The 72,089-nt window shown below is 39.1% G+C and overlaps 3 protein-coding genes across 3 annotated transcripts; 1 reads left to right on the top strand and 2 right to left on the bottom strand.

Annotated features, from left to right (window-relative positions):
• Positions 1 to 19,734: 19,734 nt before the first annotated feature.
• Positions 19,735 to 20,100, top strand: LOC138902289 (uncharacterized). The gene has a single exon (XM_070190133.1). The coding sequence runs from the start codon at positions 19,735 to 19,737 to the stop codon at positions 20,098 to 20,100; it is 366 nt and encodes a 121-aa protein (XP_070046234.1).
• A 7,936-nt stretch (positions 20,101 to 28,036) lies between these two features.
• LOC104084668 (copal-8-ol diphosphate hydratase, chloroplastic-like) lies at positions 28,037 to 31,713 on the bottom strand. The gene is made up of 6 exons (XM_070192003.1): positions 31,608 to 31,713; positions 30,739 to 30,837; positions 30,409 to 30,654; positions 30,094 to 30,208; positions 29,371 to 29,565; positions 28,037 to 28,301 (listed from the first exon to the last, which is right to left on the bottom strand). The coding sequence occupies exons 2-6, from the start codon at positions 30,834 to 30,836 to the stop codon at positions 28,098 to 28,100; spliced, it is 858 nt and encodes a 285-aa protein (XP_070048104.1). The 5' UTR covers position 30,837; positions 31,608 to 31,713; the 3' UTR covers positions 28,037 to 28,097.
• Positions 31,714 to 40,720: 9,007 nt separating this feature from the next.
• On the bottom strand, positions 40,721 to 41,524 carry LOC138902288 (uncharacterized). The gene has a single exon (XM_070190132.1). It carries the CDS (start codon positions 41,522 to 41,524, stop codon positions 40,721 to 40,723), a length of 804 nt encoding a protein of 267 aa, XP_070046233.1.
• Positions 41,525 to 72,089: the final 30,565 nt, after the last annotated feature.

The following is a 72,089-nucleotide window of genomic DNA, read 5'->3' as shown; positions in this document are numbered from 1 at the left end:
CCAGATATCAAAAAGTCAACCCCCCGGTCAAACTTCCCAAAAAATCGACTTTCGCCATTTCAACCCTAATTCCACTACAGACCTCCAAAAATATTTTCGGGCACGCTTCTAAGTCCAAAATCACCATAAAAATCTATTGGAATCATCAAAATTAAATTCCGAGGTCGTTTACACATAAGTCAATATCCGGTTAACTTTTCTAACTTAAGTTTTTAATTATGAGGCTAAGTGTCTCATTTCACTCCGAAGTCCTTCCGGACCCGAACTAACTAACTCGGTAAGTCTTAAAATAACTTTAAAGAATAACTTGAGCAGTAAATGGTGGAACATGATTATAACACTCAAAACGACCTGCCGGGTCGTTACGTTACTATTATAGTCTCCTTCTTCAATCCATTTGAGTTGGAACTTCTGTTTTGGTAAGGACTCCTTAGCCAAATTGCATGACAAATACAAGTTACTACATATTATGCTTCACAAGTTGACAAAGTCAACATTGGTTGTTTTTTAGAATTTCTTGTAAATGCGGAATTTTCAAAAAAGAAAATAACCTCTTCTGATCATCAATATTACTAGCACAATCACTGTCACAATATCCAACAAGCTTGGAGTCTTTGGAAGATGAATAAATTACACTACAAGAAATTTAATTTTTAACAATCACTTCTTAACGAACGGACATAAATCCAGTCGTTATAAGTGTACTTATAACAACTAATTATTTTTGCAGTCAGTGAAACTAATTATTAACTCAATATTAATGAGGGGATAGTATTCGTCTCTTAAAATTTAACATAGCTCGTTGTCAAACAATTAATTAATAAAAATTGGCGCTAATATTTCCTCTTTTTTTCCAAACCCACACCTGGATTACCAACCACCTCCAAAAAAGAAGGAAAAAACCCTAAACTTATTTTGGTAAACCTGCTATTTCTCCTGTCGTAATTCTCCTATTGTGAACACTAATTTTGGTCACCTCCATTAAAACAACTGCTGAACGTCGAGTTTCTTCTCATCAAGGTATGGTTTTTCTTCTCATCAAGGTAAGGCTCGAAATTGTACCCTTTTTTTGTTAGTTTTAGTTTAGATGAAACCTCAGTTCCAAACCATGGCTGTTCAAATTAAATTTTTAATTTCGAATAGAAAAAATGAGTGAAAAGCTAGGGTTTTAAGGGCAAAATTCTTCTCTTCTCTCGATTTTCTGTTCGCGTTTCAAATTTCAGAAAAAAAAAATACAAAAAGAGATATACAAAGATTTAAGTTCTCTTCTCTGATTTTTGGCTATTACTCCTCTAATTTTGGGGTTAAGTTTCTTTCATATACATAGATATAAAACTAATATATATATATATATATATATATATATATATTAGTTTCTGCCCTGTTGATCTTCATTCACAAATCTTGCTTGAGTTTGGTTGGAGGACGACGTTCACGGTTCACGGTTCGAGGACGACGTTCACGGTTCCGAGTTCAATTAGTCGTTTTCTTCCTTACTTGAATTTTGGAGTCAAAATATGTATAATTGCTGATTTTTCAATTGCTATTAAGGAAAGTTTTATCTTAACAGGTCTATTTGTGTCACTCCCTTTCTATTTTATCTAATTAATTGTGAATCGAGCTTCAAAATGAGTCATTTAAGGATTAGTCGGGTTTGGGGTATAAATTGTTTGGTTAGATAATTGATTTCATTACGAACATTCATTTAAAATTAAGTAAAACTTTCTTGATGATTCTCTGAATTTGTTTCAGAGTTGCCCTTTAAGAGAATATCTTGATAATGAATTAGTTGAAAAGTCTTTGTTCACTAAAATAATATGTTGTTGTATCGCGCTTTTGATTAGATCCATATTGGGTGCTTCTGGTTTGGTACTGGAATAGCATTTTGTTAGCTAGTTCAAGGAGGTGAATTTTCATAGATTAATTGCTAGCTCTAATTCCTGACAGTTCAATGATAGTTGACATTGCTATGTAGCTATGAAGTAATATTCCTACGTAGCTGTATTTTGTAGAGTGTTAAACGTATTAACACGAAATGAAAGGTGACTGCATGTGCTTCGTGGTAATGTTGCTGTATACGGTGTTTATGAACTACTAAGTTGTATTAATTAATGTTTGTTGGTTCAAAGATTATTACACCTAGTTTTGTAACTTCCTATACCGACGTGGTACTGCAATTCTTTTATTCGTGATTACATGTACATTATTGACAAAACAAAGTTATTTGTTGTCCTTATTTTCAGAAACTCTGAATTTTAGTTACAAACACCGTCAACCTAAAAAGGTAAGTTATGCTATCTACTTAACGCAATCAATTTGCATAAACTATTAATTTGTACATGATTGATAAAAGCTAGTATTACTTTGTATCTGTCATTAGTATGAGTGAAGTGTTCTTTGTGTCAATTGTTAAGTTATTTGTGCTCTTCGTATTAATAATTTCATGATATAATTTATGTCGTTTGTGTTTACTTTGCTGTGCACACTTTGAATGAGGAAGCTCTGCTTTTCGTTGTCTCTATTTGGGATCTGGTGTTAAAAAAATATAGTGAAACAAAAGCCCTTTCTAGTAAATTTGTCAATCAATGTAGCTGTTGAACTTAGCTTTATTAAGGTAAGAGTATCAATATTCTGAAAACAGAAGTTATGAAATGAAACTAAGATGACTTGAGACTTACAGACTTCTTCTTTTTAAACATTCTATTATTAATGATAAAGTGATACCTGCATCATCATTCTAAAGTCATAGGAGACTCATCTTCCCTCTTGAAAGAGGTTTAAAGTACCACTTCTATTCTCGACATAGTCTATAACACGATGATTAATTGTGATTGTGTGCATAATTGCCTACGCTTCTCCCTCTATTCAGCTCTGCTAATTGACTTAATTAGACAAGTTCTTCGGAGAAGAGCTTAAATTACAATGCAAAAATCACATGCACCAATACCATTGCAGTGTGCAACTCAATCCCATTTACAATATCAATATTCGTTGTGGCATGCAAACGGATCCCAAATATCATATCAGTGTTGTTGTGGTGTGCAACCTGATCCCAAATATCATATCAGTATCATTGCAGCGTGCAACCTGAACCCAAATATTATTTCATTACTGTTGCGGTGTGCAACCCTATCCTAAATATCATAGCAATACTACAAACAACTATGGAGTATATCATTACGTACGAAAAAAGAACCAAATTGTATAAATACTCTAAGGCAAACCAATTTGACAATTCGAAGTGAAATAGATAGTAAGTGAAGGCAAATAGACAATTAAGGGCATAGAATAAGTAATAGCTTCTACCTAGTGGCGTGTGTGGCATAGAACAAGCAAAAGGGACAATAAATAAAAATATGGATACATGGAACATGTAGAAAATACAGGCATGTCACAATGAAGACATGTATTTAGCAAGTAAAAACATGTAACAATCAAGGCATGGCACGAATAGTAACACGGAATAAACGAAGGCATGCTATAATTGAAATACACGATTAATAGTCCACCCTGCATGCCTGAGGGGACCTGAGTTGGTCCTACTAGCATGGTCGGAATAAGGATCTACTCATCCTGCTCGATTTGAGGCTCGACAATAGGTGATGTTGTGCGTTCTCTAGGTTGAGCTCTACCTCTGATTCTAGCTCTACCTCGGCCCCGGCCCCTACCCTTGGTAGTGGCTACAACCTGGGGCTCCGGCTCCCGATCTGCGGTAGATGTCGTACATGTCCTCTGGGTATCGGGGAGTTTGTAAGTTGGAAAATGCAGCTGGAGCTGCTGTTCTGGTGTGTCCTCACCTACGGATTGGGAACCGCAGGTGCGATGATCGCAAGTGCGTGGGAGGCTCGCAGATACAGAAATGGCGACAGATGCAAAGAGTGGAACGCACCTACGGGCTCGCAGGTGCGAGGAGACTGCCGCAGGTGCAAAATATGGTCAGTTAAGTGGAATGGGCAGGTGCGCACCGGTGTCCGCAGATGCGGATGAGCAGGTGCGAGAAAGGGTCTGCAGGTGTAGAATCCCTGGGGCAGATCCTATATATCACACTTGGCGAATTTTGGTGCGTTCTTCACCATTTATATTCAGTTTTTGAAGCTTTTGGGAGAGTTTTGAAGAGGGAATCAAGGGGGTTTCATTAAGGTACGTTACTTGAGCCCTAATACATGTATATATGGTGATTTTTCATTGTTTAATCGTTGTAATTAGTGAAAATGAGGGGTTAGGGCTTGGAATTTTTAAGAGTTCATTTAAGGATTTGAGGGACGAAACAGAGTGCGATTTGATGAATTTTGCATGGTTAGACTCGGGAGAGGACAAGGTTTATTATTCTGCCATTTTTGACTAATTTCAAGACGTGGGTCCCACAGGTGATTTTTGGGGCATAATTTTGGATTTTTGGAAAATATTAGTATTTTGATATGGAACTAATTCCTATAATTTTTGTGAGCTGAATCAAATTAATTGTGAATAGATTCGAAGCATTTGGAAATCGAGTCCAGAGACGAGGGCATCCCGGAGTAGGATTTTTACGCTGTTAAGGTAAGTAACAGTTTTAACTCCGGCTTTGAGGGTATAAACCCGGAGATTTGACATCACGTGATTGTTTGGAAGTGATACCCACACTAGGTGACGAACGTGTGGGTGTGCACTGCGAGGGATTGAGACTTGGTCCGTCCCGTAAGGCTGGGAGGCCTAATGGCTATTATCTGTGGTTATGTGTTTATTGTTGTTGAACTTGTTTTCCTTCATGTTAGAGATCATGCATAGGCTTTATTCATGGTCACATTATTTGTACTCAGTCCTAGAAATTATTGTACATGTTTATCTCAGTCTCTATTAATTGCTAATATGAGGTGATACTTGATGTGGGCTGTGTTCCCTTATTTGTTGGTAATGATGAGGCTAGTGAGGTACATGATTGAGTGAGGCCGAGGGCCTGGTTGTGAGGATATTAATACCATAGCGTGTGAGTTGCCCGCGTAGCATGTGAGTTGAGCGTGCGTGTCCAGGTATTGATTCCATAGCGCGTGAGTTGTCCGCGTAGTACGTGAGTTGACCGTACGGATCCAGGTATTGATATGATGGCACGTGAGTTGTCTGTGCTTAGCGCTTGGCCTTTGGGAGTCACTCCAGAGTCTGTACACACCCCCAGTGAGCGCAAAGTATTGAGTATTTTGAGTATTGAGTGCTGAGTACGAGAGATTAGTGATGGAGTGACACTGATGTGAGGTTGTATTTATTTGTGTTGTTGCTGCATTTATCTGTTAAACTTCGGGTGGCATTTACTGAGTTATAGTATTTACCTATTTATTTTTAAAATTGTGAAAAATAAATAATTGGACTGTTTTACTTAGCTCGTCACTATTGCTCAGTTCCTTAGTTATTTCTGTTACTTGCTGAGGTGGTTGTACTCATGCTACACCCTGCACTTTATGTGCAGATTCACGTGAGTTAGAGCGCGAAGGTCGTTGATTTCAGGCCGGCTATTTGTGGAGATTGCAAGGTAGCTGCTAGTGTCCGCATGACCTTGTCACTCATTTTATCATTTATTCTTTTGGATTGTATTGACAGTTAGACAATTTCATTTCTTAGTTCATAGATTTAGACGCTCATGACTTAGTGACACCCCGAGGTTTGGGGCTCGTTTCCGTATTTCTAAAATTTTATTTAGAGTTGATTTAGTTTATCAGAAATTCAAATGTTGAAATGTTTTATTAAATTCTTATAATCGGTTTAGTAGTAATATTTTGGGAAGTAGGCTTGCCTTGTAACACGATGGGCGCCATCACAACCATGGTCAGATTTTGGGTCATGACAGCGAGTCCATTACTGCGGCGCGGGTTTATAGAGACTGTATTGTCACGGTGTGTGGTCGGGATACCATGGCTGATTTCATTGAACTAGAGATTATTGATTTTGATGTAATAATGGGAATGGACTGGCTCTATTCATGTTTTGCCAAACTCGACTGCCAAACCAGAATTATGAGGCTTGAGTTTCCTAACGAACCAACTATTGAGTGGGAGTGGAATAAAGTTATGCTAAAAGGAAGGTTTATTTCTTACCTTAAGGCCACAAAGATGATCAGGAAGGGTATATTTATCATTTGGTCCAAGTTATGGACACGACTGCTGAGGTGCCTACCCTTGAATCTATACCAATTGTGAATGATTTCCCCGATGTCTTTTCGGATGAGCTCTCTGGAATTCCTCCAGAGAGGGAGATTGATTTTGTGATTGATATGATGCCAGGCACGCAGCCTATATCCATTCAACCATATAGAATGGAGCCGGCATAATTAAAAGAGCTAAAGGAACAACTAAGGGATTTGCTAGAGAAAGGTTTTATCCGACCGAGTGTGTCACTTTGGGGCGCACCAATTCTCTTTGTCAGAAAGAACGATGGATCGCTGCGGATGTGTATTGATTACCGGCAACTCAACAAAGTCACAATCAAAAACAAATACCCATTGCCTAGAATAGATGATTTGTTTGACCAATTACAAGGTGCTAAGTTCTTCTCCAAAATTGATTTGCGGTCCGGGTACCATCAATTGAAGGTGAGGTAGTAGGATATTCCGAAAACAGCTTTCAGAACCCGGTATGGGAACTTTGAATTTTTGGTAATGTCTTTCGGGCTAATAAATTCCCCGGCAGCTTTTATGGATCTTATGAATCGAGTCTTCAGGCCGTTCTTTGACTCCTTTGTGATAGTATTCATTGACTACATCCTTGTATATTCACAAAGTCGAGAGGATCACGCCGACCACCTCAGGATAGTTTTGCAGACTCTTCATCACCACCACTTATATGCAAAGTTATCGAAATGTGAATTTTGGCTTGAATCTGTTACATTCCTTGGTCATGTCGTCTCCGGACAAGGAATTAAGGTTGATCCTCAAAAGATTGCGGCGGTGAAGGATTGGCCTAGACCTACTACTCCAACAAAGATTCACAGTTTCTTAGGTTTGACCAGGTATTATAGGAGGTTCATGGAGGGGTTCTTCACTCTTGCCTCTTCATTGACTAAATTGACGCAGAAAGCGGTTAAGTTCCAGTGGTCCGATGTTTGTGAAAGGAGATTCCAGGAATTGAAATCAAGATTGACCTCGGCTCCAGTAGTGACCCTACCAGATGGTACCAAGGGGTTTGTGGTGTATTGCGATACTTCAAGGATCGGTCTTGGGTGTGTATTAATGCAACATGGTAAGGTTATGGCATATGCTTCAAGACAACTTAAGAATCATGAAATGAACTATCCAACTCATGACTTAGAGCTTGCGGCGGTGGTTTTTGCTTTAAAAATTTGGCGTAATTATTTGTATGGAGTCCATGTAGATGTATTCACGGACCACAAAAGTATTCAATACATTTTCAAGTAGAAGGAATTGAACTTAAGGCAGATAAGGTGGCTTGAGCTGCTCAAAGATTATGACATCTACATTTTGTATCATCTGGGGAAGGCTAATGTGGTGGAAGATTCTCTTAGTCAGAAATATATAGGTAGTTTGGCTCACTTGGAGGCATGTCAAAGGCCCTTGTCCCAGGAGGTTCACCAGTTGGCCAGTTTGGGAGTTTGTCTTGCGGACTCTAATGAGGCGGGGGGAGGGGGCGATTGTGCAGAATAGGGAAGAATCGTCGCTTGTGACGGAGGTCAAGGGGAAGTAATACAATGATCCAGTGTTGGTGCATCTGAAGGAAGGGATTCATAAACATAAGACTACGACTTTTTCTCTTAGCATGGATGACGGTACATTACGGTACCAAGGGAGGTTATGTGTTCCAAACGTAGATGGTCTTCGGGAAAGAATCTTGGCAGTAGCTCATACTACTAGATATTCCGTGCACCCAGGTTCTACGAAAATGGATCATGATCTCAAGGAAGTTTACTGGTGGAATGAAATGAAGAGGGGTGTAGAGGACTTTGTGGCAAAATGTTCAAACTACCAACAGGTGAAGGCCGAGCATCAAAGGCCCGGTGGGTTAGCACATAGTATAGAAATTCCAATGTGGAAATAGGAAATGATCAATATAGATTTTGTGGTAGGGTTGCCGTGCACTCCGCGTAAGTTTGAATCAATTTGGGTGATCATGGATCGACTCACGAAATCAACACATTTCTTACCAGTTAAATCCACCGACACTACAGAATAATATGTTCAATTGTATATCAAGAAAATAGTCAGGCTTTATGGCACTCCAGTTTTCATCATTTCCGATCGAGGGGCCCAATTCACAGCTAATATTTGGAAGAAATTTCAGCAAGGTTTGGGTACGCAGGTAAATCTTAGCACGGCTTTCCATCCACAGACTGGCGAGCAAGCAGAGTAGACTATTCAGACGCTTGAGGACATGTTGTGTGCTTGACTTCAAGGGTAGCTGGGATGATCATTTGCCACTCATAGAGTTTGCTTATAACAACAGCTTCCATGCCAATATTCAGATTGCGCCGTTTGAGGCTTTGTATGGTAGAAGATGTAGATCGCCGATTGGGTGGTTCGAGGTTGGAGAAGCTGAACTAATAGGACCAGACCTTGAGCATCAGGCTATAAAAATGTTAAGATCATAAAAGAGCGGTTGAAAACTGCTCAGAGTCATCAAAAATCCTACTCGAATGTTCGTCGCAGAAACTTAGAGTTCAAAGAAGATGATTGGGTATTCCTAAAGGTATCTCCTATGAAGGGGATCATGCGGTTTGGAAATAAAGGGAAATTAAGTCTAAGGTATGTCGGGCCATATAGAATCATTCAAAGGATAGGTCAGGTGGCGTACAAGCTTGAGCTACCACCTGAAATGTCATTAGTACACCCGGTATTCCATGTGTCCATGTTAAAGAAGGTAGTTGTAGATCCGTCCGCTGTTGTGCTGGTTGAAACTATCGAGGTTAGTGAAGAATTGTCATATGAAGAAATTTCGGTTTCTATTCTTGATAGTTATGTCCGAAAGTTGAGAAACAAAGAAATTGCATCCGTGAAGGTGTTATAGCGAAACCAACAAGTCGAAGAAGCTACTTGGGAAGACGAGAATGAAATGAAAGAAAAGTACCCTCATTTGTTTGAATAGCCATGTAATAGTTCTATGAAGTTGTTTCCCATCAATTTTGTATCATTTGTTCGGCTAATGTAAAAGATATTCCTTCTAAGCTATATGTTCCTTATGAGGACTCGGTGAGTGTTATTTGGTGTTGTGTTGCATTATTTGACCGTACGAATACATGTTAGGATGTGTTTCTGGGGCTCTATGGCAGGTGGATATGCCTAATTATAAAGGAAACTCTGGCAAAATTTTCAGGAAGTTATGAAGTTAGGCAAATTTGGGGATGATGGTATGTGGTATAACTGAAGCTGTATTAAGTGAACCTTGATCCTCATTCAAGGACGAATGATCTTAAGTGGGGGAGGATGTAAGGACCCGTAAAAAGTTAAACTAAAAACTCGGGGTTTCGTGGCGCCAAGATAGATTCCTGCGTTATTATTGTAGAAGTGAACAGTACCCCACGGACATAGAGCAATATTTTTAGCAGAAGAACGCATTTCTACGGCCTATTATGCGGCCGCATAATCACTCTGCGGACCACATAATGGCGGCAGAGTGAAGCAGAAAGTTTTGCTGATTTGAGGTCAGCTTTGCGGTCGATTCTGCGACCGCATAATCGATATGCGTATCACATATTGATTGCATAATTCCTCTTGGGTTTTTGCGGAGGGAGTTCTGTGGTGCATTATGCGACCACAGAACAAGTATGCGAACCGCATACTGGTCGTATATTTGGGCCGAAAGTTTAGGCCCCTGAGGGCCATTTCTGCGGTCACTTTGCGGACCGCATAACCATTATGTGACTGCATACCTGTTTCGGGGCACCATTTTTCTTAATTTAAAACCCGATCCTCAATTCGCTAAAACACCCCTTAGGTCTATTTCGAGCTACTTTTATGATATTTCTAGAGTGAGACGGAGAGGGTTCAAGAAGAGGGGGGGCTAAGTTTTTATCAAATTGATCTTCAATCATCACTTAACGCTTTGGAAATATTCAAGTAGAGCACCAAATTCCTCATCCAAAAGGATTGAGGTTGCTAAGGGTTTCGGATAAATATAAAGTCTAAAGAAGCACAATTGAGCTATGTATGGCTAACTCTCTTCTTTCTAGAATCGAACTCCTGGTGTACGAATAATTGGTGTAAGTTCCAACTTGATCATACTAGAATTGTTTGCCTTAGTGTGTTGGGTTGGAAGATTCATGTTCCCTAATTCTTTTAGGTGTTTACCATGTCAACATGCTACTTGAGAACATTATTATGATTTTTCAAGTTCCTTCCCTTATATGTGTAATGCCTTATGTGATGATACTTATCGACATGAATAATAATGTTATTTGAACGGATAAAAAGGGAAAGACTTGAATTGTAAAATATTCCCAAGTGCCAAGAACTACTTAATAAATGTGGTTGTTTGTGCCATGTAACGAAATATGGGAAAGAAATATGAATTGAGTGAACAATTGAAAGAGATTATGTCTCAAGTAAGATGGCTTAGCCGATCGGGTCGAGATCGGATGCCATGCTGTACACATGGTGGCATTTGTGTTGGAATTATTATTTTACATTGTGGATATGGATACGTATCACTTGAGATGGCTTAGCCGGTCGGGCCGAGACCGGACTCCATGTAAAAACACGGTGGCATTGTGAGTTGTGGATTTTGGGACTAAAGATTATTAACCTAAAAAGATGGAAAGATTGAATAAGAAACTATGTGATCCTTACTTGTTGTTTCTGTGTATTTATGTGAAGCACTTATTGATTATTATGACTGCCTTCTCCTTGTTTCACTATTCATTCTACTAAGATTGGTGTTTGCCTTATATACTAGTACTATTCGACAGTACTAACGTCGCTTTTGCTGGGGGCGCTATATATTTGAATGGATGTAGGTGGTTCCATCGCAGATAGTGCTGATCGCAGATAGTGGTGCTCTCCCTCACACTCATCGCAGCGGTCTTGGTGAGCCCCATTTTCCTCCTGGGGTTATGTTGTACTTCTTTGGTAGAAGTTTTTACATTTTGAGGTATAGCCGGGGCCTTGTTACCGGCATTTTCATGTTGGTCTTTTGTATCATTAGAAGCTCCGTAGACGTTTATGTGGGTCGTGTATGGGTATCGGAGTGGTCATTGGACTAAGTTGTATTTTGAAAACTTAACTATGGCATAATGTATATAATGAAAAATAGACTAGCAACGTTTATTTATTTATATAACTGATCTCTCCCCTATTTAACAAATGGTGATGCGTTCCCTTTTTGGATTATGAATGACTCGTGTAGGGGAGGTCTAATAGGATTGCTCGACCGGGTCCACTCGGTTAAGTGTCGGTCGCGCTCCTCGAGGTTGGGGCATGACAATAACGAATGAAAGCAGGAATTTAATAAGTAAAGACAAGTAACAATTAAAGCTCCGAACGAGTAATAACATGGAATAAAAGAAATATGGTATAAATGAAGACACACAGTTAAGAAGCCCGCACCGGATGCTTAACCCATGACAACTCATATGCATTCGTCACCTTGCATATACCTTGTCCCACACATAAATCACATAGAAAACAGACAAATCAAGTCCTACTTCCGTCAAGTTATGGTTAACCACAACACTTACCTCTTTCCAGAATTAAATCAACAATCAACCACGAATTTTCTTTTAGAACAAGCCTCCCAACCATCCGAATATAGCCAAATATCATTCAAACAATCCAAAATAAGTTTTAGAAACATCCTAGAATGAAAATGGTTCATTTGTTTTATCATATTTGAAAAAGTCAACAAACGTCAACTCGGGACCACGCTGATGAAATCTGAGATTCGAACCATATCCTGATTACCCGTTCACCCCTGCGCCCGGATTTATGATTTGTTTTGAAATACGACCTCAATTTGTGGTCTAAATCTCATTTTTACAAAATTCAAAAATTCTACCACCAACCCCAAAATTTCTACTTTGAAATTCATAGATTTTATATTAAGATTCATGAAAAAGTAGTTGAAAGCAATTCAAAACTAGTTAAAGTTGCTTACCAATGAATGTGGGATGAAAATCCTCTTCAACAATTGCCGTTTAGGGTTGCAAATGGTGTAAAATTGGCTAAGTCACGAAATTCTCAACTTTTACCCAGCTGCAGGTTTCGCGATTGCGAACTCTTGTTCGCAAATGCAAACCCCCGATCACAAATGTGATTAGTGCCACCATGCATAGATGTTGCAATGAGATGCTTTCCTTCGTATTTGCGAAAGACCCCTTCATCGCAAATGCTGCCAAAGCTTCACATTTGCAAAGCTGCCTGCCCAGACCAGTCGTCGCAATTGCGACTCAAAGATCGCAAATGAGACATCCCACCAGTCTGCAAATGCAATCTATTCTTCGCATTTTCGAAGTCTTCAGTACCAACACACTTTCGCATTTGTGAGCCTGACATCGCAACTGCGAGGCTTGCAATTGCAAAAAAGTTCTCGTAAATGCGAGACCGACAACCTCACACCAACAATTGCTTAGCTTTTGCAGTTCCAAACTCAACCAAAACACATTTGAAACTCATCCGAGTCCCTCAGGCTCCAACCCGAACATCCACACAAGTGTAATAATATTATACAAACTCGCTCACACACTCGAATCATAAAAAAAACATCAAATATCAAGAATGTATCATCAAAACTCAAAATTTTAAATTTAAAACTCAACTTTTGCAAAGTTTCACATAATGCACTAAAACACCATCGTTTCACTTTGGACCCCAACCAAACATGTGTACAACTCTAAAAATATAATAAGAACCTATCGGAATCGTCAATACACTGATTCGAGATTGTTTACTAAGAGCGTTGACCATGGTTAACTCAAGACCCATTTTAAGTAAAAATTCACAATTTCTTCAAAATTTCACATAATGATTTTCCGAAAAACAAAAAGGACCACATAATCAAGTCATAAATCATCAAATAAGTCTATGAGAGGTCTCGTAACACAAAAGGGTTCTAGTACTCGAAACGACCTATCGGGTCATTACATTGAGCGGGTTTGTATGATGTTATTACACTTGTGTGCGTGTTTGGATCAGAGCAGAGGCTATCAGGTTATTTTTGAATGTGTTTCTGAAGGAGATGAACTGCTGATGCATTATCTGGTGCAGCTGGGTTGCACGTCTTGCAAAAGCGAAGACCTACTCGCTAATGCATGTTTCGCTTTTTGAGAAGTCAGGCTCGCATTTACGGAATTAGGATTAGGACTTAGGACTTCATATTTGCAAAAAAGACATTGCATTTGCGACTAGTGGGTGCATCACATTTGCGAAAGAGGGGTCGCACTTGGTACCCCGGGGAATTCTGAGCTGCTTCACTTTTGTGAAGCCTGTGTCCGCAATTGTGAGCTAGTGGCCTTCACAAATGCGAAGGGAATGTCGCATTCGAGACTTCTACAGGGATGGTACACTAATCGCATTTGCGATCAATGGTTCTGTTTTGCGATGGTAGCAATTGCGAAAAAGAGTTTGCAATTGCGACATTTGCAGTTGGGTAAAAGTAGAACATTTCGGGACATAGCACATTTTACACCATTTCTCAACCCTAGACTCCATTGAGGCTATTTCTTGAGAGAATTGTCTTCCCAAATTTATTGGTATGCAACTCTAATTTATTTTCCATCAATTTTCATTACTTTTTCATGTATTTCTTCATCAAATCTATGAATTTTAAAGTGAAAATTAGGAGTTTCGGGTAACATTTACGAATTGTGTAAATATTGCAATTTTGACCTCGAATTAAGTTCGGATTTCGAAATAAATCACATAATCGGGCTCGAGGATAAATAGGTAACCGGAATTTGATCTGAATCTCGAATTTTGACCACGTGGGTTTGGGGATGACTTTGGTTGACTTTTTAAAATTCAGTTAAAGATTGAAACTCTTTCATTCGTGGGTAGTTTCTAAATATTATTTCAGATTGTGATATTTGGATAGATACGGTACCTCTTTCAATTGTTCACTCAATTCACATTTCTTTCCCATCTTTCATTACATGGCACAAACAGCCACATTTATTAAGTAGTTCTTGGCACTTGGGAATATTTTTCAATTCAAGTCTTTCCCTTTTTATCCGTTCAAATAACATCAACATTCATGTCGTTAAGTATCATTACATAAGGCATTACACATATAAGGTAAGGAACTTGGAAAATCATAATAACGTTCTCAAGTAGCATATTGACATGGTAAACATCTAAAATAGTTAGGGAACATGAATCTTGCAACCGAACACACTAAGGCAAACAATTCTAGTATGATCAAGTCGGAACTTACACCAATTATTCAGACACCAGGAGTTCGATTCTAGGAAGAAGAGAGTTAGCCATACATACCTCAATTATGCTTCTTTAGACTCTACAATTATCCGAAACCCTTAGCAGAATTTGATGCTCTACTTAAATATTTCCAAAGCTTTAAGTGATGATTGAAGATCAATTTGATGAAAACTTAGGCCCTCCCTCTCTCACTCTTTCTCTCTCACTCTAGAACTATCATAAAATGAGCTCAAAATAGACCTAAGGGGTGTTTTACCGGATTGGGGGTCGAGTTTTAAATTAAGAAAAAGGGTGCCCCGAGACAGGTCTACGACCGCATATAAGACCGCATAATGGTTATGAGGTCCGCAAAGTGACCGCAGAAATGGCCCTCCAGGGCCTAATCTTTCGGCCCAGATATGCGACCAGTATGCGGTCCGCATACTTGTTCTGCGGTTGCATAATGCACCGCAGAAATCCCAGAGGAATTGTACGACCAATATGCGGTACATATATCGATTATGCAGTTGCATAATCGACCGCAAAGCTTACCTCAAATCGGCCAAACTTTCTGCTTCACTTTGCGGCCATTATGAGGTCCGTAGAGTGATTATGCGGCCGTATAATTGGCCATAACAACACGTTCTTCTGCTAAACATTTTTCTCTAAGTCCGTAGGGTACTGTTCACTCCAAAAAGTCTGAACATAGTAACATGCAATAATAACGCAATTTCTACAATAATAACACAGGAATATATCTTGGCGCCATGAAACCCCGAGTTTTTAGTTTAACTTTTTACGGTCCTTACAGTTACATGACTTAATGTGCTATATGTTTTCATGTATCCGTGTCCTTATTTATTGACCGCCTTGACTGACTTTATGTTTTTATATGTTGTTTTATAGCCACTTATACTTGTCTTATATCTTTATTTGTTTAATTCCCTTATTGCATCTCATTGTGAAATATGTCGTAGTTGGTTGTCCGAAAAGGATTGATTAAATGATTATCTAGAGTAGGCTTTCCTAGAAAACAGATGTTAGGCTCCATCACGCCATCGTGGTTAGGATTTGTATCGTGACAAGTTGGTATTAGAGTACTAGGTTTCTTAGGTCTCACAAGTCATGATCAAGCTTAGTGGAGTCTTGAGGATCGGTACGGAGACGTCTGTTCTTATCTTCTTGAGGCTATATGGCTTTAGGAAAATTCATTTTCTTTCTTTCTCTGTCGTGCAATTTATTCTATCGTTGAAGTTTGAATCATTTTTCTTTTAATCTCTTAGATATTGAGGATATGTACGATATCTACCGCAGATCGGGAGCCGGAGCCCCAGGTTGTAGCCACTACTAGGGGTAGGGTCCGGGGCCGAGGTAGAGCTCAACCTAGAGAACGCACAACATCGCTTGTTGTCGAGCCTCAGATCGAGCAAGATGAGGAGATCCTTATTCCGACCATGCCAATAGGACCAACTCTGGTCCCAGAGGGGTTCATCTCCACTCTAGTGCTTCAGGACGCCCTAATTTTTCTGGTTGGACTTATGGATAGTGTGGTCCAGGCTGGTGTATTCCCTATGGCACCAGCTATCTCCCAGGCTGGGGGAGGAGCCTAGACTCCCGCTACCCACACTCTAGAGAAGATGACTCACGGGTATCAGACTCTAGCAGTTCCACCAGTTGGAACAGTTTAGCCTGTTATTGCTGCACAGTCTAGGGAGGGACTCACGATGTCAGCCGAGAGGCTGAAAATGTTGGACAAGTTCACCAAGTTTCTTCATCCTAGCTTTAGTAGTACACTTTCTGAGGACCCCTGTGATTTCATAGACCGTTGCCATGAGACATTGCATAACATGATTATAGTAGAGTCAAATGGAGTTGACTTCACAGTGTTTAAGATGCATGAATCTACCAAGAGGTGGTGGCGGGAGTATGTTTGGGGCAGACCAATAGGTTCACCTCCTCTCTCTTGCACTCAGTTCTTACAACTATTCTTGGAGAAGTTCGTCCACTTCACTCAGAAAGAGGACTTCTGCAGTCAGTTTGAGCAGATCCATCAAGGTAGCATGATCGTTACTCAGTATGAGACCAGATTCACGGATTTATCCCACCATGCAACTATCTTGATCTTTACAGAGAGGGAGAGGGTGCAGAAGTTAATAAATGGCCTTACATACGGGATCATGCTACAAATGATAGAGACCAAGAATGATATTTCCTTTACTCATGTTGTGGTGATTGCTAGCCGGATCGAAAGGATTTGTGATAAGGGCAGGGATACGACATCTGAGAAGAGGCCTTATTATTGTGGCAGTTTCAGTGGTGTCTCGTCTGGAGGCAGGCGTTTATTTGGTAAAGGCCATCATATCAGACCAGTTCAGTCAGTGCTTCAGGTATCACATGGTACTTCAGGAAGTCGTGGTTCTTATGGGTCTTGTCCTGGGTAGCTAGCATACAGTGCACCTTTAGCTCCCATCAGTGCTCCACAAATTCAGAGCTATCACAATGGTCATTTGGACCGTCTAGGTCAGTCCCATTTTTAGTAGCCACGTCAGTCGAGAGAGTGATTTGATTATGGAGGTATAGGTCACATTAGGAGGTATTGTCCCAGACTTTAGAGAAATATACCATAGCAGGGTACTCGTGCCATGATTTTGACACTGGTTGCTCCGTCTCCCGCTCAGCCAGCTAGAGGCGGGGGTCGGGCAGTCAAAGGTATAGGTCAGATATCTAGAGGTAGAAGCTAGTTAGTGCGAGGCCATCCTAGATAAGGAGGTCATGTTGGTGGGGCTCAGCCACATTGATAGATATTATGCTAGGTAAGTTTTTGAAGTTGCAACCTATTATGTTTTTGGGATCGAATTTGACATAATTTTTTTAACTTTTTTTTTTTGATCGAATTTGGGATCGGATTGAAGTTGCAACCTATAAGTAATTTCATATAGAATTAATTTCTACGATTCGTGTTGAGTATATTGGATTGTTTGTGACTAGATTTGAAGCTTTCGGATACCAATTCGCGAGGCAAAGGTTTATTGAAATCTTGAATTTGGTTGCGAAGCGAGGTAAGTGTCGTGGTTAACCTTGACATGAGGGAATAGAAGCCTTGAATTATTTGTTAAGTGAATTTCATGTGTAATGACGTATAGGCGAGGTGACGAGTGCCTATACGTCGTCAAATTGATTGTTTGCATATTTATCTTAAAATCATAAATTATTTTAAATCGCGAATTAATTATTATATTAATTATTTCTCTCATATTTATTTTCCAATATTATGTCTTGGATTCATGCTATAATTGCTACATGCTTATTTGAATTATGTGTCTTAATTGCTACTTGACATTTAGCATATTTAGTATTAAATTGCCTATTTTCTCCCTTATTTTGACAATTAATTGCTACTTCTCATTACTTCTTTCCTAAATAAATCATAATAATTGTATGCTTTGTTGCCTAATAATTTCTTATTAAATGTGGTATTTATGGAAGCATTTTTACATTTAAGAGTTGTTTAATTATATTGTTGGAGCGGGTTGCACATCGCAACAGATTTATTCTAAGTTTATATTGTTGGAGCGGTTTACACGCCGCAACAGAATTTAATTGAAAGTTTATATTGTTGGAGCAGGTTGCACGCTGCAACGGAATTAAATTGAAAGATTTTATTGTTGGATCAGGTTGCACGCCGCAATGGATTTTATTCTAAGTTTATATTGTTGGAACGGGTTGCACACCGCAACGAAAATTAATTGAGGGATTATGACTGTTGAATTAACTTCAATTATTGATATGATTTATAGGTCTTACTTCTATTCATGTTATTATAATAATAATAATAATAATTATTATTATTATTATTGTTATTATTATTATTATTGCGTACAAGTTAATGTAAGCGACCTGCCTTAGCCTCGTCACTACTTTATCGAGGTTAGGTTCGGCACTTACAGAGTACATGGGGCCGGTTTTTCTCATACTGCACTCTGCACTTCTTGTGCAGATATCGGATTTGGTCCCTGTGGTGTACTGTAGATTTGCTCGGATTCAACTATCAGAGGAGACTTGAGGTATAGCTGCACAACGTTCACAGCTCTGAAGTCTCCTTCTACTTTATCCTAGCTGTGTGCTTTCTTTCAGACAACTTTATTTTATTCAGACCCTTGTTTGTATTATTCTAAAAGCTCGTGCACTTGTGATTCCAGTTCTGGGATAGTATTTATACATCGTTATTATTTTGGTTTGTTTACTTTAAATTCATATATTTTTCCATTTGTTGGTTTCCTTATTATTTAATTAAAATAAATTATTAAAAATGGTTTAAATTATTCTAACGTTGGCTTGCCTAGCAAGTGAAATGTTAGGTGCCATCACGGTCCCGGAGGTGGGAATTTCGGGTCGTGAAAAGTTGGTATCAGAGCACTAGGTTACTTGGGTATCACAAGTCACAAGCAAGCTTAGTAGAGTCTGAAGGATCGGTACAAAGACATTTGTACTTATCTCTTAGAGGCTATGGAGTTTAGGAACGATATTACTTCTTTGTTATTCTGTCGTGCGATTTTATTCTATCATTGATGATTGAACCATTCTACTCTTATTCTCTCGCAGATGACGAGAACGCGTAATACATCTACCGATCGACAGGGACCAGAACCCCCGGTGGAAACTATGACCAGGGGTAGAGGCCCAGGTCGTGCCAGAGGGCGAGGTAGAGGCAGAGGTAGAGCTCAGTATAGAGCTCAAGAAGCAACACCTATTGTAGAACCTCAGGTAGATTTGGAAGTGGAGGTTCCAGCTTAGACTGTACCTGTTGGACTAGTTCAGGTCCCGGAAGGATTCATTGCTACTCCAGTACTTCAGGACGCTCTAGTCTATTTGGTGAGCTTAATGGAGTGTGTGGCCCAGAATGGTACATTTTTAGTGGCACCAGCTGTCTCACAGGATAGGGGAGGAGCACAAACTCCCACTGCTCCAACTCCAGAGCAGATAGCTCCCCAGTATTAGGCTCTAGCAATCCCGTCAGTTGGAGTAGTTCAGCTAGTTGTTGCGGCACAGACCGATGAAAGACCCGCTATGTCTTCTGAGGCTTTATTGAGATTGGACAAGTTTACGTTCTCTTTTTGGAGAAGTTTGTGCCGTAGTCTCGTAGAGAGGAGCTGCGCAGATAGTTTGAGCAGTTACGTCAGGATGGCATGTCTCTGACGTAGTACGAGATGAGGTTTTTTGAGTTGGCTCGTCACACCGTTTGGTTGGTTCCCACTAATAGGGAGAGGATTAGGAGGTTCATTGATGGCCTCACATATCAACTACGATTACTTATGACTCAGGAGAGAGTATCTGGTGCTACTTTTGATGAGGTAGTTGACACTACTCGACAGATAGAGATGGTTCGTATCCAGGAGCGTGGTGAGAGGGAGGCCATGAGGCCTCGTGGTCCAGGTGATTTCAGCGGTGTTCCTTCAAGGGGTCAGTTTTACCGTGCTAGGGGTCATCCTTACAGACACTCTCAGGCAGGTCGTCCAGTTCACCATGGTACATCATCCAACCAGGGTTCATATAGTTCTCATCAGGGTCAGTTATCTTTTAGTGCCCTGCCAGCCCAAAGTTCGTCCCATGCTCCTTCAGTTCAGGGTTCATTTGCACAGGGTGCTTCTAACAGTTATTCTGGATCTTGGGGCCCAATTCAATCAGCACCACCACTAGTACCGGGGAGCTGCTTTGAGTGCAGGGAATTTGGACATATATGGAGACAATGTCCTCGTCGCTTGGGAGGTCCAGTGCAGTAGAGAAGTTAGACTACGACTTCAGCACCAGTTACTTCACCACCCGCCCAGCCAGTTCGGGGTAGGGGTCAGTTAGCTAGGGGTCGCCCAAGAGGGGGAGGGCGATCAGGTGGTTGTGAGGCCCGATTCTATGCTTTTCCTGCCAGGCCAGATGGCGTTGCCTCAGATGTAGTGATCATAGGTATTGTCTCAATGTGCCACAGGGAAGCTTCTATATTATTTGACCCTGGTTCAACTAATTCGTATGTATCATCGTACTTTACTCATTATCTGGATATGCCCCATGAGTCCTTAGTTTCACCTGTTCGTCTATCTATGCCGGTGGGCGATACTATTATTGTGGACCGTGTATATCGGTCTTATGTGGTAACCATTGGGGGATTGGAGACTAGAGTTGATCTCTTATTGCTTAGTATGGTTGATTTCGACGTAATCCTGGGTATAGATTGGTTGTCTCCATGTCATGCTATTCTGGACTATCATGCAAAAATCGTGACGTTGGTGATATCGGGGTTGCCGAAGGTCGAACGGAGAGCTTCTCTAGATTATGTTCCCAACAGGGTAATTTCTTATTTGAAAGCCTAACGTATGGTTGGGAAGGGGTGTTTGTCATATTTCGCTTTTGTGAGAGATGTTGATGCAGATACTCCTACTATTGATTCAGTACCGGTAGTGAGAGACTTTCCGGATGTATTTCCCGCAGACCTGCCGGGTATGCCGCCCGACAAGGATATTGATTTCGGTATTGACTTGGTGTCGAGAACTCAGCCCATTTCTATTCCTCCGTATCATGTGGCACCATCTGAGTTAAAAGAATTGAAAGAGCAACTTCAAGAGCTTCTTGATAAGGAGTTTATTAGGCCTAGTGTATCGCCTTGGTGTGCACCAGTTCTGTTTGTGAAAAAGAAAGATGGTACTATGCCGATGTGTATTAAAGGCAGTTGAACAAAGTTACAATCAAGAATAAGTATTCTTTTGCCGCGTATTGATGATTTATTTGACCAATTTCAAGGAGCGAGGGTATTCTCCAAAATTGATTTGAGATCTGCGTATCACCAGTTGAAAATTCGGGATTCGGATATTCTAAAGACGACATTCAGGACTCGTTATGGTCACTATGAATTTCTTGTGATGTCATTTGGGCTAACCAATGCCCCAGTAACATTTATGCACTTGATGAATAGCGTATTCCAGCCATATCTTGACTCATTTATCGTGGTATTTATTGATGATATCCCGGTGTACTCATGTAGACAGGAGGAGCATGCATAACACTTGGGCATTGTATTACAGAGTCTGATAGAGGAGAAACTATATGCCAAATTCTCTAAGTGTGAGTTCTAGCTTAGTTCAGTAGCATTCTTGGGACACATAATGTCTAGTGAAGGGATTAAGGTGGATCCGAAGAAAATTGAGGTTGTTCATAGTTGGCACAGACCATCTTTAGTTACTGAGATTCAGAGTTTTTTTGGCTTCGCCGGTTATTATCGTCGCTTCATGGAGGTATTCTCGACTATTGCATCACCTATGACTCAATTGACCTAGAATGGTGCTCCGTTCAGGTGGTCGGATGAATGTGAAGAGAGCTTTCAAAAGCTCATGATAGCTTTCACTACAGCTCCAGTATTGGTATTTCCTACAAGTTCAAGGTCTTATACTATGTGTTGTGATGCGTAGCGTATTAGTCTCGGCGAAGTGCTAATGGAAAATGGTAGGGTGATTGCCTATGCGTCCAGACAGTTAAAGGTACATGAGAAGAATTATCCGGTCCACGACCTTGAGTTAGCAGCTATTGTTCACGCCTTGAAAATTTGGCTGCATTACATGTACGGTGCCCATTGTGAGGTTTATACTAATCACTGGAGTCTACAACATTTTTTTAAGCAGAAGGAGCTTAATTTGCGGCAGCGAAGGTGGTTAGAGTTTCTTAAGGATTATGACATCACTATTCTCTATAATCCCGGAAAGGCCAATGTGGTGGCCGATGCATTGAGTCGTAAGGCGGAGAGTTTGGGCAGCTTAGCATATTTACCGGTAGCAGAGAGGCCTTTAGCCTTAGATGTTCAGGCCTTGGCCAACCAATTTGTTAGATTGGATGCTTCCGAGTCGAATCGAGTTCTGGCTTGTGTGGTTTCTCGGTCTTCTTTATATGATCGCATCAGAGAGCGCCAGTATGATGATCCTCATTTGCTTGTCCTTAAAGACACGGTTCAACACAGTGATGCCAATGAAGTCACTATTGGGGATGACGGTGTATTACGGATGCAGGGCAGGCTATGTGTGCCTAATGTAGATGGTTCACGTGAGTTGATTCTCCAGGAAGCTCACAGTTCACGGTACTCTATTCATCCAGGTGCCGCGAAGATGTATCAGGATTTGAGTCAGCATTATAGGTGGAGTCGAATGAAGAAAGATATAGTTAGGTTTGTAGATCAGTGTTTAAATTTAGGTTTGTAGATCGGTGTTTAAATTGTCGACAAGTGAAATATGAACATCAGATACCGGGAGGATTGCTTCAGAGACTTGAAATTCTAGAGTGGAAATGGGAGCATATTACCATGGATTTCGTAGTTGGACATCCACAGACTTTGAGGAAGTTTGATGTTGTTTGGGTGATAGTGGATCGATTGACTAAGTCCACGCATTTTATTCCAGTGGGTACTACTTATTCTTCAGAACGGTTGGCTGAAATTTATATCCGCGAGATTGTTCGCCTACACGGTGTGCCAGTGTCCATCATTTCTGATCGGGGCACGCAATTTACATCACAGTTTTGGAGAGCAGTGCAGCGAGAATTAGGCAAACACGTTCAGCTAAGTACAACATTTCACCCTCAGACGGACGGATAGTCCGAGTGCACTATTCCGATATTGGAAGATATGTTATGCGCTTGTGTCATTGATTTTGGAGGTTCTTGGGATAAATTTGCCATTTGCAGAGTTTGCTTACAATAACAGCTACCAATTGATCATTCAGATGGCTCCGTATGAGGCTTTATATGGGAGACGGTGTCGGTCTCCAGTTGGTTGGTTTGAGCCTGTGAGACTAGACTACTGGGTACTGATTTGGTTCAGGATGCTTTGGAAAAGGTTAAATTGATTCAGGAGCGACTTCGCACGGTGCAGTCTAGACAGAAGAGTTATGCTGACTGGAAGGTATGTGATGTTGCTTACATGGTTGGGGAGAAGGTTCTGCTCAAGATTTCACCCATGAAGGGTGTGTTGAGGTTCGGGAAGAAAGGCAAGTTGAGCCCTCGATATATTGGGCTGGTTAGAAAAATTGTGATTTTTTGTAAATAATTAGATTAGATTTTTCTCAGTCTCATACTTTCATCAGTATACTCTTATGCCATGTGCTAAAATGACTCATTAATCTCTAATGATATTATTTTTATTTTCTAAAAAAATTCAGACTTACACAAGAGATTTCTCAGTGAAGAACCTGGTTCATCAAGTTTACTTGGTACGTACTCTCCACTCTGCATATTTTGAAATAAGTATATTTGGATTATGATTAAGAGGCGAGTCCCATTCAATCCTAAACCCCTCGATCTTATCAGTTACGAAATCGATCGGTTTCATTCGACAGAGTACAAACCACATTAACTGCCTAGATTCTAGGGACACTCTTCAACGTCTTTTAAAACTGAATTCCAATTTGATTAGACTTCAGCAAAGGCTGCCGTTACCCGATCAAACAATTCCACTTTAAATTGATTATGCCTCAATTTCTTCGTCACTTCTAAATTTTCAAGCCGTCAAAATTCTCTCCATCTTCTTTCATCTACCTAACACACACTAACACTTCCTCTCTCATACCCAAACACAGAAATGGAAAACCTCTCTGAAAAATCCCTCATCACCACCCAAATAATCCACATCCACACCTTCAACCACACCTCAATCTAAGAAAGCAAGATTCAAGATGTTTGCTCGCAAGACTGTGGCTGGGAGTGAATTATCCAAGAAATTAGATGAACAATTGAAAGCAAGCCAGGCCCAAGAACCCCAGAAATCTGATGAATCATCCAAATCTGCTACTGAGGGGGAAGAAACTATTTTGTCTGAAATAGAACATGTAACTTCTGGCCCAAATATTATTACTGAAATCATCTCTGAGGTCGCTGACAATTTGGAGAATAGGTTCATTCTGGTGGGATTTATTGCTGGGATTGAGACTACTGAGTCTAGGAGAATAGGTGGTAAAGATAAAAAGAGAAAAGAAAAAGAGAGTGAGGGTGTTCAAGGTATTGTGATGGGTATGGGGAAAGGAGTGGCTGAAGGTTCACCCTCTCCTACTAGTTTGATTAAAGAAACATGAGCAATGGTAGTGTGGAGTAAGGAATATGCTGGAGAAAGTGTAAAAGAAAAAAAAAAAGGATGTGGCTCTGGAGAAGCTGCTGAGGGGTTGGTTCGATTAGGGAAAGATGTTCAAGAACATGTTCCAACTGACCAGGAAACCCTCGCAGCCCTACTGAAAAGGGTGTCTGACAATTACAATCCCAAAAAGAAAAGGAGTTTAGGAGTCAAAGTTCCTGGGACTGCTAGGGCAAACAAGAAGAGAAAGGCTACCTCTTCTATCCCTGTAGAGATTCCTCTTATAAGAGAAAGAGCTACAAGGAGTCAGAAGAAGCAGAGTGATGCTGAACTGGAAAAAGCCATAGAAGAAAGTAAGAGAAAAGCTACTGCTAAACGAAAAAAGGTGGTTGAGCTTGTTGAAATTGACAAGATGGACTTGGTCCTTCGGAATGAAGAGGAGACAGAGGAAATAGAGGTTGTGACTCCAAAGGCAAAGAAATCCAAGATTTCCACAAAGAAGTCTTGCTTCAAAAATAAAGTTTGCGGAGCCATCTACTTTGGCTAAAAGAACCATGTCTGCATTGAAACTAAAAAAAGTTAAAATAGTGAAGGAAGAAGAATGGAGTGGAAAAGAAGAAAAAGAAGAAGAAAAAGAATTTGATGTTGAGCATAACAAGATGGTTAAGTTTGGAAAGAGAACCATCTTGAAAGGTAGTCTCCTCAGGGACTTGGAGGAGAAAGGTATGGTAATGCTACTAGAGAAGTTACAATTGCAAGGATGGAAGGACATGGTCCTTCAGATGGATGGAAAGCTGGCCAGAACTGAGATTGTGGAGTTCATGGCAAATTGTGAGATCAAAGATGGTAGGGTCACCAGTGTGGTAAAGGGGGTGACAATGAGCTTTGATGCTAAAGAACTAGGAGAGATCTTAGGTATACCTGCTGAAGGGTACAATGATTATAAGAAGCTCAAATGTCCATGTCTAGAGAATCTCCCTAATGCCCTTGCCATTACAAGAACGTTTGATGATAATGATGAAGAACTTGAGCCCAAGACTATTTACAAAAGTTAGATGAAGCTACCCCACAAAGTGTTGTTCGAGTTTGTGAACAAAGTTGTGCTACCTAGGCATGAAAAGAGGCACATTGCAACAATCATGGACCTGGTCCTTATGGAATGTTTGGACAGTGGGAGGCAAATTAATAATCCTGATTTTATTATCCAGCTTCTTGATAGGGTTCTGAATGCTACCAAAACTCACGCCATACCCTATGGCTTTATTCTCATGGTTTTACTTGCACACTTCAAGGTACCCATCAAGAAATGGGAAGTTTGTACAAGGAAGGATCATTTTGGGGCAAACGCTCTAACTGTTTGTGACTATGAAGTCTAAACAACTCCTAAAGAACCTGGTTCATCCAAAAAGGTACCAGTGAAGATCAAAGTGCGAGCTTTGGTGCAAGCAAGTGGGGCTAAGGATACTGAGATTGATAGGCTGAAGAACAGGTTAGCGGAGGTGGAGACTGAGAGAGATGCTCTTAGAGCCGAGCTAGAAAACGAAAAGGAGAAGCGTGATGGCATTCTTCAGGATATGCTGAAACTACTCCAAGCCAAAAATAAAGAACCTGGTCCTTCCCAGCCTTAAGCCTCCTCGCGTAGTGTAGATCAACCAGTAATCCAGTTCAGGATTTTTTTGCTTCTTTTGTTCATGATCCAGTGTTTTTATTTCTTTTTATGCTTTGTGCTAGGATCTTATCAATCAATGAAATTCACTGCTTTTGCTCTAACTGTTTGTTGATATTTTTTAGATGGCTAATATCCTTAGATTGATCGATGATATTTGACTCCATTATTGCATTTGAAGTTGCCTCAGTGGCCATGAGTAATTTCTATTAAAATCTGGTTATCTAACATTATTATGCAACTTTTTGATGATGCCAAAAAGGGAAATTAGGTTGTGCTTTTAGTTTGGACTGTGATATTTATAACCTAATGAACCTGGTCCTTGATGATAAGTGACTTTGAAAAGTTTCAGATGTTGTTTATAACCTAATGACTTTGAAAAGTTTATAACCTAATGAACCTGGTTCTTGATGTTGTTTTGATAATTCGAGTAAGCGAGTGAATTTGTATGATATTATTACACGTGTGTGAATGTTCGAATTGGATCACGAGGTACTCGAATGAGTTTCAGATATGTTTTGGTTGAGTTTGGAATTATTGAAGCTAAGAAGTTGCTAGTGTAAGGTTGCAGGTCTCACTTTTGCAAGAACCTTATCGAAATTGCGAGCCTCACAGTTGTGATTTTTGGCTCGCAAATGCGAAGCTTTGGCCGCATTTGCGAGGAAAGGGTCTTTCGCAGATGCGAAGGAAAGGATCGGATTTGCGATCGGTGGTTCACATTTGCGAATATCATAATTGCAAACAAGTGTTCGCAATTATGAATAAGAGTTCGCAATTGCGATATCTGCACCTTACTAAAAGTTGGGAATTTCAGGACTTAATTTGTTTTACACCATTTTTCAACCGTAAACTCTCTAGAGTCAATTTTTGAAGAGGAATTTCTTCCCAAATTCATTGGAAAGCACTTTAACTAGTTTTCAATTAATTTCAACTACTTTTTCATGAATTCTAACATCAAATCTATGAATTTCATAGTACAAATAAATCACATATTCAGGCTCTATGGTGCAATCTTTGTTGTTGGAGCGTATCAAGGCTCGCTAGTTTGATGATCCTCACTTGTTGGTGTTGAAGGATACGGTGCAGCAGGGTGGTATCAAGGAGGTTTTGATTAGAGATAATGGTGTTATGCATCTTTAAGGCCGGATGTGTGTTCCAAATGTTGATGGATTGAGAGATTTGATCCTTGAGGAGGTGCACAGTTCGCGATATTCTATTCACCTAGGTGTCACGAAGATGTACCATGACTTAAAACAACATTATTGGTGGTGGAGAATGAAGAAAGACATTGTTGCTTATGTATTGCGGTGTTTGAATTGTCAAAATGTGAAGTATGAAGATAAAAAATCAGATGGACTAACTCGGAGATTGGAGATACCAAAGTGGAAGTGAGAGCGCATCATTATTGATTTTGTGGCAGGCTTACCACGGACCTTGAAGAAATATGACGCATTCTGGGTTATTGTGGAGTGGTTGACCAAGTCCACGCACTTCATTCCGGTGGCGACTTCCTAATCTTTAGAGCGGTTGGATACCTAATCCCTTTTATAGAACCTATCTAGTTAATTAGGTCCGATCGGGAACCGCGTTTTAATGGATCTTAAAGGTTGCCCAATCCCTTTCCTTTAGGATAACTTGAACCCCCTACTTAGAATCTCACAAGTTTCGCTGATAATATACGGAGTTTAACATAACAATTTTAGGTGTCCTAAAACTTTAATCAACCTTTTAGAATGCCATCTATTGTGTTCTGTTTTAACTAGTATAAAATAGAATGCAGCACATACCCTTGCATATATCGTATTTGAGATATTCAATAATTTGACATTAAAATAAAAATAAATTTTGATAGAATCATCTTGACACTCTAAATTTGTATACGCACTAATAAATTTCGCTTTAACATATTATAAGAGATGTTTCAAAATGACAATGACAAATTAATAAGTATAAGAAATTAAAGAGATAAAGCACCATGTTATTTCAGAATTACTGTCAGCTACAAACATAAAATGTTACTAGACTTGCTGAAAAAGCACTTTGGATATGTGAAAGTTCATTATTTTCTCACTAACATGCGCACTGTAATAGAAAGTCTTCACAACTGCAAAAAATGTTTGCTTAATGTCTTGGTTGATGTTGCTTGAGGTGTTACCAAACACTAACTTTACGAGAGCTTGCATGTCGAGTTCAATATTGGTGTTCTTTGAGCGGCCCGTCACCTAACATTTGTTTAGATTTAAATAGAGGAATTAGAAAGCTGAAATAAAAAGAATTGTTCGTTTTCATAGATTTATTCTGCCAAAATCATAGAATTAATTTTTTAAATGGAGAAATAACTCCATCCTGCTTATATATCACAAATATTAGAAAAATACAAGAAAATACTAAATTTGGTCCCATAAAAAATAAGTAAGCTGCCACTTATGCACACCTTATAATATCAACCTTACACCATCTAATATTTTATAAAACCCATTTGCAAATCCAACTTAAAACCCATTGTTTTTAACCATGAGACACATCACGACCTTTTTAGATGGGTTAAAAAGTATTTTAGTTTTGATTTTTAATTTTAAGCGGTGTATTGATAGATATTATGCTAGGTAAGTTTTTGAAGTTGCAACCTATTATGTTATTGGGATCGAACTTGACATAATTTTTCTAGCTTTTTATTTTTTATTTTTTGTGATACATACATTGGGTGTGTTTGGTATGAATAAAAATATTTTTCAGCAGAAAATTTTTCCTGAAAGTAAATCTCTCAAAAAATAAGTGGTCTTTCTTATTTATTTTTTGATGTTTGATAAATAAGCAGAAAATATCGCCCAAAAGTTTGTTTACAATCTTGACAAACACTATAGAGGTAGGGGGTGATGGGCGGCGTGGTAGGGTGGAGTGTTCTTGGGGGCATGGGGAGAAGGCATCCCAAGCTTAGGGGGAGGGGTCAAGAGTGGGGGCAGAGGGAGGTGAGGCAGGGGATAGAGTTCGGGGAGGGGTGGGGGGAGGCAATCAACATAGAGTGCCACTTATCTAACTTGTTTTTCCTACTCGCATCAAGGAAATCATTTTCTTTATTTTTAAGAAATTTGTTTTCCTAGACAAAATATTTTTCAAACTATTTTTCAAAATATTTTGAACAACCAAACATGTCCATACCAAACACACCCATAATTGGTTTATATTTCAATTAAAAAAAATATGACTTTGGTACAATAAACTTAAAAATAATTTATTATTCGTGTAATTACTCCAAAAGAAAATTAAAAGATGATTATTATGGTTCCTAACCTTGTCATTTTGGAGCTCATTAAGCTTGCCACAAACTTTATTGGTAAGGTTGGACAGATTCTCGTAGTCCGCATCGAATAATATCTCATCATGTGTCATATAGCCGCCCGAGAGATTAATTGTGCGCACCAGTAACTCTGTTTCTTCTTGACATGCATTCTTTTCCTCCCTCAAGAACACCAACCACGTTTCCCACTGCACTCGAAAAGAAAATATGCAAGCAAAAATAATATGATGAATTTCAAGAGTAGCATCGTTGATTAGTCTTAAGGTTAATTGTAGTTCTTTTTGCATAGATGAGTTTAAAATTTAGAATCAATGAGTTTAAAATGAATGTATGGTCTTATTATACAGATGTTTTTATTTTCTTCGTATGTGTATATATATCAAGCTGAAAATAAATATAACACATCCTAAATCTATTTTTGTTTGTTTGGATTATTTTGATAAAAAAACATAAGGATAAAATGAATGATGAATATAATCACTAGCTAGTAATATTGTTGCCTTTTATTTTATAGGTGTAAGATTTGATTCTGACCAAACCTTTCCTTTCTCTTTCCCTTCCTCCAAGTCTCTTTCACCACCCAAAAACTTGAGAAAACAAATATGGTTGACAACTAATTGGTAAAGTACGAACTATTTGTGATTTATCATGTTTTTGTGACATTTTCTTGTATAGTTAGAATAAGATATATAAAAAAGGAATCCTTGTATACTCACAGCATTTTGTAGTTGGTGATGGATGTCTTTGCCTAGGTCTTCAAAAGTTTCTTCTGATAGTTGGCGCAAAAACTGACGAAGATTTTTGAGAACTAAGATCTCTTTTGTTTCATTACTGCAACAAAGAAGGAAAACAAAAAAGCAAAAATAACTTCTGGAGATATAAAAACCAAATTCCCACTTCAAAAGTTAGTTGTGAAAACTGAGAATGTGTGACACTTGCGATGAATTTGTTTCCAACCAATTGTTGTAAGAGATAGGGATATTTTCATACATAAATTAATTATTTAAAGTACTAGATAGAGAGATAAATACCCATTTTTTCTGGTCGGATCATGAGAAACCTTGAATTCCATTAGCAATGAATTCCTAGTTGTCCAAGTTGTGGCTTCATCATTGTAGTAAGATGTAATCATCTTACATATTATACGAGATTTAGCCCATGCAAGGCGTTCTCTTGACTTCTCGACTTCAAATATACTTGCAGCAGCTAGGAAATAAGAAACTAGGAGGTACTTTTTGCTTATTCCAAATTGTTGAAAGTTGCACTTCTCAAACCACCTAATCATGAGATGGAGCAAATTTTAGAAGATAAAAAGCTTGATGCTTTATTGTTTATAAACATTAAAAAAATCAAGTACATACTCTTGCATAATCAGCCATTCAAAGCGATGTTGACTTTGGCATCTATTGTAATCCAATTTTGCAGCTTGTAAATAAACATTGTTGTTGACATCGGGCATTCTGCATGGGCAAAAGATTAACAAATTTCCAATTAGGCAACCATATACTTTGGGTTTTTTGAACTTAATTATGTGTAACCTAGAATTGCTCCTAAAAACTTAAATTCTAGCTAGGGCTGTCAAATTTGACCAAAGCCTAAATGACCCACTCAACCCGCCCAAGGTTAGGCGGATTATTGACCTGTCCGTTTATTGAACTTAGTCCATTTTGACCCAACTCATCTCAACCCATTTTAAAGATGGGTTGAATTTTAGTTCAAATTGATCCATGAGTAACTTTACCAAAGTATCTTTGAAATAATTCTTTTTTGTTTGATATGTTATAATATGACTATAACAAAAGAAAAAAAGTCTTATTTAGTAATTATACAATTCATAAGAAAACACTACATATTAATTAAAGTTTGGTAAAAGTTGGACTATGACTCAGATTTTAGCTCATCTTGATCCAAATTAAGGCAAATTAAGTAAATAAAATTATGGTCTCTAGCAAACTAAAACATTAGATGAGATAATCACACTCCAATTTAAGCCGTCCTAAGGCAGTTATGATAATATTTATTTGTTTGAAGTACCAAGAGACACGAGTTGGTTAGACTATAATTCTATAGTTTAACCAAGTTAAATCCTCTCTTAATTTTAACTTTTGTGCAACTACTTATGTACGGTAAAACTAAATGAAAACTAACATAGAACTGTTTATTGACTAGAGAATAAAAATGTTATTATCACCAGAGAAAAGAAAATTCCAGAACATACTTAAAGAGCTACCTGTATAACGTCTTGCCAATCCAAATATCATCTGCTCCGCCATACTGTTTTATGTAATACCTAGCTTCCACCCGAGGTAAGCTGGCATACCATGGAAATTCTAGTACATACCTTATCTATAAATAAATGTTTTACAACATATTTAGCAAATTATGGATAGTAAAAGATAAAGAGTATTACATGTTGCAGCTATGGAACCCATCTAAATAAAAGAAAAAAGAAAAAAAGGTGACAACAAGTTGCAATAACACCAAAAGAAAAACAAATAGCAAAACCAATTTGCAAATTGGTTTTGGACGGTGCAACAAGTTAAGGAAATCTGCAATGCAATTTGTAAATCCAATCCTTTGATTGGTTGGAGGAACGATTCCTCGCTGCTATAAAAGGAGGCTTCAGCTCTTCGGATCAAATACACCGAATCGAGAGAAGCAACATAGACTCAGAGAGAGTATTTCACGGATTGTAGTTTATGAGATAAATTATGAGCAAGAGTAGTATCGTAGTGAGGTGTTTAAAATAAAGAGTATTATTTCTTTCTAAATTGTAGTAGTCTCTTGACACTATCAAGTTGTAATATTTAGTGGTATTATATTGCTCTGCTCGGGGGTATTGTATTTTACCCCGTTAAAAGATTTGGTATCGTTGTTACAGATCTATTGTGTTATTGTTATTTATCGTTTTCACCAACAACAGTATCGGTATTTTAATGATTATGGTAGGTCCGTATGATAGTTTTGGACTTATGTGCATGCTTGGTTGGGGTACCGAGTGGCCCGATGGCGTTTTGGCTGCATTATGTGAAACTTGGCAAAACTTGAGTTTTTAAAAAGTGTTCTAACATTGTGTTGATGTTGAGCTGAGTAGAAACAGGGCCTACGCTTATGAAAAGCGCAGAGTTTGTCATCATCAAAAAGGGAGAATTTGTTGGTTGGCCCAAGTGAAGTTTGTTTTGAAGATTGACAAAGGAACTCAGGCATGAACCAGGTCCATCCCCATGTGTACACAGAAATGGGAAGATTCGAGCATAAGGGATGCACGTGAAGGAGATAAACTTAATTTGTTATATCTGATATCTCCTAATCGAAAAGGTTGCATAATTGATAAGGAGAAGGACTCCTTACTCAAACCCGCGCCTCGGAACTCGACGAAACTTATAAAATATGACAACCCATTCAATTATGAGTCCAACCATACTAGTTTCACTCAAATATAATTCCAAATTGATGTTCAAAACTCGAAAATTTTCTTTATGAAGTTCTAGTCAAAAACCCCCAATTTCTCTTTAAAATTCATCAACCAATTGCCAAAAATGAAGATGGATTCGTGAAATAAAATCAATACCAAGTTTAGAACACTTACCTCAATTCTTGTGATGAAAATAGCTTCAAACGTTGCTTTCACCCGAGTCCCACATCTCAAGATATGATAAAAGAACCAAAACCTCGAAATATATAGAATCTGCCCAGCAAATTTCGCATTTGCGAACCAATTTCCGCTTCTGCGGACTCGCACATGCGGCCCAGCCTCCACTTTTGCGAACAAGACCAAACTCAGCTGCCATCTCTTGTGTGATCGTCTACCCGCTTCTGCGGTCATGCTTTTGCGCAACTATTTCCGCATATGCAATCCCTCACCAACAGTCCAATTCCGCTCCTGCGATGCAGTATTCGTATCTGCGCCTTCGCAGATGTGACATAAGCTCCGCATTTGAGGACTCCTGCCCAGCAGTGCTCTTCGCTTATGTGCTCATTGACTCACTTCTATGACCATCACACCTGCACAATACCAGTTGCAGGTGCGGAACACCAGAACCAGCAGCCCAACCAAAATTCTAGATGCGACGACATGGTCCAAACCTCGTCTGAAACACACCCGAGCCCCTCGGGTCTCTGTATGAATATACCAACAAGTCCCATAAAATAATACGGACCTACTCAAGACTTCAAATAATGTATAAGAATATCGAACCGGCGAATCACACCTCATTCGAACTCAATGAACTTTGAACTTTCAACTTCCAAAAATCGTGCCGAAACATATCAAATCAATTTGGAATGAACCTAAATTTTGCGCACAAGTTCAAAATAACATAACGAAGCTATTCCAATTCCATGAACCTCAATCCGAATCCCCAGTCAAACTTATGACCTTTCCAAACCTTCAAATTTTTGACTTTCGCCAATTAGCGCCGAAACCTTCTAAAAATATCCAAATACAAATCCGGGCATACACTTGAGTCTAAAATCACCATCCAGACCTAAAAGAACCACCCAAACTCCATTCCATGGTCAAATTCACCAAAAGTCAAACTTGGTCAACTCTTCCAACTTAAAGCTTCAATCATGAAATTCATTCTTCCAAATCAATTCCGAATAACTTGAAAACCAAAACCGACAATTCGTAGAAGTTATAACATATCATATGGAGCTACTCATGCCCTCAAACTGCCGAGCGAAGTTTGAATGCTCAAAACAACTAGTCGGGTCACTACATTAGTAGAAAAGTTATGTCGATGGGAGTGTTCGTGATGTTGTATTCATGGTTGGAGAGAGGGTATTGCTCCAAGCTTCATCCATGAAGGGTGTGATGAGGTTCAGAAAGAAGGGAAAGTTTATCCCTTGGTATATAATATGCTTCGAGATTCTTGAGAAAATGGGGGTGTCTTACAAGCTTGCATTACCACCTAGCTTATCAGCAGTTCATCTGATGTTCCATGTCTCCATGCTCGAAAAATATCATGGTGATCTGTCCCATGTGTTAAATTTCAGCTTATTCCAATTGGACAAGGATTTTACTTATGAGGAGGAGCCGGAGGCCATTTTAGCCCGGTAGGTCCGAACGTTGAGTTCTAAGAGTTATCCTTCAACTCGTGTGCAGTGGAGAGGTAAGCCTATCGAGGAAGCCACGTGGGAGTCTGATTCTGACATACGGAGTAGATACCCTCACCTTTTTACCATTTCAGGTACCTTTCTATTCCGGTTCGAGCACAAACGTTTATTTTAGAGGTGGAGAATGTGATGATCTGATAGTTCATTTTGAGTTTTTGCCTTTATTTTCATGTTCCTAGACCTAGACTAGATCTGTTTAGTGTTCCCTAATTTTCATGCGCAGTCCGTGTCTTGTTCCAAAAAGTTTTTATGTGAAAAATTGAAGAAACTATGAAATTTTACCTTAAAACTAATTTGAGTTGACTACGGTCAACATTTGTACAAATGGACTCGGATCAGTATTTTGAAGGCCCGATGGATCCGTATCGTGATTTAGGACTTGGGCCTATGCCCGAATCAAATTCAGAACTCCCTAACTTTATTTAACATGATTTGCTAAAACCTAGTAATTAGAAGGCTTAAAGAATTCTTAAGTTTGACTGTAGGTTGATTTTGTTGCTGACAGGTACGGATTTTGGTCCCGAAACTTGGAATAGGTTCATCTCACTATTTATGACTTGTCTATAAAATTTGGTACAGAACGGAGTTGATTTGAGTTGATTCGGACATTCGGTTGTAAATTTGAAAAGTTCTCAAGTTTCATGAAACACATCATACATTTGTATGTCTGATTCATAGTTCTAGGTATTATTTTGGTATTTCGATCGCGTGAGAAAGTTCGTATGAGTTTATGGTGAGTTTCGAAGTGTTTTGGAAATTTTTAGAGTTGCTCGTGTGAGCAGGTACTACAGGCCTCGCAAATACAAAGTGGGAGGTCGCAATTACGATGTATGGCATAGTTTGATAGGGTTGCAAATGTGAACCCTGTGTTCGTACTTGCGAAGGTGGTATGGGTAGGCAGTGATCGCATTTGCGATCATTTTGATTGCTTTTGCGAAAGTACAATGTTTGCATTTGCGAACAAGTCGTCGCATTTGTGATGACAACAGGAATGTGAGGGCTTCGCTTTTGCAATGCTTGCTTTGCATTTGCGGGGTTCGCATTTTCGAAACCCAGGTTGCATTTGTGACACCTACGATTGGACAAAAAGCTAAAGGACGGGTGTTTTAGCCTCATTTACATATTTTTGAACCCTAGGCTCGATAGTAGGCGATTTTGGAAAGGGAAGTTTTATCTACAAACCTTGGGTGAGTGATTCTAATCAATTTCTAATCATATTCCATCAATATATTTTAGATTTTAAAATCAAAATTATGTGACTCAAAGTGAAAATTGTGAAACCTTGTCATGTTTTTGAAAAATTATAAATTGAGTTTTGAGAGTCGATTTGGACTTAAATTTTGAAACTATCACATATATGAACTCATGGGGTCATGGGTAGTCGGAATCTACCATTGGACTCAGGATTTGACCGGGCGGGCCCCGAGTCGACCTTTTGGGAAAAGTGTAAAGATCTTTGTTTTATCTATTGTAATTGATTTTCCTAGCATTGTTTGATGATATTAAGTCGATTTTGGTTAGATTCGATTAGTTTGGAGGCCCCGATTGAGATTTGATTTGATTGGGGAGTGAGGTAAGTGTTGGGTCTAACCTGGATTTGAGAGAATTAGGAACCCTTGAACTATATGTTATGTGAATTAAGTGTTAAACGGAAGATATGCGATGTGACGAGTGTATATACGCCGTCAAAAAAATTATTTCCATGTTTTCTTGTATTTCATGAATAATCTCATTCCATGCCTTAATTGTTACATGTTTTGCTTTCTATGTCATTACTTGTTACTTGATATTAATTATTCTTGTATTGAATTGTTCGTCCCTTCCATGAATCTGTGATTATTTGCTACTTACCTCAACTGTTTTACTTGCACACCTTAATTGTCACGTACTTGACTTGTCTTGTTGCTTTTGTACTATTTGTTGCTTTCCTTGATTATTACGTGGTTCATTTATTGCCTTGTACTCATAATCTTTGATTGTAGAATTCTTGTAAATTGAATTATTGGATTGTTAATGTTTATTGAGATTGTTTGTGGATACGGTTGCACGTCGCAACGAGAATTAAAGGATATAAATTGAAATGGTGGAATAAGGGATTTTGATATTGATTATAATGATATGGTGGGATCGGGTTATGCGCCACAACGGGTTGTATATGTGATTCTTGATATTGATAAATGATGTTATGGTGAAATAAGGGAGGATTGTGAATGTACAGTGGTATCGAGTTACGCGCCGCAACGGATTGTGTGTTGTACTCGCTGTTGTTATTGTGTTAGTTTTCAGCATTTTTATATTAAATTATGAGGTCTGTTATTCTCGGTTCTTTGATTATGAGGTTGAGTTCATTTTCATAAATTAACTACTTTACTTTCATTCCTGTCTTTTTCCCTATTATTATTATTATCATTACTGCATTCAGGTTATTGTAAGTAGCCCATCTTAGCCTTGTCACTACTTAGTCGATGTTAGGCTCGGCACTTATAGAGTACGTGGGGACGGTTGTACTCATACTACACTCTGCACTTCTTGTGCAGATTTCAGAGTGGGTCCTAGCGGCGTTCAATAGATTTGCTCGGATCCAGTTGTCAACAGAGACTTGAGGTACAACTGCACAGTATCTGCAGCCCTGAAGTCCCCTTCTCTCCTATCTTTACTACTTTTTTGAGTTTCAAAATAGTGTATTTTTATCCATACCATGGTTGTAGCACTCTAGATGTTCGTGTACCCGTGACACCAGTTTCTGGGTTATGTTTAGACTCGCTATTCAGTATTATTATGCTATACTACAGACTTATGTCGTTTCCCTTGTTAATAAATTATCATAAATTATTAAAAATCAGTAAATTCTCTGTTCACGTCGGCTTGCCTAGCAAGTAGATGTTAGATGCCATCATGACCTCGAGGTTGGAATTTTGGGTCGTGACACTATTAGCATTCTTATAACTTTCATTCTATCTACAAGTACAAACGTTTCATCATAGTCAATGCACTCCTCTTGATTGTATCCCTGAATCACCAGTCTGGCCTTGTTCTTTGTGATATTTTTTTATTCATCCAGCTTGTTTCTTAACACACATCCGGTACCTATGACAGTTTTGTTCTCGGGTCTTTGTACCAAGTGTCAGACCTTGCTTCTTTCAAACATATTTAGCTCCTCTTGCATGGATAAAATCTAAACTGGATCCTTTAGAGCTTCCTTGGTGGTCTTAGGTTCAACCTATGAGAGAAATGTTGTGAGTGCACATAGGTTTCTCAGAGATGACCTAGTTTGCACTCTTGCATTTGGATCAGAGATGATGTTCTCAAAAGGATGTGAACTTTGATGTTTGCATGGCATGATCTGCATACCCAAAGATGATTCACCCAAGGAGTGACCCAAAGGACCAGATTCAGTAAGTATCACTTCATTAGTCTGGTTAGCAGTCAGAGTAGTTCTCGCTTCTTTTTATTCCTCATGATCATAGTCTATTTCCTTGTGGTCTCTGGATCCATCTTCAGATTGAGGTTCAGATTCCTTAGGAGCTCCATCACCAGTGAGTCCTATATCATAGTCTTTATCCTGCAAACCTTTCTCGACCAAATTGTTAGATTCATCAAAAATAACATGAATATTTTTTTCTACACACATAGTTATTTTATTAAAAACTTTATAGGCCTTACTATGTGAAGAGTAACCCAAGAAAATTCCCTCATTAAACTTACCTAGACTTTCTTTTCCATTATTATGCACAAAACATTTGCACCCAAATGCTCTCATGTGAGTGATGTTGGGCTATGTACCTCAAAGAAACTCATAGGGAGTTTTCTCAAGAATTGGTCTCACCATGCATCAGTTCAGCAAGTAATAGGCAGTATTGACTGCCTCAGCCCAGAAACTCTTAGGCAATCCATTAGCAATCAACATGATCCTTCCCATATCTTCTAGGGATCTATTCTTTCTTTCTACAATCGCATTTTGTTATGGGGTTCTACGTGCAAAAAAATTATGATCAATACCATGTGAGTTACAGAACTCAAGGAATTTGTAATTTTCAAACTCAGTTCCATGGTCTGTTATTATACTTAATATATTGCAACCCAGTTTCTGCTGAATCATTCTGACAAATACATATAAAACATCAAAGGTTTCATATTTAGAACCCAAAAACAGAATCCATACATACCTAGAGAAGTCATCTATAATGATAAAAACATACCTCTTACCTCCTCTGCTCCTCACTCTCATTGGTCCACATAGGTCCATGTGAAGGAGTTATAGAGGTTTGGAGGTGCTGACAACCTATTTAGATTTAAAAGGTGACCTTACATGTTTCCCTCTAACACAGGCATCAAAAATCTTGTCTGAGGAGAACTCAACTTTTGGTAGACAAAGGACCAAGTCCTTTGCTGCCAACTAGTTGAGTTGAGAAATACTAGCATGACCTAGTCTTCAATGACATAGCAGTGGGTCATCTTCCGCTATACTTAAGCACGTGTGCTCACTCTGAGGAAGAGACATAATGGATATCTTGTGCACATTGTTATGTCTCTTACCTTTTAATACAACTTCATCAATATCAAGCTTAGTGATAGTATAGATTTTGGAATTGAATTTTACTTCATTTCCTTTATCACACATTTGAGAGATGCTAAGAAGACTGTGTTTAAGGCCTACCACATAATACACATCTTCTATAGCATGAGAGAGTGACTTACCAACTTTGCCAATACATGTTATCTGGACCTTTTTCCAATTTCCAAATGACACTCCCTCATTGGAAGGCTATCAGCAAGAGAAAGTTTTTCTTTTCTCCGGTCATATGTCTTGAGCATCCACTGCCTAGATACCGGTCTTGATTGTTCCATCTCACTTTAGCCTGCTCCAAAAATCACAAGTTAGTCTTGGGAACCCAGACAAGCTTGGGTCCTTTTTTTTGAAAAATAAAAGATGAATCAGATCTCTTCTTGACAAGAAGGGAAGAGGATTAGTTGCTGTTTGCTTATTAACATTAATCCACTTAGTATGGACTGAAGGCTTGGCTTTTGGTTCCTCTTCCTTCTTCAAATTTTTAGCAAGACCAAAGGTGTTTCTAAACTGAGCATGAATTTAGGTAGGACACGTATCTTTAAAGTGTCCTACCTTTCCACAATGAGTGTATATTTTATTATCATAAATTCCTACATACTTTGGATCAAACTTGGGAACAGGTTTTCTGTAACCAATTCCTGATTTGTTAGAGATGCAATTTTCATTCAGCCAATTCAAGGCATCTGAAGATCTATGCCATTTGCTTAGTCTAGATAGTTCATAATTATGCTTTTATAGATTTTCTTGCAGGACTTTATCCCTACATTCCGCATCACAAAGATTATCTTTAGCCCTTTTTAATTCCTTATCAAGCATATCCTGTAGATCACTCATTTTTTCCTTACCATGTATATCAGGAGACTTCTCATTTTTAGAAGTGAGCTTAAGAACCTGGTTCTTTAGGTCTTTGACATGTCCTTCTAGATTAGTTTTGTCATATTCAAGTTCTTTTAGATCAAGTTTGACACATGAAAGATTTCTTATTAACTGATCATTTCTAGTATTCATTTTATCCATTTCACTTAACATGGTCACAATTATGGCCATCAGTTATTTTTTAGATATAACATGAATGTTTTCTTTTAAGTTAGAGATACTTACATGATTTATTTCATCTTCAGTTTCTGAACCTCATGGCCATCATTCATATCACTTCTTCTTCTATTTGGCTTTCTTCAATCGCCATCAACGCCACTTCGATGTTTCCATCTCCAAAGTCAGCTTCCAAGGTTCTCAATATATCATGGGTAGAGATGCAAGAGGACACTTTGTTGATAATATTTTCGGGCATGTTTCTGTAAATCAGGTCCTTTGGTCTAGCATTTTTCTGGACTAGCTGATGATTTTCATCTTCGTATTCCTCTTCTCTCTTGTTGAATTTGTTACCTTCACCATCCATTTTGGTCGGGAGGATTGGTCCATGACTGATAATTACCCATAGGTCAAAGTCAGTGTCCTGAAGGAACGTTTTCATATGTAGCTTCCATTCATCATAGTGATGTCCATCAAATAAAGGAGGTCTTCCAATGTGTATTCCAAGCTATAATGGAGGCTCTATCTGCACTGCCTGATGTCATGAATTACAGCATAAAGACTTATAGCCTTATCTTCATTTTCTTCCTCCGTATCACTTTCACTTTCCTCCACTCAATTTATCACATTGGGCAATCCTTAACCATGTGATCTAGCTTGCTACACTTGTAGCACCCATCATAATTAGCTTTGTCAATCTGCTTAGGTTTACCACTGGTCTCTCTCTTAGATGCATTTTTGGAGTTCTTCATGAAACTCTTGAACTTAGCAAACATTGCTAGGTCAGGATCATCACTGTCAGATTCATCTTCCATATACGCCTTAAGGACCAAGGCCTTATCTCTATTTGGTTCTTCCATGTGTAGTTCTATCTTTCTCATTTGATGAGTCATTAAGTTTCCAACCAACTCATCAAGTGAGATTTTGTCTAGCTCCTTTGCTTCCTGGATCGCTGTGACTTTTGATTCCCATGAAGCTAGAATAATCCTTAGAACTTTGCTGACCAACTCTTTTGAGGCAAATACCTTTCCATGTGATTTCAATTCATTAGTTATTACGGTAAACCTAGTAATCATCTTCTGGATGGGCTCAGACTCCTTTATGGATAAGAGATCATAGTTTCTCATAAGTAGTTCTATCCTTGATCTCTTCACTTGGTTTGTTCCTTCATGAGCAGTTTGGAGTGCATCCCATATCTCCTTTGCATTAAAGCGCGCATAAATTCTGTTGTACTTATCAAGAACAAGTCTACATATAAGGATTTTCTTAGCCTTTGCATTCTTCTCCGTCATTCTGCAATCTGTTGCCACAAATTCAGAGGGGTCCTTAGGAACTGTTTCATTTTGTGTTTTTTTAGTAGGAGTCAATGGACCTTGGTTCACTATGGTCCATAGTTCATAGTCTTCAGCTGTCAAGAAGTCTTCCATTCTTGCTTTTCACCAACTGCAATATTTTCCATTGAGCATGGGTGGTCTTGTAGTTGATTGTCCTTCATTAATTCCGAGCGGAGCACTCATCATGCTTCCAAGATCTCTCTAGGTGTTAGCCTTGTGTGTGAGAGAACCTACTCTTATATGAATTGTTAGTTTGAGTACCCGTATGAATTACTAAAGAACTTGGTTCTATACAGTGTTCCTTAAATGTGAAATAAAGTAAACACATCAATTTTTACGTGAAAAATCATCCGGCTCAAAAGGTACAAAAATCACGACCTATTGCGTAGGATTTTCAACTTCAACTTCACTAGAACAATGAGCCAAAATGTATCAATTACAAGACTGTAATTCAATACTCTCCAGTACTCCTACTACGACCTTTTGATTTACAAGTTACACTAACTTGTAAAGCAAACACTCACTGCAACTTACTAATTGTTTGTGACAGTTTGATTACAACTCAATTTCCTAAAACACATTCACTAGACCGACTCAAGAAGAACACAACAGTGGTACTCGACTAGAGTGTGCAAAATGTAGTTCTTCGGTTGATGTGTAATAGGATAATCACAGAAGTCCAAAATAGATAGTATTTAAACGCCTGGACTTGAAGATCTTCTGGGAGTCCTATTCATAGTCAGCTTCTCGTTTGATAGGACTCCTACTTTTTAGGACTCCACAAGTTTTGGTACTCTTGTCTCTTAATAATTTATTCTTATCTTATTAGGCAACAAGCCTTATCATATGTAGCAGCCTTTTTCCACCAAACTCGGACCTGAGTAACTTTGAGATAAAGTTATTGTCTTGCACAGACGAACAATCATCAACCCCAGGAGCTGGTCCTTTACCCTGAGGAGCTAGTTCTTAGAACAGTTAAGCAGCGTTGAGGACCTGGTTCTTTGGACGTTGCATCTAAAAACAATTTGTTAATCATCAAAATTTCTATACTAAACATACATTGTCGGGTGTACTTTTTTGTTCCGTTATTCGCATTAGAGTCCCGATTCATACTGATTTCCATTGTATAATGCTCATTAAAAGAAGAAGCGCTCCTACCAAGATTTTGTTCATATACAGAACTCGAACAAAACCTCTTATTAAGGGTAGTGTTGCTTATCAGGCGGATCAGACCAATATTTAGGGTTAACGACTCGGCTTATCAATTATCGACTTTTAAATGTACTAATTTGCTAGCAACCCGATAAGATATTGGTTGATTCGATATCGGGTTAGCAATTATCATCGATCGAATTAGACGGTTTATCGAATAAATCTAAGAGAAAGACAATGAAAATGAGATCAGTACAATCTACTTCTAAAATCACGTGTACAACTATTACTTAATGCTCATTCATTCAGCGGTGATAATACAGAAACAAAAGTTCAAGGATGTCATCTTTGCTGGAAACAAAAGTACTATCTTTTGTAATAAAATAGAGAAACAAAAGTTCAATTTTCATCATCTTTACTGGAAACAAAAGTTTTAATAATACCAAGGAAACTACTTTGGAGTGTGGTTGCTCGTTATTTTAAAGAAGTACGCCTTTACTGTTAATAACTAATGATAGATACTTTATATACATAAGGGTAGAAATATAAATATAATAATGTTAATGAGTTAATAATTTGGTCGATAAGAAAATTGAGTAATTCGTGTCGATAAACTTTTATTCTAAATTTTAATCCGTTTGCCCAGTAAGCTAATTTTACGATTAAGTTATCAGTTACAATTTGATTTTGAACGGTCCTAATTAAAGGTAATGGATCCTACCGGTCTCACAAAATCCTAGACTATTTTAACTTTTGTCTTTTTGATTTGCTAAAGGATGTTGGTAAATAGTACAACTAGTAGGAAGAGAGAAAATTATTTTCCTTCAGCAAATGCGCTAACTTCCTCATCTGTAATAGGAGTTAACTTCTTTGTGCTAAATCACACTGAAAAACTGACTTCACCTATCTTGATCTCCTCTATTACTCTTCTCAATGCCCAAGGCTATATATATATATATATATATATATATATATATATATATATATAAAGAAGAGAGAAGAGGAGGTCGACCAAGGACTGACCAAGGGCATTATGACCATTTCAAAAATATAACTGCATTGTTTGCTTGTATGGTAGGCTCAAAAGCTTGGTTGTAGCCTATGGGTTCCTAATGACCGAAAAAACAAAATCAATGTGGCCCTAAGCTATTGAATTCTTCAGGTGAACCCCACTTCCTATCCAACCTTAACTTGCTTCTTTAAATACACCACTTGACTACTATTACTTTTTTTTTGTTTGAAAGTAGATTACTTCTCTATTCGCACTTTCACTGTTTAAAAAATATTTTTTTCAATAAGTATTTTCAACTAGAAAAATTATCTATTAGGTAATTTTATATTTTAAACATTCATTTGAATAAAAACATATTATGGTAACATACATTTATATATAATAATTCTATTATCTCCTTAAGAAAAATTATTTCATTTGTTTTATTTACTGAATATTTTCTGTAAAGAATATTAAAAAAGAGTGGCAATAATTTATGTAGATTTTTATTAAAATGTTCTTATATTAATATCAATTTATATCATTTTATACAAATTCTCATTAAATTGCAATTTCAATTGGAACGCTTTATAAAATCAGTAAACAAATATATTTAAGAATAAAATATAGTTTCAAGTAACTTTTTTATTATAGGATATTGAAATTTGTTAAAATTATATAAAAATAATTCCCTTTATAAAACATGATTTGAGAATAATCTAAACAAAAAATTAAGACAACTAATTTGGGGGATATTTTTTCATTATTATATATTAGGCAGCATGAGAAGTATCATTATGTATAATTATACTTCTCCCTCTATGATCAAATTTAGTTGGTTACTTCCTCTATTTTTAATAAAAAATTCAACATTACATAAATTTCAAAATACATAAATATAAAATTAGCTATTTTAAAAAATTCTAAACAAATAGTTACAGTAAAGAAAGTGGTACTACATCCCAGAGTATCTCAATCATATCAAATGTAACTAGAAAAAATATGTGATAAAAATAATTACTTATTTTTTAATGAATTATCCAAATATGTCTTTAAAGAAGAATAAACTACACATTTACTTATTATTATTTTTTCAATAATTCAAAATCACGATTATTATTTCAAATAACAAAAAAATAAGATTTTTGCATCATCTATTTGGAAATATAATAAATATATCTTATTATTCAAATTTTGATTAATAAGAAAGAAAAGAAATATATTAACACAATTAAAAATACTAAAAGAGTACAACTATATAATAATGAGAAAGTACATCATGACTTATTTTTCAACTGCCTTTTTAATCATTTTTTTTATAATTAATTTTATGTTTGGTGGTGCGAAACTATTTTTTTAAGTAAAAAAGTGTAAAACCTATGTAGAAATACTCTAACTTGTACTTGAAGTATCGTATAATCTTTGTTATAATGAAGTGTCGGACTACGACAGGTATTACAATGTGATTGTAGTAATACGATTTCAGAAATATTAAAAATGCACATAACGCAACATATAAAAGACAATATAGGTAAACATGAATATATACGTTATCACACAAAATTCTATTTTCTTTCTTCTTTCTTTAAAGACGAATAAAGTGTGTAATTAGCAATAGTTCAACAAATATTATGTAAAGACCTGACCGGTCGTTTTGAGTATTACAGCCCTTTTCCTCCATTTGCTGCTCAATTTATGCTTTACAGCATTTTAAGACTTACCGGGTTAGTTGGTTCTGATCCGAATTCAGAGTGAAATGAGACACTTAGTCTCATAATTAAAAATTTTAAGTTAGAAAGGTTGACCGGATGTGCACCTATATGTAAAAGACCTCGGATTTGAATTCTGATAATTCCAACAGCTCCGTATGGTGATTTTGGACTTAGGAGCACGTCCGAAAAATTATTTGGAGGTTCGTAGTGGAATTAGGCTTAAAATGGTGAAAAATTAAATTTTTGGGAAGTTTGACCGGGGGTTGACTTTTTGATATCGGGGTTGAAATTCAATTCTGAAAATTTGAATACCTCTGTTATGTCATTTATGACTTGTGTGCAAAATTTGAGGTCAATCGGACGTGATTTGATAGGTTCCGAAGTCATTTGTAGAGATTAGAAATTTCAAAGTTCATTAGGTTTGAATTGGGGTATAATTCTTGGTTTTAGCGTTGTTTAAGATAATTTGAGGATTCGACTAAGTTCGTATGATGTTTGAAGACTTGTAGGTATATTTGGTTGAGGTCCCTGGGGCCTCGGGTTGAATTCGGATGGTTAACGGATCAAAAATTTGGACTTGAACGACTGTTGGAATTTTCTAATATCTGATTTTGTTTTCCTTCTACGCAATCGCGTAGGCTTAGTTGGACAGTGGAGTTTTATTCTATGCAATCGCGTGGGGATATCCACGATCGCGTAGGATTAAGTGGGGGCTACTGAGTTTTATTGTATGTGATCGCGTGAAGAGGGATGCGATCGCGTAGCTCTAGGATTTTGTGACTCGCGAACGCGTGAAGAAGGTCGCGATCGGGTAGAGTAAGTGGAGCGGAAATAGAAGTCACGTGTTTTGTGCTTCGCGATCGCGTGGACGAGTCCGCGATCGAGTAGATCTGTGATGTTGTGCATCGTGATCGCGTGGGAAAGTCCGCGATCGCGTAGGGTTAAATCTGGGCAGTGGAAAACTGTTCTTCACGATCGCGTGAGAATGTTCGCGATCGCGTAGAGAAAATGACTGGGCAGAGAGTTTAAGTTCTGAAAATGGGACTTTGTCCCATTTTTCATTTTTGACGGATTGGAGCTCGGGAAGAGGCAATTTTTGGGAGTTTTTCAAAGAAAACAACGGTGTAAGTGTTCTTAACTCTATATTGGTTAAATTGCCCGAATCCATGGTTGTTTTTAATATTTAATTGGTGAATTAAGTTGGAAAATTGTGAAAACTCTCTTGGTTTAATTTGGAGATTTGAGGGTCGAGTTGATGTCGGATTTGAGTAAAATTTGTATGGTTGGACTTGTGGTTGAATTCAAATTTGGAGATTTGAGGGTCGAGAGAGGTTTCTAACTGCTGATATTCAAATTATTGCTATATGGCACGGAAGATGTATGAAAGTATTTCTCATGGGATTATCGTAAATGGAAGATGTGTTAGCCATTTTAGTGCTAGATTTAGGATCTGTTGCGGTGATTCATGTGTTCGATGAATTTGAAGATTGAGAGTTCTCAGAAGTATATTGTTTCGTGGTTGTGACCTATTTGAGGTGACTATTTTATTTAAAACTCGGGGGAGACACTAGTTGCGTTAATTATTTGTGATAGCTATGCGCTATGAGTGCGTATATATGTGAGGTTTGAGCCCATTTGCGGGCATTAGAGCAAGTATTCATACTCGGAAGAATACTTACGCTATTATATGCCTGGAGTTGACTGTTAAGCGTAAAGTTATAACGTTTCCCGTATTCGTACCTTTGTTGAGAACTATTTAGGCTATACTTGAGGATACAAAGAAGATGATTCCCTAAACAAATGGGGTAGTTACTAATTCTGCGTAACATTGCCGATTTGAAGTGCGATAACAGACTTTGCACATGCTTACACTATGGCATGCTATTTATACCAGTCCAGGAGCATGAGAATCGTATGTCATTATCATATACAAGTGTACTTGTTTAATTTCTCTTGTATGATATACTGGGACTGGAGGCCTGTGACCATGCCGGGCGATTCATATTATTGGCACGTGAGTTGTCCGTGCCCTGTGTGGGAATTTTATTTCTTTTATAATTTATCAGATTTCATTACTTTCCTTCCTCTACGATAAAAATTGCATGAGCAACGTATTTGAGAAATTATGTACATGCGCCTACGGTTTTCCTCTTCACGAAATTTGAGGAGTTGGTTGTAACATTGTGGTTGAGGTGGTGCTTGTTGAACTTGCAATATGGTTATCTTCCTTGAGACATCTCCCATATATGGGTACACAGATTGCGCAGTGGTGGCTGGAGTAATATTGATGTGGCGTGTCTGTGAGATAGTTGTGTTTAATAATATAAGGTCATCAGACCTAGAATGGGTACTATCTTATTTGATTACAGTATATTCGGAAGGATAATATTGAAAGCCGGCTTAGAAATTTGCTATGGTTCTTGTCGAAGGAGGGGGAGCTCCATAACTGGTGGATCTGATGAATGGTTACAAGTTTCAGCGTGTTTCTTTAATTATCAACAGTGTACGAAGGTGTTGGGATGAGGTTTTGTTCGATATGGGGTTTAATGCTAGTACTTGGTTGGTTTGGAGTAGTTACTGTGATCACGAATGGTGCAACGAGTGGGCGAGTTGTGTAATATGCTGGGTGATTATAGTTATAGCTCGATGCAGCTTGTTCAGACTCATATAGTGTGTAAATATAAGATTCGTATCTTGAAAAGAAATTCAGAAGGTTGGGAATTGAATTCCAAGGTTTTGGGCTAAGGCTAAATTAAGGATTTCCAGTTGTATTTTGTTTTCAGACCTATGTGGAATAGGGTGACATGGGATCACCCCTGGGTACGCGCGTGGTAAGATGGAATAGTGATTTGATGGCTTGGAACAACTCTTGGCATGTTCGAGGACGAACGTATGTTTAAGTGGGGGAGAATGTAACGACCCGACAGGTCGTTTTGAGTATTACTGCCCCTTTCCCCCATTTAATGCTCACTTTATGCTTAACAACCATTTTAAGACTTACCGGGTTAGTTGGTTTGGGTCTGGAGAGAATTGAGAGTGAAATGAGACAATTAGTCTCCTAATTGAAAATTTTAAGTTAGAAAAGTTGACCGGATGTTGTCCTATATGTAAAAGACCTCGGATTTGAATTCTGATAATTCCAACAGCTATGTATGGTGATTTTGGACTCAGGAGCGTGTCCAAAAATATTTGGAGGTCCGTAGTGGAATTAGGCTTAAAATGGCGAAAAATCGAATTTTTGGGAAGTTTGACCGGGAGGTGACTTTTTGATATCGGGGTTGAAATTCAATTCTGAAAATTTGAATACCTCTGTTATGTCATTTATGACTTGTGTGCAAAATTGGATGTCAATCGGATGTGATTTGATAGGTTCCAGAGTCATTTGTAGAAATTAGAAATTTCAAAGTTCATTAGGCTTGAATTGGGGTGTAATTCTTGGTTTTAGCGTTGTTTGAGATGATTTGAGGATTCGACTAAGTTCGTATGATGTTTGAAGACTTGTAGGTATATTTGATTGAGGTCCCGGGGGCCTCGTGTTGAATTCAAATGGTTAACGGATAAAAAATTTTGACTTAAAAAGTTGCTGGAATTTTCTAATATTTGATTCTGTTTTCCTTCTACACGATCGCGTGAATGTGTCTGCGATCGCGTAGGCTTAGTTGGGCAGTGGAGTTTTGTTCTATGCAATCGCGTGAGGATATCCGCTATCGCGTAGGGTTAACTGGGGGGCTGCTGAGTTTTGTTCTACGCGATCGCGTAGCTCTGGGATTTTGTGACTCGTGAATGCTTGAAGAAGGTCGCTATCACGTAGAGTAAGTAGAGCGGAAATAGAAGTCATGCATTTTGTGCTTCGTGATCGCGTGGACGAGCCCGCGATCACGTAGGTCTGTGATGTTGTGCATCGCGATCGCGTGGGAAAGTCCGCATTCATGTAGGGTTAAATCTGGGCAGTGAAAAACTGTTCTTCGCGATCGCGTGGGAATGTTCGTGATCGCGTATAGCAAATGACTAGGCAGAGAGCTTAAGTTCTGAAAATGGGACTTCGTCCCATTTTCTATTTTTGACGGATTGGAGCACGAGAAGGGGCGATATTTGGGAGTTTTTCAAGGAAAACTGCGGGGTAAGTGTTCTTAACTCCATATTGATTAAATTACCCGAATCCATGGTTATGTTTGACATTTAATTGGTGAATCAAGTTGGAAAATTGTGAAAACTCTCTTGGTATAATTTGGAGATTTGAGGGTCGAGTTGATGTCGGATTTGAGTAAAATTTATATGGTTGGACTCGTGGTTGAATGGGCATTCATATTTTGTAACTTTTGTAGGGTTCGGAGATGTGGGCGAATTTTGAGCTAATTTTCGGAATTTTATGGAAAATTAGTATTTTCATGAGGAATTAATTCCAATAAATTTTATTGACTGAATCGAATTATTTGTGGCTAGATTCGAGGCGTTTGGAGGCCAATTCACGAGGAAACGACATTGCAGAGTAAAGAATTTCATGGTTTGAGGTAAGTACCAATTTTAAATGTGGTCGCGAGGGTATGAAACCCCAGAAATTTGTGTCATGTGATTATTTTGGAGGTGACGCACATGCTAGGTGATGGGCGTGTGGGCGTGCACCGAGGGGATTGTGACTTGGTCCGTCCCGTGGAACTGTAAAGTTGAATAACTTGTTGTTAGTTCTCTATGTGTAGAAGAAATTTGACTGTAAATCATGTTACAAAATCATACTTAGGCAATGTGATAGTACTGTTGGGACCCGTAGAGGTCACGTACTTGTTGAATTATTTGCTAATTATTTTCTTGTACTCAGTCATGATTTTTCTTGCGTATCATACCTCAGTCTTTCTTGATATTTGTTGATACACTATGTTATCTTTGTTTGGACTTATCTTTGTGATTTCTGAGAACCTGAAAGACTAGAGAGGTTGAGAACTGAATAAGGCGGAGGGCCTATCGGTGAGGTAAGGATATTATGGCACGTGAGTTGTCCGTGCAGGATATTATAGCACGTGAGTTATCCGTACAGCACGTGAGTTGTCCGTGCGGATTATGGCGCTTGGGCTGTAGTAGCCCCTTCGGAGTCTGTACACCCCCAGTGAGTGCGGGTACCCATTGAGTGTGAGTGCTGAGGGCTGAGAGCCGAGTGGTTGAGTTGTTTTGATGAGTGTAGTGACTGTTGCCCTGGGAGGATGTACGTGCTTTCATTTGTTGTTGCACTTAATTGTTAACTATCATTGTTGTAAAATTCTCTGAATGATTTTATATCTGGATTACATGAAGTTGAGTTGTATAAAATTAACTTGACTTAAACTGTTGGATTTGAAAGTATGTCTATTCTTTGTTGGAATTACTGAAAGTGAACTATAACTGTGTAGCTCGTCATTATCTTCAGTTCTTTATTTATTATTGTTACTTGTTGAGTTGGTTGTACTCATACTATAGCTTGCACTTCGTGTGCAGATCCAAGTGCGGGCTCGTGCATTGCACGGGTACGCCATCTAGTGTGTGTGTGTGTGTGTGTGTGTGTATATATATATATATATATATACATACATATATGCAATTCTTGGGTAAACGATCTAGTTTTGTTTAACTCGTTATTCGGTTAAACTGCCAATTAATTATTTATTGATGTATAAATTGAGTCTTCATCCTTTTGATTTTACATGAAGTTTGTTTTAACACCTGCATATAGTGTTAAAATTATCTACAAATGTTAAGAATATAATGAATCAACAATATTCAATTTATTACTCACATTTATGGCTTTTTTGTTTTTTTTAGTTTTTCTACTATGTCTTTTGGGGAAAAAATCTTCAAAACCATCTTAGTGTATCATGTGTATCCCCTACGTATCTCTTGAATGTCCACGTATACATGTATTTGAGATACATGTGTCGTAAAGGAACCTTTTAAACTAGAATTTAACTATGTTCTAATCTTCCTCAAATTCTATATATTGCGACATCTATTTGTTCTTAATGAAATATGTAATATGGCCCTTAATTTGATTTCTTCTTAAGTGGGGTATCGAAAGGATACGCTGACAGGTACAAAGGCGACTGGTGGTGGAATGAAGTGGTCCAAGGCAAAGTGGAAAAGCATAAGGCGACGTACCTGAGTTTAGTAGGGAGCACATGCGGGGAGAAGAGGAGAACGGACATAGAGAGATAAAAGGTAGCTAGGAGGGAGGCGAAGTTGGCGGTCACGGAGGCTAAGACTGCTGCGTTTGCTCATCTGTACAAGGAACTGGCAGACAAAGGAGGGGATAAAAAGATCTTCCGATTTACCAAGGGAAGAGAAAGGAAGGCTCGGGATCTGGACCAAGTTAGGTGCATCAGAGAAGAGGATGACAGAGTATTGATGGGAGAGGCACAAATTAAGTGGAGATGACAGACTTACTTTCATAGACTTATGAATGAAGATGAAGACAAGGATATAGTGCTAGATGTTTTGGGACATTTCTTGAGTCACCGAAACTTTGGGTATTGTAGGCGCATTAGGGTTGAGGAGGTCGAGGGGGCTATGCGTATGATGAGTAGGGGTAGAGCGACTGGACCAAACGAAATTCCGATTGAATTTTGTAGGAGTGTTGGCAGAGAAGGTTTGGAGTGGCTGACTAGGCTGTTCAATATTATTCTCAGGACGAAGAGGATGTCGCATGAGTGGAGTTGGAGCACGATGGTACCATTGTACAAGAACAAAGGCGATATCCAGAATTATAACAACTATAGGGGTATCAAGTTACTAAGTCATACCATGAAAGTTTGGGAGAGGGTGGTGGAAAAGAGGGTGAGGAGAACTGTGTCTGTTTCTGATAACCAGTTCGGATTCATGCTGGGTCACTCAACTACGGAGGCTAACCACCTTATTAGGAGGTTGGTAAAATATTACAGGGATATGAAGAAGGATCTGCACATGGTGTTTATTGACCTGGAGAAAGCGTATGACAAGGTACCTAGGGAGGTTCTTTGGAGATGCCTGGAGGTGGAAGGTGTGCCGGTTGCTTACATTAGGGTGATTAAATACATATACGGGGAGCTAAGACTCGGGTTAGGATGGTGGGAGGCGACTCCGAGCATTTTCCGGTTTTTATGGGGCTGCACCAAGGATCTGCACTTAGCCCATTTTGTATTTGCCCTGGTGATGGACGCACTGACACACCATATTCAAGGGGAGGTGCCATGGTGTTATTCGCTGATGACATAGTTCTGATTGATGAGACGCGAGGCGGCGTTAACGAGAGGATGGAGGTTTGGAGATAGGCCATTGAGTCTAAAGGTTTCAAGTTTAGCAGTACTAAGATAGAATGCCTAGAGTGCAAGTTAAGCACCGAGTCGAGGGAAGTGGGCGTGGACGTGATGCTTGAATCACAGGTCAATCCCCAAGAGAAACAGTTTCAAGTACCTTGGGTCGGTTATACAGGGGGATGGGGGGATCGACAAAGATGTTGCGCACCGTATTGGGGTGGGGTGGATGAAGTGGAGGTTAGCATCTGGAGTCCTATATGACAAAAAGGTGTCATTGAGGCTCAAAGGTAAGTTCTATAGAGCGGTGGTTAGACCATCCATGTTGTATGGAGGAGAGTGTTGGCCGGTTAAGAACTCACATATCCAGAGGATGAAATTAGCAGAAATGAGAATGTTGAGGTGGCTGTGCGGGCACACTAGGATGGATAAGATTAGGAATGAAGATATTCAGGAGAAGGTGGGTGTGGCCCCTGATGGTTGACAAGATGCGGGAAGCTAGGCTCAGATGGTTCGGGCACGTGTAGAGTAGAAGTCCAAACACCCCAGTAAGGAGATGTGAGCGGTTGGCTTTGACAAGTATAAGAAGAGGTAGTGGGCGGCCTAAAAAGTATTGGAGAGAGGTGATCAGGCAGGACATGGCGAGGCTTCAGATTTCCGAGGACATAGCCCTTGATATGAAAGTGTGGAGGTCTAGCATTTGGGTTGTAGGATAGGGGGTAGCGGAGCTCTTTGCTACTCCGCACCGGTTGAGAGGCTAGTTTGACAGGGTTGTGTCCTAGAGTGCTAGTGGTTATTGTTGTGTCCACACTTCTCTTTCACTTTTTGTAGTACCGGGCCTTTCTTACGTGCTACTGTTATTGTTTTTCATCTATTTTCTAGTACTTTTGATTATGTTATTATTCTTATGCCTTCTACTGTTGGTACTGATATATTGTCTTTTCCGTCTGCTTGAGCCGAGGGTCTATCAGAAACAACCTCTCTACCCTTTGTTGTAGGGGTAAGGTCTGCGTACACTCTACCCTCCCCAGACCCCACTTGTGGGATTTTACTGGGTTGTTGTTGTTGTTGCCATGACATAATATCCACTATAAAAAAATTTGTGGATCATGACATTTGCCATGACATAATATCCACTATTAGGCCAAAGATTTCTTGCTATAAATAGAGGAGCTACACCTCATTTTTAAACACACCAATTCAAGAGCTTTTCACTCTCGTCTTTCTTTTTCCTCCTTTATTTCATCATAGAGTATTTTGTAAGGGAGTGAGTGTTTGGAATCACTTGTGTGAACCCTTTATTTGGATTGATCTTGTGAGGTTATTCTCTCGGTATATTTGGCACTAATTAGAGTATTTACTCTAATTCTATATTCTCTTTTGTACTCTTGTTGGTATAGTGAAATTGCTCCTCTCCGCTTGTGGACGTAGGTCACTTTGACCGAACCATGTTAAATTTGTGTCTACTTTATCTTCTTTAATTGCTGTTATTATCAAATTGCATTGTCTTTGTTATTATCATTATAACATTGTTTGGCTAAATTCCGCACTACCCGGTTTGCCGATCCTAACAAATTGGTATCAGAGCCAGATCTAACCGGGTTAGTTTAAATAGCCAAATGACTCTAACAAAGTCTTATGTTGAGAAATTTGACCGAAGTGAAAACTTCAGAATGTGGCAATTAAACATGGAAGCTATCCTATTTTAGGATGGCTTAGATTTGGCACTACAAGGAAAGGAGAAGATGCCGGATAAAATGACGGACGAGGAGTTTGCCGTCTTAGACAAAAAGGCAAAATCATGTATTATTTTAAATCTTTCAAATGAGGTTTTGCGTGAAGTTGCAGCAGAAATCTAAGCCAAAGGCATATGGGAAAAGCTTAAAACCCTATAGATAAAAAGAACAGTAGAAAACAGGTTTTACCTAAAGCAAAAACTCTACACTTTTCGTTTGGCTGAAGGTACCTTTATGCTTACGCATCTTGATACTTTTGATTCTCTTCTTATGGATTTAAGTAACATATATGTTGAAATCAAAGATGAGGATCAAGCTATGTTATTGCTTGTTTCCTTACCCCATTCGTTTAAACATATAAGAGATACTATGCTTTATGGAAAGGATAATATCTCTTATAAAGATATCAAATCTATTTTGAAATCAAAAGAACAAATAGATAGACATATTACTAGGGAAACTAGTGGAAACCAAGGGGAAGGTTTATTCATAAGAGGTAGATCCAATAAGAAAGATTCAAGTAGTGAGAAACCTAAATCAAGGTCAAAATCCATATAAATAAATGTCATATGCAAATATTATCATAAGAAAGGTCACATTATTTCTGAATGCTTTAAATTGAAAAATAAAGAAAAGAAAAATAAGCACAAAAATACTGACCCTGCTGAAGCAAGTGTAGCTACTGATGAGACCGAGGGAACTATTTTTTTAGCAACTAATAATAGTTTCAAATCTAACAATGAGTGGATTTTAGATTCGGGTTGTTCTTATCATATGTGTCCTAATCGGGATTTATTTACCACATATGAATCTATTAGAGGTGGAGTTGTCTTGATGGGAAACAATGCTGCCTGCAAAGTTATTGGAAAAGGTACAGTCCGAATCAAAATGCATGGTGGTGTGGTGAGAACTCTCACCGATGTTAGACATGTTCGTGACTTGAAGAAAAATCTCATCTCTTTGGGCACTCTAGAATCTCTTGGGAATGTGGAGTTCTGAAAATGTCTCATGTGCTCTTGTGATCATGAAAGCACGCAAATATGGTACGTTGTATACTCTTTTGGGATCTAGTGTTACAGGTGTTGGTGCAGTTTCGATATTATATAAATCAGATTCTGACATCACCAAATTGTGGCATATGCAATTGGGGCATATGAGTGAAAAAGGTCTTTCCATCCTAAGTAAAAGAGGTCTCTTATGTGGCCAAAGTATCGGAAATATGGAGCTATGTGAACATTGTGTGTTCAGGAAGATGAAAAGAGTCATCTTCAAAATCTTCAGCGATTCATATAACAAAAGGTACTTTGGATTACATTCATTCAGATCTTTGGGGTCATTCACGTACCCCATCAAATGGCGGTGTCAGGTATATGTTAACTTTCATTGATGATTATTCAAGGAAAGTTTGGGTTTATTTCCTGAAAAATAAAAGTGATATTTTCGTATATTTCAAACAATGGAAAGTTTTGATTGATAAGCAAACAGGAAAACATGTCAAGCGGCTTAGAACAGATAATGGCTTGGAATTTTGTAATGATGAATTCAACGAATTTTGCAAGAATTAAGGAATTTCTCAACATCGTACTGTGAGAATGACACCTCAGCAAAATGGTGTGGCAGAAAGGATGAATAGAACTCTTTTGGAAAGGGCTCGTTGCATGATTTCAAATGCTGGGTTGACAAATGCCTTTTGGGCAGAAGATATCTCTACAGCTTGTTATATATTCAACCAAGCTCCTTCTGCACCATTGAACTTTAAGACTCCAGAGGAAATGTGGTCAGGTACTCCTGCTAATTATTTTGATTTAAAGATATTTGGTTGCCCGGCATACATGCATGTAAATGATGGAAAATTGGAGCCTAGGGCTAAAAAGTGCATTTTTATTGGGTATGCATCTGGGGTGAAAGGATACCGACTATGGTATCCTGATCCCATGGCACCAAAATTTATAATTAGCAGAGATGTAACCTTTGATGAATCCTCTATGTTACATTCTAGAAAAGAGTCTTCTAGTTCTTGTAATACAGATAAAGGAAAGAGTACACAAAACCCGGTGGAGATTGAGATTGGCATTCCTTCTGAGCCAAGCTCATAAACGTTTGAGCAAAATACGGTTAAAACTCCTGAAGTTGAGCCAGAAGCTGAAATTCCTAAAGTTGAGACTCCTGAAGTTGAACCAGAAAAAGAGGAGTATTCTATAGCCAAACATAGACCAAAAAGAGAAGGTAAATAACAATTAAGGTTTGGAGATTATGTTGCATTTGCTTTTTCAGTTGCACAGAAAACTGAAGAAATTGAAGAACCATCAAAATAGTCAGAAGCAGTTTATGGTGCTGACTCAGCCAAGTGGCTCATTGCAATGAATGAAGAAATTGAGTCTCTCCACAAGAATGATACTTGGTCTCTTGTGAAGCCGCCATCAGGAAAAAGAATTGTTGGTTGCAAATGGGTCTTCAAGAAAAAGGATGGCATTCCAAGGTTTGAAGATGCGAGGTATAAGGCACGATTAGTTGGAGGTACAAGGAGTTGATTTTAATGAAATTTTCTCACCTGTTATTAAACATAGCTCTATTCGTATCTTGCTTGCCTTCGTTGCCATGTATGATTTGGAATTAGAATAACTTGATGTTAAGACTGCTTTCTTACATGGCGAACTTGAGGAACAAATATACATGCATCAACCCGAAGGATTTGAAATTGAAGGAAAAGAAGATCATATTATCTTGTTGAATAAATCCTTGTACGGATTAAAGCAGTCTCCAAGACAATGGTATAAAAGATTTGATTCCTTTGTATTGGGTCATGGTTATTCGAGGAGCATGTATGATAGTTGTGTTTACCTCCGAATTCATTTGTGTACCTATTATTATATGCTGATGACATGCTCATTGCTGCTAAGGATTTAACAGGAATTCACGATTTGAAAGGTTAGCTGAAAAGTGAATTTGAGATGAAAGATTTGGTAGTAGATTTATCTACTACCAAAGCAGAATATATGGTAATGACCGAGGCAATCAAAGAAGACTTATGGTTGAAGGGTCTATTTGCGGAACTCAGTTCACACTAAGGTGGTCTTACCATTTTCTGTGATAGTCAAAGTGCCATTCACTGGATTAAAGATCAGATCTATCAGGAGAGGACGAAGCACATTGATATAAAATATCATTTCATCCGAGAAACTATTGATGAAGGAAAAGTCTCTGTTCAGAAGATCAACACTAGAGACAATCCTGCTGACATATTCACAAAACCTCTTCCAGCGTCCAAGTTCAAGCTTTTCCTGAACTTGATTGGCATTTATGAAGAATAATTTTTGCCCGTTGGGTTTTTTTGCAGAGAAGGTGGAGAAAATATACTATATTTAAGCCGAAATTAGGCTAAAGTGGAGATTTGTAATATGTCCATTAATTTGGCTTCTTCTTAAGTGGGGGTGGGGGGGGGGGGCAAATTTTCATGACATTTGCCATGACATAATATCTACTATAACAAAATTTGTGGATCATGACATTTGCCATGACATAATATCTACTATTAGGCCAAGGATTTCTTACTATAAATAGAGGAGCTACTCCTCATTTGTAAATACATCAATTCAAGAGCTTTTCACTCTTGTCTTTCTTTCTCCTCCTTTATTTCATTATAGAGTATTTTGTAAGAGAGTGAATGTTGGAAAACACTTGTGTGAACCCTTTCTTTGGAGTGATCTTGTGAGGTTATTCTCTTGGTGTATTTGGAACTAATTAGTGTATTTACTCTAATTTTGTACTCCTGTTGGTATAGTAAAATTGCTCCTATCCGCTTGTGGACGTAGGTCACCTTGACCGAACCATGTTAAATTTGTGTCTTCTTTATCTTTTTTTAATTGTTGTTAGAATCAACTTGCATTGTCTTTGTTATTTTCATTATAACATTATTTGGCTAAATTCTGCACTACCCGGTTTACCGATCCTAACAAATTCCAACCATACCCATTGGGAAAAAAAACTTTTGTGCCTAGTTTGTTTTTTGTTTAATATTGTATATCATTGCCAATCAATTTTAACTCCAAACTAGTCCAACTCACATTCAATATTCCTCAAATTTTGTATGTTGCCTTATCTATGTGTTTTCAACGAATTCTAACAATACCCATTGAAAACAAATCTATAGAGTACAAAATATATAGGAGTTGGCATCCCAAACTCTATGTTCCAACTAAGGTGGAACATGCTCCAACCAATACATTTGTAGGCCATCAAATAAGTACACAAAAAAGGAAATTGGGGATGGCAGATTCTACGCCAGACCTACTTCACATACGTGAGGATATCAAGGCACATCAAAATTATAAAGGCTTAGTATTTGTCGATTCAATATGAAATTGTTCATTTTTGGAGTTGGAATTAGAGTTTATCCATGTTAACATCTCCTTTAGCCTCTGTGGGAAGTTGCTGGAAGGAAGCGTACCAAGTAATAGCATTACAATGTAAGCCACAAATATTGCTGCTATAATTAGTTAGTTTAATCACATGTATCTACAAATAACAAGCACCCATTTTCTAGTTTTTCCTTTTTAAGTTACCATCTGCTATAAAAACAATTTAACAATAAAAGAAGAAGCTGAAAGTAGGCTATTGTAAGTGACATGATGTTGTAACATGGATCTATAATAAAGAAATCCCCAATATGGTGTAGTATATTAACGAACTTGCTCGAAATGGTTTTTGAAACTCCTTCTACTTTGATGCTAAAATTGGTTATTGAAAGAAGACTGGTTGATTCGATCACATGATTGGTTATACTTTTAAGTTGATTTATTAATTCCTTAAAATAATTCATCTGCTAACAAAATCATCTTTAATATGTTCCTCAATCTTCTTGTTCTAATCCCAACATCAGAATTATAGTCTGCCAAATCAAGATGATTAACGGATTTCAAGATATGCATTACACATTTATTGTAATCTGATAATCTTAAAATATATATTGTTCACTAAATTTATGATTTTGAAATTCATGTAAAAATGGGATAGTACAATACTTTGAGGGAAATCTTACTTGATCAATTCTTTAATCTTCTCTACTCTGATTGTAGGGAGAAGCAGAGGAAAAAAGAAATGTCACATAAGCATCAATACGACAATACACTTCTGCAAACCATAAATACTGTTTCCAAAAGTAGAAAATAAGGTCACATAAGCATGGTAATTGGTAGGTAAAACTTAAAAGCAGGTCAATATCATCTATATTAATTTGCATGCTTTATATATGTTCTGTTTATGGGAAAAAAGAGATTAAAAACTGCTAGTAGAAGTTGTCTTAAAGTACAGAATGAATTAAATTTCATATTCATCCCAAGAGAACTTGAGACAGATTGTTTTTATGGGAATTTGAAATCAAAAAAAGCATGGCATTATTCGTCACTATTATGATGTATAGAGAAAAAGAGTCATATGCATGGGCAGAATTTCCCTTGTCCTACAAAACATAAATTTTCTTCAATGTTAGCAATAAAAGATCACATAGGTATATTCATGGATACAGGAAGAACATCCTCAATGTGGTAAAGTTGGCCAGACATTTCTTGCCCATCCCCCCTCCCCCCCCCCCCACGTGATATTTGATGATATGCCCGAGGCTGATGTAGAGGTGAATATTGCAGAGCCATTAGCAGCAATATTTGAACCTACAGAGGCCACATATTATGTTGAAGCCTCGGCCATGCTCTATGTCGATTAGTCGTAGCTAGATATGAGCAGCAATTCAGCGCTCGTGGAATACTCTGAAGTGGCAGATGTCTCAAATGAATTTGATTAGCTTTGAGAGGGAAGATGTGCTTGGCTTGAATCCATGGGATATAATGGACTCGAATGAGTTAAATCGGATGTTAGAAGATGTATATGGCATCAGCAGTAGCTAAGATAGTATGGTTGTTGGGACTATTTTCTGAGTTGGCTTATCCCATTGCTAAGCCAGTGACATTATTTGGTGATAGTAAGGTTGCGATGCAAATAGCTGCAAATCCTCAATGTGGTATAGTTGGCCAGACATTTCCTGCACATCCCCCCTCCCCCCACGTGATATTTGATGATGTGCCCGAGGCTGATGTAGAGGTGAATATTGTCGAGCCATTAGCAGCAATATTTAAACCTACAGAGGCTACGTATTATGTTGATGCCTCGGCCATGCTCAATGTCGATTAGTCGTAGCCAGATATGAGCAGCAATTCAGCGCACGTGGAATACTCTGAAGTGGCAGATGTCTCAAATGAATTTGATTAGCTTTAAGAGGGAAGATGTGCTTGGCTTGGATCCATAGGATATAATGGACTCGAATGAGTTAAATCGGATTTTAAAAGGTGTATATGGCATCAGTAGTAGCTAAGATAGTATGGTTGCTGGGACTGTTTTCTGAGTTGGCTTATCTCATTGCTAAGCAGTGACATTATTTTGTGATCGTAAGGTTGAGATGCAAATAGCTGCAAATCCTCAATGTGGTAAACATACAATCCTCCCTTATTTCACCATAGCATCATTTATCAATCATGTATAATATTTGTTGTGGTGCGCAACCCGATCCCACCATATCATCAAAATAGACGTTATAATCCTCCCTTACCATATCATCGTTTATCAATATCAAATTTACGTACACAACCATTGCGGCGCGCAACCCGATCTCACTATATCATTATTATTAATATCAAAATCCTCCCTTATTCCACCTTTTCAATTTATATCTTTCAATTCCCGTTGCGCCGTGCAACCCGATACACAAACAATCTCAATAAACAAAAACAATCCAATAATTCAATTTACAATAATTCTAAAATCAAAGATTATGGGTACAAGGTAATAAATGAGACACGTAATAATCAAGGAATGCAACAAATATTGCAAAAGCAACAAGACAAGTCAAGTACGTGATAATTAAGGTGTGCAAATAAAACAATTAAGGCAAGTAGCAAATAATCATAGAGTCATGGAAGGGATGAACAATTCAATACAAGAATATATAATGACATGTAAAAGTTACGACACAAAAAGCAATTAAATCATGTAACAATTAAGGCATGAAATGCGATTATTCATGAAATGCGAGAAAACATGGAAATAATTATTTTGACAATATATATACACTCGTCACTTCGCATATATGTTGTTTCACACGTAATTCACATAACATATAGTTCAAGGGTTCCTAATTCCCTTAAAAATCAAGGTTAGACCTAACACTTACCTCGCTCCGCAATCAAATCAAAGCTCAGCCGTGGACTTTCCCCTAAAGTTCGCCTCCAAACCAATCGAATCTAATCAAAATCTACTTAATAACATCAAATAATGACAGGAAAATCAATTACAATAGATAAAGCAAAGATATTTATACTTATCCCAAAAAGTGAACAAAAGTCAACCCAGTACCCGACCTGTCAAAACATGGGTCCAATGGTAGATTCCGACTATCCATGACCCACGAGTTCATATATGTCATTAGTTTCAAAATATAAGTCCAAGTCAACTCTCAAAACTAAATTTCTTATTTTTCAAAAACTTGACAAGGTTTCACAATTTTTCAATTTGATTCACATGATTATGATGTTAACATCTAAGATACATTGATGGAATATGATTAGAAATGGATTAGAATCACTCACCAAGGTTTGTAGATGAAATTCTCTGTTCATAATCGCCTACTACCGAGCCTAGGGTTCCAAAATATGTAAATGAGGCTAAAAATCAGTCCTTTAGCTTTTTGGCATGTCGCAGGTGTTGCAAATGCGACATGGGGTTCGCAAATGCGAAGAAAGCATCGCAAAAGTGAAGCCCTCCCATTCCTGCTGTCATTGCAAATGAGACGACTTGTTCGCAAATGCAAACCTTGGACTTTCGCAAAATTGATCAAATTGATCGCAAATGCGATCACTGCCTACCCAGATCACCTTCGCAAATGGGAACATAGGGTTCGCAATTGCGACCCTATCAGACTATGCCATACATCGCCATTGCGACCTCCCACCTCGCATTTGCGAGGCCTGCAGCACCTACTCACACAAGCAATTCTAAAACTCTCCAAAATACTCTGAAACTAACCCGAGCACTCAGGGCTCCAAACAAACACCAACACAAGTCTAAAAATATCATACGAACTCACTAATGAAATCAAAATACCAAAATAACACCTAGAACTAGGAATAAGACATCAAAATGTATGAAATTTTTATGAAACTTAAGAACTTTTTAAATTTACAATCGGACGTTCGAATCACGTCAAATGAACTCCATTTTGCACCAAATTTTGCAAACAAGTCATAAATAGTAAAATGAACCTATTCCGAGTTCCGGGACCGAAATCCAAACTGGAGAGCAACAAAGTCAACCTAGGGTGAAACTTAATAATTCTTTAAGCCTTCAAATTACTAGTTTTCAGCAAATCACATTAAATAAAGTTCGGGACTTCCGAATTAGAATTCAAGAATACGCCTAAGTCCCAAATCATGATACGGACCCACCAGAACCATCAAATCACTAATCCGGGTCCATTTGAACAAAATGGTGACCGTAGTCAACTCAAATTAAGTTTAAAGCAAAATTTCACATTTTCTTCAATTATTCACATAAAAGCATTTGGGAAGAAGACACGGGCTGCACACTTAAATCAAGGAAAACTAAACGGAGCTAGTCGAGTTCTCGGACCACATAAATAAAGGCTAAAACTCAAAATGGCCTATCGGGTCATCACATTCTCCACCTCTAAAACAAATATTTGCCCTCGAATGGACATAGAAAGGTAGTTGAACTGGTGAAAAGGTGTGGGTATCTACGCAGCATGTCAGACACGGACTCCCACGTGGCTGCCTCGATCGGCTAACATATCCACTATACTTAAACTGAAGGATAACTTTTACACCTCAACTTCTGGACCTACCGGGCTAGATTGACCATTGACATCTCTTCATAAGTCAAATCCTTGTCCAATTGGACTGAGCTGAAATCTAACACATAGGACGGATCACCGTGATACTTTTGGAGCATGAAAATATGGAACACCGGAAGAACTGCTGATAAGCTACGTGGCAATGCAAGCTTGTAGGCCACCTCCCCCACTTTCTCAAGAATCTCGAAGGGTCATATATACATAGGGATCAACCCTCCCTTCTTTCTAAACCTAATCACACCCTTCATTGGTAAAACACAGAGTAATACCCTTTCTCCAACCATGAATGCAACATCACAAAATCTTGGATCGGTATAACTCTTCTACCTAAACTGAACCAAATCGGTACCCAATAACCGAGCCTCTCCCATCTCAAATTAACCAACTAGCAAACGACACTGTCTCCCTTATAATGCCTCATAGGGAGCCATCCAAATACTAGATTGGTAACTATTATTGTAGGAAAATTCCGCAAGCAGCAAGAACTGATCCCAAGAACCCTCGAAATCTGTAACGCAAGCGCGACGTATATACTCCAATATCTGAATGGTGCGCTCAGACTGTCCGTCCGTCGTGGAATGAAATGTTGTATTCAACTCAATACGTGTTCCTAACTCATGATGTACGACCCTCCAGAAATGTGATGTGAATTGTGTTCCCCGATCTGAAATGATGGACACCGGCACATGAAGTCGAACGATCTCGTAGATATAGTTCTCAGCCAACCGCTTTGAAGAATAGGTAACTGCTACTAGAATGAAATGTGCCGATTTGGTCAACCAGTCCACAATAACCCTTATCGTCTCCAATTTAGTCGAAGTTCGTGGGATCCCAAAAACAAAATCCATGGTAATACATTCCCATTTCCACTCGAGAATCTCAAGCTTCTAAAGCAAACTGCCAGGCCTATGATGCTTAAACTTTACTTGCTGACAATTCAGACACCGAGCCACATATGCAGCTATATCCTTCTTCATTCTCCTCCACCAATAATGCTTCTTCAAGTCCTGATACATATTGGCGGCACCCAAATGAATGAAATACCGTGAACTGTGGGCCTCCTCAAGAATCAACTTACGAAGCCCATCCACATTGATCACACAAATCCGACCATGCATCCGCAACACCCCATCATCTCTAATAGCAACCTGCTTGGCACCACCGTGCATCACCATGTCCTTAAGGACAAGAAAATAGGGGTCGTCATGCTGACGCTCTCTGATGCGCTCAGACAAAGAAGACCGAGAGACCTTGCAAGCTAGAACACGACTGGGCTCCGAAACATCTAACCTCACAAACCGATTGACCAAAGCTTGAACCTCTGATGCTAGCGGTCTCTCACCAACTGGAATATATGCAAGGCTACCCATACTAATAGCCTTTCTACTCAAGGCATTGGCCACCACATTGGCCTTGCCGGGATGATACGAAATGGTGATATCATAGTCTTTCAACAACTTCAACCACCTCTGCTGCCTTAAGTTAAGATCCTTCTACTTGAACAAATACTGTGGACTCCGATGATCAGTGAACACCTCACACGTTCTACCGTAAAGGTAATACCTCCAAATCTTTAGTGCGTGAACAATGGATGCCAACTCTAGGTCATGAACATAGTAATTCTCTCATGAACATTCAACTGTCGCAACGCGTATGCAATCAACCTACCATCCTGCATCAATATTGCACCGAGCCCAATACGCGATGCATCATATTACACTGTGTAGGCTCCTGAACCTGTGGGCAACACCAACACTGATGTTATAGTCAAGGCAGTCTTGAGCTTCTGAAAGCTCAACTCACACTCATCCGACCACCTAAATGGAGCACCCTTCTGGGTAAATTTTTCCAATGGGGCTGCTATGGATTAAAATCCTTCCATAAACCGACGATAATAACTCGCCAAATCCAAGAAACTCTAAATCTCAGTAGCTGAAGTAAGTCTAGGCCAATTCTGAACTATCTCAATCTTCTTAGAATCCATTTTTTCTCCCTCAGTCGATACAACATGCCACAAAAAGGCGACTGAGTCCAACCAAAACTCACACTTTGAAAACTTGGCATATAACTGATTATCTCTTAGAGCCTGAAGTATAACTTGAAGATGCTTGTCACGACCCAAACTAACCTCTGTCGTGATGGCGCCTATCGTGGAGCTAGGCAAGCCGACTCATTTCCAAAAGAGTTCAAATCAAACAGAAACATAAGTGCAGAAAAGAAAAGCCCGACATCGAGGTGTCACTAGTCATGAGCATCTACTACAATCTGTCTAACAATATCAAGGCTAACTTAGCCTGGAAAATAGCTAAATACAACTAGAGGAAGATAAGAGGGAGAAGAGCAGGGGCTGCGATCGCCAAACAACTACCTTGCTATCTCCAAGAAAATCTGCGACCAGAACACTCAATAACCGCTACCGTGTCTAGCTACACCTGAATCTGCATACAAGGTGCAGGGAGTAACGTGAGTACGCCAACTCAGTAAGTAACAACGATAAATAAAGACTGAGCAGTAGTGATGAGCAATAAAACATATAACGTTCATATCATGAAATCTCAATAAAGTACAACATGCTTTAAAAATCAGTGTTTGAATCGAATCATCTCGTTTAAACCCGGTTCCAGTAAAAATTATTTAAATATATTTTTCCAATAGTTTTTCAAACAAAGGCTCAATGCAAAGGTGAGAAAAAAATGATGAAATCATAAACAGCCCCTCGGGCAAAACATCACTCATATACAGCCCCTCGGGCAAACCTCGCAGTCACTCGTGCCACTCGGGCATACCTCACAATCACTCTTGCCACTCGGGCATACCTCACAATCACTCATGCCTCCCAATCACTCAGCACTCGGCACTAGCACTCAGTAGGTACCTGCGCTCACTGGGGGTGTGTACAGACTCCGGAGGGGCTTCTTCAGCCCAAGCGCTATAATCTGCACGGACAACTCACGTGCTATAATAATAAAGAATGCTGCAGGCGGGCAGCCCCGATCCACACTCATCCTCAAAAATTAGGCCCTCGTCCTCAACTCTCAAGCCACTTGGGCATTTCAGTAAAACAGGGCATTCAGCCCAAAACAACATTTATATGCATCAAAATAGAGTCATAAAACTGAGTTATGCGGTAAACAAGTATAAACATGATTGAGTATATATTTTCAATCAAAAATAGTGAGAGGATAGTAAGAAACAACCCCTAAGGGTCCAAATAGCATTGGCGCAAGGCCCAAACATGGCATTCAGCCTAATTTACAGAAATTCATTCTAAAACATATAAATATCAAATGGTTTGAACAAAGTATGCAACTTTAAAGTTGCTACGGACGGACCAAGTCACAATTCCCCAACAGTGCACGCCCACACGCCCATCATCTAGCATGTGCGTCACTTCAAAATAGTAGAATGATATGAAATCCGGGGTTTCATACCCTCAGGACTAGATTTACAATCGTTACTTACCTCAAACCACGAAATTCTTATTCTGCAATGTCCTTTCCTCGTGAATTGGTCTCCAAACGCCTCGAATCTGGTCATAAATAATTCATTTCAGTCAATAAAATTCATTGGAATTAGTTCCACAAGATAATAATGATTTTCCATAAAAATCCAAAAATTAGCTCAAACATCATCTCGGAACTCAACAAAAGTTACAAAATCCGGAAACCCATTCAACCACGAGTCTAACCATACCAATTTTACAAAAATCCGACCCCAACTCGGCTCTCAAATCTTCGATTTAAACCAAGAGGGTTTTCAAATTTTTCCAACTCAATTCACCAATTAAATGATAAAAACAACCATGGATTCGGGTAATTTAACCAATATTGAGTTAATATCACTTACCCCGTTATTTCCTCTGAAAATCACTACCCAGACTTTTTTTCACAAATGAGACGAAGTCCGAGCTCCAAATCGCCAAAAACTGAAAAATGAGACGAAGTCCCATTTTCAGAACTTAAACTCATTGCCCAGACTTTTTTTCATCGCGAACGCGGTCAGTGCCTCGCGTTCGCGAAGCACAAAATAACTCCCGTCCAAATTCGTCTTTCGCGAACGCGACATCACCCTCGCGTTCACGAAGAACAAAATGCCTCTGCTTCAATGCCTTCTACGCGAATGCGTTCAACCCATCGCGAACGCGATGCTTCGCTCCCTTTCACTACGCGAACGCGACAACCCTGCGCAAACGCGTAGACCAATTGCCTTGGGGCTTCGACTGCTTCCTCTCTTCTTTGCGAATGCGTAACACATCTCGCGTTCGCGATGCGTCCCCGTCCACCCTTCGTGAACGCATTCTTCTCTTCGCGAACACGAAGAGCAAATATTGCCAGCCTATCAGTTCCTCTTCGCGAACGCGAGGCTCCACTCGCGAATGCGATGAAGGAAACCAGATGGTGTATCAGAAAAATTCTAGCAGAGTTCCAAGTCCAAAATCCAACCTGTTAACCATCTGAAACTCACTCGAGCCCCTCGAGACCTTAACCAAATATACCAACAAGTCCTAAAATATTATATGGACTTAGTTGAACCCTCAAATAACCTCAAACAACACTAAAACCATGAATTACAACCCCAATTCAAGCCTAATGAACTTTGAAATTTCTAATTTCTACAAACAACTCCAGAACCTATCAAATCACTTCCGATTGACCTCAAATTTTGCACACAAGTCATAAATGACATAACAGAGGTATTCCAATTTTAAAAATCGGATTCCGACCCCGATATCAAAAAGTCAAGCCCCTAGTCAAACTTCTTAAAAATTAAACTTTCGGTATTTCAAGCCTAATTCCTCTATGGACCTCCAAATAATATTCCGGACATGCTCCTATGCCCAAAATCACCATACAGAGCTATTGGAAATATTAGAATTCGAATACGAGATCGTTTACACATAGGTCCATATCCGGTCCACTTTTCTAACTCAATTTTTTAATTATGAGACTAAGTGTCTCATTTCACTCCGAGTTCCTCCCGGACCCGAACCAAGTAACCCGATATAACATAATATAGCTGAATAACACAAAAAGAAGTAGAAATGGGGAAAATGGGGCTATAACTCTCGAAATGACCGTCCGGGTCGTTACATCCTCCCTCTCTTAAACATCTGTTCGTCCTCGAATGGGTCTAGAAACATACCTGGCATCTCGAATAGGCGTCGATATCTGCTCCGCATCTCCCGCGCGGTCTCCCAGGTGGCCTCCTCCATAGGCTGACTTCTCCATTGCACCTTCACTGAAGCTATATCCTTTGACCTCAACCTTCGAACCTACCGATCCGAAATAGCCACCAGCTCCATATCATAAGTCATATCACCCTCCAACTGAACCGTGCTGAAATCCAAAACATGGGACGGATCTCCAATATACTTTCGAAGCATGGAAACATGAAACACTGGATGCACACTCGACAAGCTGGGTGGCAAGGCAAGCTTATAAGCCACCTCCCCTATTCTCTAAAGCACCTCAAAAGGCCCAATGAACCGGGGGCTCGACTTGCCCCTCTTCCCAAACCTCATAACACCCTTCATAGGTGATACCTTCAGCAAAACCTTCTCCCCAACCATAAAAGACACATCGCGGACCTTCCTATCCGCGTAGCTCTTTTGCCTAGACTGCGCCATGCGAAGCCGCTCCTGAATCAATTTCGCCTTATCTAATGCATCCTGGACCAAGTCTGTACCTAAGAGCCTAGCCTCACCCGACTCAAACCATCCAACCGGAGATCTACACCTCCTCACATATAAGGCCTCGTACGGAGCCATCTGAATACTCGACTGATAACTGTTGTTATATGCAAACTCTACGAGTGTCAGAAACTGGTCCCATGAACCCCCAAAGTCAATGACACAAGCACGCAACATGTCCTCCAATATCTGAATAGTGCGCTCGGACTGCCCGTCCGTCTGAGGGTGAAAAGCTGTGCTTAACTCAACCTGAGTACCCAACTCTCGCTGCACGGCCCTCCAAAACTGTGATGTGAACTGAGTACCCCTGTCTAAAATGATGGAAATTGGGACACCATGCAGGTAAACGATCTCTCGTTTGTAAATCTCAGCCAACCACTCTGAAGAGTAAGTAGTACCAACTGGAATGAAGTGCGCGGACTTGGTCAGTCGATCCACAATAACCCAAATAGTGTCGAACTTCCTCGAAGTCCATGGGAGCCCAACTAAAAAGTCCATGGTGATCCGCTCCCACTTCCACTCTGGGATCTCTAACCTCTGAAGCAAGCCACCCGGTCTCTGATGCTCTTACTTAACTTGCTAACAGTTTAGACACCGAGCCATAAACCCAATTATATCCTTCTTCATCTGCCTCCACTAATAGTGCTGCCTCAAATCCTGGTACATATTCGCGGCACCCGGATGGATGGAATACCGCGAGCTATGGGCCTCCTCAAGAATCAACTCTCGAAGCCTATCTACATTATGCATACATATCCGGCTCTACATTCTCAGCATGCCGTCATCACCAATAGTCACATCCCTAGCATCACCACTCCGAACCCTGTCCTGTAGAACGAGCAAGTGAGGGTCATCATACTGACGCTCCCTGATACGGTCATAAAGAGAAGACTTGGAGACCATACAAGCCAATACCCGACTAGGCTCCGAAATATCCAATCTGACAAGCTGGCCCACTAAGGCCGGAACATCCAATGCTAAAGGTCTCTCTGCTACTGGAAGATATGCTAAACTCCCCAAACTCTCTGCCCGGCGACTCAAAGCATCGGCCACCACATTGGCCTTCCCAGGATGGTACAAAATCGTGATATCATAGTCCTTAAGAAGCTCCAACCATCTCCGCTGATGCAAATTAAGATCCTTCTGCTTTAACAGATACTACAGGCTGCGGTGATCTGTATAGATATCACAATGAACCCAATACAAATAATGACGCCAAATCTTCAAGGCGTGAACAATGGCTGCTAACTCAAGATCATGGATAGGATAGTTCTTCTCATGGGTCTTCAACTGGCGTGAGGCATAGGTGATCACCCTACCCTCTTGCATCAAAACACAACCAATGCCTATCCTCGAGGCATCACAATACACAGTGTAAGAACCTGAAGCTGATGGCAGAACCAACACTGGAGCTATGGTCAAAGCAGTCTTGAGCTTTTGAAAGCTCTCCTCACACTCATCCGACCACCTGAATGGAGCACCCTTTTGGGTCAATTTGGTCAAGGGGGATGCAATAGATGAAAATCCCTCCACAAAGCGACGATAGTAACGCGCCAAACCAAGAAAGGTTCTAATATTCGTGGCTAAGGATGGTCTGGGCCAACTCTGCACCGCCTCTATCTTCTTTGGATCCACCTGAATGCCCTCGCTGGACACCACGTGCCCCAGGAATTCTTCTGAACTGAGCCAAAACTCACATTTGGAGAACTTTGCATAAAGCTTCTCCTCCCTCAATCTCCGCAATACAATCCTCGGATGCTGAGCGTGCTCCTCCTGGCTACGAGAGTACATGAGGATGTCGTCAATGAATACAACAACGAATGAGTCCAAATAGGGCTGGAATACACTGTTCATCAAATGCATGAACGCTGCTGGGGCATTAGTCAGCCCAAAAGACATCACCAAGAACTCATAATGGCCATATCGGGTCTTGAAAGCTGTCTTGAGAATATCTGAATCCCGAATCTTCAACTGGTGATAACCGGACCACAAATCAATCTTGGAGAACACCCTCGCTCTCTGAAGCTGGTCGAATAAATCATCAATACGAGGCAAATGATACTTGTTCTTGACTGTGACCTTGTTCAACTGCCTGTAATTAATACACATTCTCATGGAACCATCATTCTTCACAAATAGAACCGGTGAACCCCAAGATGACACACTAGGCCGAATAAACCCCTTATCAAGGAGTTCCTGAAGTTGTTCTTTCAATTCCTTCAACTCCGCCGGTTCCATACGATACGGTGGAATAGAAATGGGCTGAGTGCCCGGTACCAAATCAATACCAAAGTCAATAACCCTATCAGGCAGCATGCCCAGCAGGTCTACACGAAACACATCCAGAAAATCATGTACCACCAGAACAGAATCAATGTCGGAGTCTCTGCACTAACATCCCTCACAAAAGCCAAATAAGATAGGCAACCCTTCTCAACCATGCGCTGAGCCTTCAAGTATGAAATCACCCTACTTGGTACATAATCTACATAACCGCTCCACTCAACCCTCAGAATTCCCAGCATGGCCAACGTCACCATCTTAGCGTGACAATCTAGAATAGCATGACATGGAGATAACCAATCCATACCCAATATAACATCAAAGTCAACCATATTGAGCAACAATAGATCCACTCGGGTCTCCAGACCCCCGATAGTCACCACACATAACCGATATACGCGGTCCACAATAATAGTATCGCCCACATGAGTAGATACATGTACAGATAAAAATAAGGACTCACGGAGCATATCCAGAAAATGGGCAAAATACGAGGAAACATATGAATACGTGGAACCAGAGTCGAATAATACTGAGGCATCTCGATGACAAACTGAGACAATACCTGGAATCACAGCATCTGAAGTAATTGCATCTGGTCTGGCAGGGAGAGCATAGAAACGGGCCTGACCAGCCCCTCATCTGCCTCCCCCTCTAGGGTGACCCCTAGCTGACTGACCTCCACCCCGAGCTGACTGGGCGGGTGGTAAGGTAGCTGGTGCTGTAGTCGGAGGCTGACTCCTCTGCTGAGATAGACCTCTATGACGACAAGGACACTGCCTCCACATATCCCTAAGCTCCCCACACTCAAAACAACTCCCTGGTGTTGGCGGCGGAAACTGAAGGGAACCCCTAGCACCGGGATGACTGGTAAAAGAACCTGGCATGGAAGATCCCTAAAATGGTGGAGCACGGGACAAACTCTAAA

Source organism: Nicotiana tomentosiformis, chromosome 12 (assembly GCF_000390325.3).
Source record: "Nicotiana tomentosiformis chromosome 12, ASM39032v3, whole genome shotgun sequence".
In the NCBI taxonomy this organism is placed as follows: domain Eukaryota; kingdom Viridiplantae; phylum Streptophyta; class Magnoliopsida; order Solanales; family Solanaceae; genus Nicotiana; species Nicotiana tomentosiformis.
The sequence above is the reverse complement of the archived record's forward strand: the minus strand, read 5'-3'. Positions and strand labels throughout refer to the sequence as shown.

Coding starts and splice junctions, on each gene's coding strand:
- LOC138902289 (XM_070190133.1), top strand. CDS start 19,735: ATGAGGCCTCGTGGTCCAGGTGATTTCAGCGGTGTTCCTTCAAGGGGT.
- LOC138902288 (XM_070190132.1), bottom strand. CDS start 41,524: ATGGAAGACTTCTTGACAGCTGAAGACTATGAACTATGGACCATAGTG.
- LOC104084668 (XM_070192003.1), bottom strand. CDS start 30,836: ATGCCCGATGTCAACAACAATGTTTATTTACAAGCTGCAAAATTGGAT. Junction 30,655..30,738: donor GAATGGCTGATTATGCAAGA/GTATGTACTTGA, acceptor TCTCATGATTAG/GTGGTTTGAGAAGTGCAACT. Junction 30,209..30,408: donor GATCCGACCAGAAAAAATGG/GTATTTATCTCT, acceptor TCTTTGTTGCAG/TAATGAAACAAAAGAGATCT.